The sequence below is a fragment of the Salmo trutta genome, chromosome 26 (genome assembly GCF_901001165.1).
Source record: "Salmo trutta chromosome 26, fSalTru1.1, whole genome shotgun sequence".
Lineage (NCBI taxonomy): Eukaryota > Metazoa > Chordata > Actinopteri > Salmoniformes > Salmonidae > Salmo > Salmo trutta.
Genome location: NC_042982.1, coordinates 25527471 through 25599559, shown reverse-complemented (window position 1 = coordinate 25599559; position 72089 = coordinate 25527471). Strand labels below are relative to the sequence as shown.

At 40.9% G+C, this 72089-nt stretch overlaps 2 protein-coding genes across 2 annotated transcripts; both read right to left on the bottom strand.

Moving 5' to 3' along the window:
* Positions 1 to 18920: 18920 nt before the first annotated feature.
* Positions 18921 to 33512, bottom strand: LOC115163532 (homeobox protein BarH-like 2). The gene is made up of 4 exons (XM_029715512.1): positions 32949 to 33512; positions 25049 to 25364; positions 20355 to 20439; positions 18921 to 20024 (listed from the first exon to the last, which is right to left on the bottom strand). The coding sequence occupies exons 1-4, from the start codon at positions 33133 to 33135 to the stop codon at positions 19725 to 19727; spliced, it is 888 nt and encodes a 295-aa protein (XP_029571372.1). The 5' UTR covers positions 33136 to 33512; the 3' UTR covers positions 18921 to 19724.
* Positions 33513 to 38324: 4812 nt separating this feature from the next.
* Positions 38325 to 40971, bottom strand: rbm7 (RNA binding motif protein 7). The gene is made up of 5 exons (XM_029715511.1): positions 40769 to 40971; positions 40275 to 40437; positions 40089 to 40170; positions 39869 to 39971; positions 38325 to 39610 (listed from the first exon to the last, which is right to left on the bottom strand). Exons 1-5 carry the CDS (start codon positions 40859 to 40861, stop codon positions 39239 to 39241), a joined length of 813 nt encoding a protein of 270 aa, XP_029571371.1. The 5' UTR covers positions 40862 to 40971; the 3' UTR covers positions 38325 to 39238.
* Positions 40972 to 72089: the final 31118 nt, after the last annotated feature.

Here is a 72089-nt window from a genome sequence, read left to right as displayed (position 1 = left end):
ACAGATATTATTAACATATAGGACAGATATTATTAACATACAGGACAGGTATTATTAACATACAGGACAGATATTACTAACGTACAAGACAGATATTATTAACATACAGGACTGGTATGATTAATAAAATTAAATAAAATCAAATGTATTTATATAGCCCTTCTTACATCAGCTGATATCTCAAAGTGCTGTACAGAAACCCAGTCTAAAACCCCAAACAGCAAGTAATGCAGGTGTAGAAGCATGGTGGCTAGGAAAAACTCCCTAGAAAGGCCAAATCCTAGGAGGAAAACTAGAGAGGAACCAGGCTATGAGGTGTGGCCACTCCTCTTCTGGCTGTGCCGGGTGGAGATTATAACAGGACAGATATTATTAACATAGAGGACAGATATTATTAACATATAGGACAGGTATTACTAACATACAGGACAGATATTAATAGCATATAGGACAGATATTACAAACATACAGGACTGGTATTATTAACATACATGCAGATATTACTAACATACAGGACAGATATTATTAACATACAGGACAGGTATTATTAACATACAGGACAGATATTATTAACATACAGGACAGGTATTACTAACATACAGGGCAGGTATTTCTAAAATACAGGACATATATTATTAAAATACAGGACATATATTATTAACATACAGGACAGATATTACTAACATACAGGACTGGTATTATTAACATACAGGACAGATATTACAAACATACAGGACTGGTATTATTAACATACATGCAGATATTACTAACATACAGGACAGATATTATTAACATACAGGACAGGTATTATTAACATACAGGACAGATATTATTAACATACAGGACAGGTATTACTAACATACAGGGCAGGTATTACTAACATACAGGACAGATATTATTAACATACAGGACAGGTATTATTAACATACAGGACAGGTATTATTAACATACAGGACAGGTATTACTAACATACAGGACAGATATTATTAACATACAGGACAGGTATTATTAACATACAGGACAGGTATTATTAACATACAGGACAGGTATTACTAACATACAGGACAGATATTATTAACAGACAGGGCAGATATTATTAACAGACAGGGCAGGTTTATTAACATACAGGACAGGTATTACTAACATACAGGACAGGTATTATTAACATACAGGACAGGTATTATTAACATACAGGACAGGTATTACGAACATACAGGACAGTTATTATTAACATACAGGACAGGTATTACTAACATACAGGACAGTTATTATTAACATACAGGACAGGTATTACTAACATACAGGACAGTTATTATTAACATACAGAACAGGTATTATTAACATACATGCAGATATTACTAACATACAGGACAGATATTATTAACATACAGGACAGGTATTATTAACATACAGGACAGATATTATTAACATACAGGACAGGTATTATTAACATACAGGACAGGTATTACTAGCATACAGGACAGATATTATTAACAGACAGGACAGGTATTATTAACATACAGGACAGGTATTATTAACAAACAGGGCAGGTATTACTAATATACAGGACAGGTATTATTAACATACAGGACAGGTATTATTAACATACAGGGCAGGTATTATTAACATACAGGACAGGTATTATTAACATACAGGGCAGGTATTACTAATATACAGGACAGGTATTATTAACATACAGGACAGGTATTATTAACATACAGGGCAGGTATTATTAACATACAGGACAGTTATTATTAACATACAGGACAGATATTATTAACATACAGGGCAGGTATTACTAACATACAGGACAGATATTATTAACATACAGGACAGATATTACTAACATATAGGACAGATATTATTAACATACAGGACAGATATTATTAACAGCCAGGGCAGGTATTACTAGCATACAGGACAGATATTATTAACAGCCAGGGCAGGTATTACTAGCATACAGGACAGATATTATTAACATATAGGACAGATATTATTAACATACAGGACAGATATTATTAACAGACAGGGCAGGTATTACTAGCATACAGGACAGATATTATTAACATACAGGACAGATATTACTAACATACAGGACAGGTGTTACTAATAAACAGGAGTGGTATTATTAACATACAGGACAGATATTACTAACATACAGGACAGATATTATTATTATACAGGGCAGATATTATTAACTTACAGGACAGATATTATTAACAGACAGGGCAGATATTACTAACATACAGGACAGGTGTTACTAATAAACAGGAGTGGTATTATTAACATGCATAGTTTTTTACAGTTTATCTTAGCAATTGCTCTGTTTGTATAACCCTGACAATGTAGTGGAGTACCTGTTGCAGAATGAACAGGCTTGCTAGTTGGATGCGGGTGTGGGCTAGTGTGTGTATGCTTTATCAGGTTGTCTCTTCAAACTAAATGTTTTACTTCTTTAAGGTATTGGCGTTAAGTAAATCATTTCTCTGTCAGACATTGTGTCAGTCATGACAAACATTTTGTCAATTGCTATTCTGGTTATTCGACTTGTTTGACTTGCTCTGGGCCTGTTGATATAGACAGTCATCAACCATTAGTTTACCTGCAAGGCTGTCCGTGAGCAATCATCTATTGTGCCCTTTGCCACTGACCCACCTATAAGATTAAAGACTATCAAAACGCAAGATGTTTCGCTGAGGTTGGGAATAGGAATGTCTAAAGTCATTCATATCACATTTTTATGATTTACCTTTACTGGTTGCCACTTTTCTTGCTAACATTTTAGAGGATACCCAACATATACTTTGTATTTTGCATGCTTTACTACCAATCTAGGGGTTGCCATACAATGCGAGGTCACGCCCACTCCATGTCATCCACAACCCTCCAAATTACATAGGACGTCTTAGAGGGCATGCTATACCGACACTACAGTGTCTCTGTCTCTTGTCTTCACTACTGCCATACCAGTCCCTGACAGCAGCAGGCCCTAAGTAAACCGGACTTAAGTCATGGAAGTGGAGTCCCTGATGGTTGTTATTAGAGCAGCACACAAACACTAACTCTCCCGTCCCCATGTCACAGCACTCATATTTATGGCAGCTCTTCCTCTCGTCACTTCAACCTCAGTCCCGACTGCTGATGGGAAGGAAGACTTCATGCTTCGACAGCACAAAATAACTTGTGTCGACAAGACCTGAGCGATATAGCACCATGAAATGCAGAGATATGTGGTTTAAATACCTATGGCCTATCTGAGAACGGCAGCCAGGGAAAGCAGAAGAGGTGGTTTTGAGGCCAAAGTGTATTCCTGACAGCACGGTGGTCAGGCTCAGTAGTGTAATGCCCTGAGAAAGTGATGACCACTTCACTTTTGTAGACTGTCCTATAATCTTCTGAATGGGCTTCTACATTATATCATGAAAATTAAAGAATACAAAATCATGTAAGATATATATAAAATTATATTTGTGTTTGTCGATGAATTTACTTGCACCAGGTGGGTTTTGTTAAGGTTTTTGATTGTGTTAAAATGTGTATATGCTGTTGCTCTTGAAGACCTTTAAAATATATATATATACAAATGCTGATAACATACAAGGCTGAGGGAGCAGTCACTTCTGGTTACTTTCAGTGTATTACTAAGCTGTACTCAACTCATTAATCAAGTTCTAAAATGTTTCTTTCAAAGCATTATATTTAACAATATGTATCTCTGCTTTCCAAATCTCTGATGCAACATTTTGTATTGGTTTTATTTACATTAAACACAGGGGCCAATTTTAAGTGTAGGATGAAAATTTGTGTAAGAACATATTGATAATCATAGTCAAAAGTAAAATAATTTCCAAAATTCTGAATGAAAATCAGTAGCAGTTGTGTTGCCTTTTAGAATCACTGAAACTGGACCCGGTGAAGGTGAAGAGGGGTCAAAGCCAGATTTAGAAAGACTACGCCTGGATGTTTGACCTCGCACTCAAGTGCTCCGCTGGTTCAACCAGTGGAAAAGAAGTGAAACTAAACAAACACACTTCCACACCTTTCTGTTGTCTTACCCATGTCTACTGTGAAATCAGGAGGTCCCGGAGCAGCAAGTCCACATATCCTGTGTGATATGACACACTGAAGGGCCTGGGGGTCACTCTCCCATCCTATTTCTTCACGCTCAGATGTCCCAGAATGCCATTGCACATGAGAGGATGGAGGATTAGAGAAAGTGTCCTCTCAGATGACTTGTCCATCTGTCACTAGGATCGAGTTATAAAGAGTTGTGATATTGGGACTATTTGTTTCAATCAACAGCAGATCCAGTTCAAATAACTCCCCAACTCAAAAAAAAAATCCCCAGAGGGCCTGTTCCTTTGGTGGAAGGAAAATAGCACAGTGAAGTGTTTTCTTTCTTTCTATTTGATGACCATGAGACTACATCAAGACAGTGTTTCTCTCTCTCTCTCTCTCTCTCTCTCTCTCTCTCTCTTTCTCTCTCTCTCTTTCTCTCTCTCTCTTACCTCCCTCCATCATTCTTAAAGCCATTCGGGTGGACATTTTGTTAATCTTTCTTCTGTTCCCTATGGTCTAATCAGGAAGCACCTCGTCCCTGCATATTAGGGAAATCAAATCATTACCACCCACACCACAGGAAAGAAAAACATCATCATTCTCTGATGCATTTTCAGACTGCGACTAGAGTATATGTCATTATGGTTTTTCACATTAGCGTGGGTTACTAGTGGTTTGATCTTTTGAGGTTCAGAGACAGCGCAACTTAACAGGTTGATTTATGTGTCTACATTTACGTCATTTAGCAGACGCTCTTATCCAGAGCGACTTACAGTAGTGAATGCATACATTTCATAATTTTTTTCTCCATACTGGTCCCCCGTGGGAATCAAACCCACAACCCTGGCGTTGCAAACACCATGCTCTACCAACTGAGCCACACGGGACCAGTGTTAAATGTTTTGCTTCCTGTTTTTTGTAAAATGCTAAAATTATTTCCTTTCCTTACCAATGAAAAAAAATGGTTAATGTCATTTTCATCAGTGTGTCCTTTCAATGATCACTGGTGAGAGCCTTTTTTGTCAGTTAAAGTAATGACACACACACAAATCATCCGCACTCAGACTCACACAACAATACAGCTTTTTATCTCGGTCCTATCTGCCATGCCCTTATGTTTCGTCACCTTTAAGGGCTTATGAAATGATCCACATTCACTGATGGCTTGAAGCCTTTTCCTTCTGCTTCACCAGCCAACAATGCTGCCTGTTTCCCAATCTCTGAGTCCTCCAGGCAACCGGCCCATCGCTCACCTTTTCAAGGGCATGGACACATGAGATCCAGCCACCTCCTCCTCCTCCACCTCCAGTGAGCCCTGAATACAGGGCGGCGTGCCAGACCCAAGCAGATAACATCTTGAAGGAAACATTACAGTATTGCATACTTAATGCAAATTACCCAAATGTTTATAGCAACCAGCATCACAACATAGCGAGGGCAGGGGTGCAGAGTGATGTGCTGGCAGCCTCTCTCTTCATGGGACTGTGGTTTCTGATGATTTTGACAGCTACTCAAGAGGCATCTGACTCACCTGAGTGAGCCCTGTGCTGTGAGATAATGGAGGTTTTGTTTGGGGAGTGCAGCAGGAGAGCATAGAGAGAGCACACATACTGTACATATGCATACTGTCTGACCAGATAACTATAGGCAGGCCTACAGTCATATGCTCATCAGCCACAATCACTGACACCTCCACACCATCATTTGCTATCCTATTCCTACTTGCTGCCATTGTCTCATGCCCGACACTGCTTTGGACGCTCTTCTCAAGCTGGCAAGACCGTAGCTTACATTTTCATTCATCTAACGCGAAGCAGCTGCAGTTTAATAAAGCTTGCAATAACTTTGCAATTGAAACTAATGCTTGTAAAACAAAACTGTATTTCAATGTTTTTTTTCTTCTTCTTTTTCTCCTGACCTCAGTTCTTGTGGTGTTGGAACATGGCAGTTTGAATTACTCCTACATGGAGAGCTTGTGTTTTACTGATGGTGCCACAGCATCCACCGCCTGTGCCAAGGGTCCCTTAAAAATATATGAGGCGGGTAATTGTAGTTATCAGGAGTACAATCAGATACAGTCTATAAGGTGAACTCGACTTGTGCTTTTTGTAACAGAAAAAAGCAACATCTTACTTCCGTGGTTAGTAATCCAAACGTGTCATTTATAGCAGCGGTCGTATATAAATCTGTTTGAGTTCTGCAGCGACATGCGCATAAAAGGAGGGATGAATCATTCCTGTATTCTGGTTCACCTACAGATGCTGTTTTTGCTTTGGGTGTTTATGGTTAACCCTCTGTTTGTTTCGGTGCTAAGTGATGCATGCGGCAGCCATGGGTGGCTCTGGGTTTGTTTGTGAGCTGATGCGTTGGCGGCATCTCCTCCACAGTACCAGTGTTCTATTTAAGTGATAATGCCAGAGAAGCCGGTGTTTGGAGGATATATTGGCAAGGGTGTTGTTCTGTATCTACGGATGCAACCCAGTCGTTCGTTATAAATGCTCCATTGCCATACTGGTTGGCACTGTTCTTATCCCTTGCTTGCTAGCTAGCCAACAACGGCGAACTTACGGTCACGTCAAACAGCAAAAATAATAACAACAGCTGCATTTGCATTTGTTTAAGCTGTTTTCTAGTGACATTTATTTGGATACTGTAACGGCCGTCGTCAGAATTAGACCAAGGTGCAGCAGAGGATGTGTTCATCATTAGAATTTGAATTCAAAAAACAAGAGAACACTACAAAAATGAACAAAAAACGACAGCAAACAGTCCTGTTAGGAAAATACTCAAAACAGAAACAATTACCCACAAAACCCAAAGGAAAAACATGTTCCTTATGTGTGACTCCCAATCAGCAACAACGAGCTTCAGCTGTGCCTGATTGGGAGCCACACACACGGCCCAAAACAAAGAAATACAAAAACATATTAAAAGGTACATAGAACGCCTACCCAATGTAACACCCTGGCCTAACCAAAATAAAGAACAAAAAACCCCTCCCTATGGCCAGGGCGTTACAGATACATCCATAACAACGAGCTAATGAGGCACGATTTTGCCTGGCATGGAAAATGTGCTCTCTCGTCAGGACACTGTTGTTCAAAGGGCTAGCCAACAAAACAGCTAACACAATCACTTCAAACACTGAAGCTGTAAAGACTGCAAACTAGCTGCACTTCGTTTCATTTTACCTTTTTTTAATTTACATTTCTTTGTAAATATCCATAAAAATGATGCCAGCTGATTTATGATTTCGACTAGCTGAGAAATGCTGCCTGTCTGTCTCGTTCTGAACCCCGACCCCTACACGTTCATTACTATGGGACAGCTGGAGATCAAATTTGAATATTGAAACAATGTTGCAAATGTCAGAGAGACAGACAGCAAGGTTTATGCAAATCTCCGATGTTGAAAAATACATTTTTGTCTAAAAGAAATGTGAGAATGTCTAGATGCTTTTTATAGTGGAGATCAAGTTCATAAATTGCCTGGCTGGGCTGATGAGACAGTGGATTGCGCAGTCAGATGGAAAAGAGTAAATAGGCATTTTAACGTCATAGATTTAGCCAGTGGTAACTTGTAGAATAGACACTGGCTGGAATGTGCTTTTAACCAATCAGCATTCAGGATTAGACCCACCCGTTGTATAAACTTTATTGTGATCACCACCACAATCCCTCCACCCAAGAGAAAGAGCCTTCCTGTTCAAGGACCTGTCACTCACATAGCCAGGCCCTGCCCTTTGGCTGATGGCTGACCCCTGGCTCCTCACTGACATCAGCCAGGCAGCATAGAGGAGCAGGAGCCCTTCACAACCACACTGACATGTGTCTCTGTCAGAGCAGAAGACAGAGTAGACGGTAAATGTGCTGTGAAAATAAATAGAAGCACCTCACAGTCTGCCAATCACAAATATCTTTTATTTTTTCCCCCTGTGTAAATATCAAGATACACATCACTCACCTGAGCTCATTAATGCCCGACACAACAGAATGGCTGACAATAAACCTGTCCATACACACCATTCCCTGTGGAAAGAGGCCATAAGCGTCCACCCCTAGCCAGGGAAAATCTACTCTGTCAACACAGGAAAGTGTCCTAGCTCAAGAGCGAGGATTCATGTCTGAAAGCAAGAATAACTTTAATCAAAGAAAACTTGACTGAGAGGAAACAGGCTTTTGGGGAAGTTTTATTTGCTAGCTCTCAGAGAAGAGAACAATCAAGAGCCAGATTAAAACGTGACTGACTGTGGAGGGAGTCGTCTGACTGGCACGGCTCCTGATTGACTGTGGAGGGAGGGAGTTGTCTGACTGGCACGGCTCTGGCACAAAAACATTGGCACATTTCATTTCTATTGGACACAGGAACTATGAATAGGGCTTTCAGCAAATACGTAATTGTGCAGCAATCCTGAAACTCAGTTGATCCAGCATTACACAGTCAGCGGTGTTGTACTTTTTCCCCTCTTTCAGAGACATTTCCTTGGCTTTGCGTAAGCTTCCCTTATAAACCTGCGACTCAGTGTAAAATATAGATTACAAGCCTATTGAGCTTGGGTTTCATGTTGCTTAAATTAAATGCATTAGGAGCTGCTCTTTATCATTAGGGAAAACCCTGAGTGAAAGCCTGGCAAAGGGAAGGAGGTGACTGGAAAAGGAGAAAAGGGAGCGAGGGGAGTAGAGTTGTGTGTTAACAAAGCCCCTGCAGCCAGTATATGTTGGCATGGCCTCCTATCCACAGCCCCTGTTGCTGGAGCCTAATGTTGCCATGAAAGCTGTCCCCCCTTGCTCCGTTGCTGAGAGGATTTGAGGGTCTGTGTATCTTATGGAAGGAAAAACACTATAAAACCAGGGGACTAAACCAGCCAATGGAGGTAGTTCCCAGAGGCCTGACCAGGCCGTGATGAAAGAGAAACACATAGGGTCTGCCTGCTCAGCTGTAACTCAGGATGAGTTACGATCAAACTGTGCAATTACTATGACAGTACCCACCACCATTTTAGCCTCCATGCCCTTTTAGTGTTGTTTAAATTTTACTGCCAGCCGAGATAGTTTGTTTGGTTGTTGCAGGTCGCCATCTGCCTGGGAGACGAGTCATTAAGATGAATATATAAGATGGCGCCTGTCATGTGTGCTCCCTCTCCGGCCTCTAGGTCACCAGACTGCTTATTATGGCGCACACCTGTCACCATCGTTACGCGCACCTGTGCGTCATCAGACTCACCTGGACTCCATAACGTCCCTGATTACCTTCCCTATATATGTCACTCCCTTTGGTTCCTTCCCCAGGCGTTATTGTTTATGTTCCTGTGTCATGTCTGTGCGTTGTTCGTGTTTCTTATTTTGTATTATGTTGTGTTTATTTATTAAAATACTCAATCCCTGAACTTGCTTCCCGACTCTCAGCGCATATCGTTACAGCGCCAAAGAGAATGGCTGATGTTTTACGTGCTCCTAACCAACTGTGCTATTTTGTACATTTTTTTGTATTGTTTGTAACCTAGTTTGTGCATAATGTTGCTGCTACCGTCTCTTATGACCGAACAGCGATTACTCACCTCGAACTGGATGAAGCTTTTTCCTTTAACGAGTCCGACGAGAAGGATATACTGCTTTAGCGGGAACAGGCCCAAAACCTGTCATTTGCGTGAAGAAAAGACAGAGAAAAAGGGGCGGAGGTCGGGCTGCCTTCTCAGATTTCGTAGGCGAGCGAGTAAACTCCCATTGCCATCTGTTCTATTGGCTAAGGTGCAATCATTGAAAAATAAATTAATGACCTACGATTAAGATTATCCTACTAACAGGACATTAAAAACTGTAATATTGTATGTTTCACCGAGTCGTGGCTGAACGACGTCATGGATAATATAGAGCTGGCGGGATTTTCCATGCACTGGCAGAACAGAGAAGCTACGTCTGGTAAAACGAGGGGTAAGGGTGTGTGTCTATTTGTCAATAACAGCTGGTGCGCGATGTCTTATATTAAAGAAGTCTTGAGGTATTGCTCGCCTGAGGTAGAGTACCTTATGATAAGCTGTAGACCCCACTATCTACCAAGAGAGTTCTCATCTATAGTAATCATAACCATCTATTTACCACCACAGACCGATGCTGGCACTAAGACCACACTCAACCAACTCTATAAGGCCATAAGCAAACAAGGAAATGCTCATACAGAAGCGGCGCTCCTAGTGTCCAGGGACTTTAATGCAGGCAAACTTAAATCAGTTTTACCAAATTTTTACCAGCATGTCACATGTGCAACAAGAGCAAAAAAAACTCTAGACCACCTTTGCTCCACACAGAGATGCATACAAAGCTCTCCTGCGCCCTCCATTTGGCAAATCTGACCATAATTCTATCCTCCTGATTCCTGCTTGCAAGCAAAAACTAAAGCAGGAAGTACCAGTGACTCGCTCAATACGGAAGTGGTCAGATGACGTGGATGCTACGCTACAGGACTGTATTGTTAGCACATACTGGCATTTCTTCCAGGATTCATCCAATGGCATTGAGGAGTATACCACCTCAGTCATCGGCTTCATCTATAAGTGCATCGACGACGTCGTCCCCACAGTGACCGTTACTACATATCCCAACCAGAAGCCATGGATTACAGGCAACATCTGCATCGAGCTAAAGGCTAGAGCTGCCACTTTCAAGGAGCGGGACACTAATCCAGACACTTATAAGAAATCCCGCTATGCCCTCAGATGAACCATCAAACAAGCAAAGTGTCAATACATGATTAAGATAGAATCCTACTACATTGGCTCTGATGCTCGGCAGGGCTTGAAAACTATTACTGACTACAAAGGGAAACCCTAATGTGAGCTGCCCAGTGATGCGAGCCTACCAGATGAGCTAAATGCCTTTTATGCTTGCTTTGAGGCAAGCAATACTGAAGCATGCATGAGAGCACCAGCTGTTCTAGATGTCTGTGTGATAACGCTCTTGGTAGCCGATGTGAGCAAGACCTTTAAACAGGTAAACATTCACAAAGCCGCGGGGCCAGACGGATTACCAGGAAGGGTACTCAAAGCACGCATGGACCAACTGGCAAGTGTCTTCACTGACATTTTCAACCTCTCCCTGACCAAGTCTGTAATACCTACATGTTTCAAGCAGACCACCATAGTCCCTGTGCCCAAGGAAGCGAAGGTAACCTGCCTAAATGATTACCACCCCGTACCACTCACAAAAGGAACACCTATGTGAGAATGCTGTTCATTGACTGCAGCTTAGCGTTCAACACCATAGTGCCCACAAAGCTCATCACCAAGCTAAGGACCCTGGGACTAAACACCTCCCTCTGCAAGTGGATCCTGGACTTCATGACGGGCCACCCTCAGATGGTAAGGGTAGGCAATAACACGTCTGCCACACTGATCGTCAACACTGGGGCACCTCAGGGATGTGTACTTAGTCCCCTCCTGTACTCCCTGTTCACCCACGACTGTGTGGCCAAACACGACTCCAACACCATCATTAAGTTTGCTGACGACACAACAGTGGTAGGCCTGATCACCAACAATGATGCGACCGCCTATAGGGAGGAGGTCAGAGAACTGGCAGTGTGGTGCCAGGACAACAACCTCTCCCTCAATGTGAGCAAGACGTGAACTACAGGAAAAGGCAGGCCGAACAAACCCCCATTAACATTGACGGGGCTGTAGTGGAGCGGATCGATAATTTCAAGTTCCTTGGTGTCCACATCACCAACGAACTATCATGGTTCAAACACACCAAGACAGTTGTGAAGAGGGCACGAGAAAACTTTTTCCCCCTCAGGAGACTGAAAAGATTTGGCATGGGTCCCCAGATCCTCAAAATGTTCTACAGCTGCACCATCGAGAGCATCCTGACCGGTTGCATCACCACCTGGTATGGTAACTGCTCGGCATCTGACCGTAAGGCGCTACAGAGGATAGTGCATACGGCCCAGTACATCACTGGGGCCAAGCTTCCTGCCATCCAGGACCTATATAATAGGCGTTGTCAGAGGAAAGCCCTTAAAATTGACTCCAGTCATCCAAGTCATAGACTGTTTTCTCTGCTACCGCACGGCAAGTGGTACCGGAGCACCAAGTCTAGGACCAAAAGGCTCTTCAACAGCTTCTACCCCCAAGCCATAAGACTTCTGTACAATTAATGAAATGGCCACCGGACTGTTTACATTGAACCCCCACTCCATTTGATTTGTGCACTATTGCTACTCGCTGTTTATTATCTATGCATAGTCACTTCACCCCTACCAACATGTACAAATTACCTCAACTAACCTGTACCCCCGCACACTGACTGTATTTAGCCTTGTTATTGTTATTTTATTGTGTTCGTTTTTATTATTTTTTTAGTTTAGTTTATTTGGTAAATATTTCCTTACCTCTTCTTGAACTGCACTGTTGGTTAAGGGCTTGTAAGTAAGCATTTCACAGTAAGGTCTACACTTGTATTCGGCCCATGTGACAAATAAAGTTTGATTTGATTTAACACCAGGGCTGGACAGAGGGAGAGCTGGGATGAGTGGGATGGTTTGACCAGGGCATTAGCTAGAGCAAGATGACAGGGAGGCTGACATCACTGTAATAAACACAGTAAATGCATTAGCTGCAGAAGAGACCTTAAAGCGGAGAAAGGAAGATCAGATTGGGCCATACCAAGGTGTTGGTGTAAAGAGGCTGACCTCTTTAAATGAAAGAAGCTGATTAGTTAACAACAGGAAGGGATACAGAAATGGTCAAATTCATTGGGTCTCCTCCACTTATGAATGTCTCCTGGAGTTTTTGAAGTTTGCTGTTAGTTGATGAGGAAGACAGGATGTGTGCTCATTTTAAAATTGATCCTAATGATAATAAGCCTGTTTAATTGGTTGTAAAATACTAAATCATTTTCCGTATCAGTATCTGTCAAACACAACTGATACTAATACCGAAAATGATACAGTATTTGAATGCCAAGCTGTATGAACATTTCACGACCAAGCTTGCATTGACGTGGGGTGGACCAGTGTACGTGTCATCCATATGAATGGTCATGTACAGTACCAGTCAAATGTTTGGACACACCTACTCATTCAAGGATTTTTCTTAATTGTTTACTATTTTCTACATTGTAGAATCTTAGTGAAGACATCAAAACTATGAAATAACACACATGGAATCATGGAGTAACCAAAAAAGTGTTAAACAAATCAAAATCTTTTTTATATTTAAGATTCTTCAAAGTAGACACCTTTGCCTTGATGACAGCTTTGCACAGTCTTGGCATTCTCTCAACCACCTTCATGAGGTCGTCACCTGGAATGCATTTTAATTGAATTTTAACAGGTGTAAATTGTTAAAACTTAATATGTGGAATTTATTTCCTTCTTAATGCGTTTGAGCCAATCAGTTGTGTTGTGACAAGGTAGGGCTGGTATACAGAAGAAAGTCCTTTTTGGTAAAAGACCAAGTCCATATTAAGGCAAGAACAGCTCAATTAAGCAAAGGGAAATGACAGGCTGTCATTACTTTAAGACATGAAGGTCAGTCAATCCGGAAAAAGTCAAGTACTTTGAAAGTTTTTTCAAGGGCAGTCGCAAAAACCATCAAGTGCGATAATGAAACTGACTCACATGAGGACCGCCACAGGAAAGGAAGACCCAGTTATCTCTGCTGCAGAGGACAAGTTCATTAGAATTACCAGCCTCAGAAATTGTAGGCCAAAAAAAATGCTTCACAGAGTTCTAGTAACAGACACATCTCAACATAAACTGTTCACAGAAGACTGTGTGAATCAGGCCTTTGTGGTCGAATTGCTGCAAAGAAACCACCAATATGAAGAAGAGACTTGCTTGGGCCAAGAAACACAAGTAATGGACATTAGACCGGTTGAAATCTGTCCTTTGGCCTGATGAATCCAAATTTTTGATTTTTGGTTCCAAACGCCATGTCTTTGTGAGACGCAGAGTAGGTGAACGGATGATCTCCGCATGTGTGGTTCCCACCGTGAAGCATGGATGAGGAGGTGTGATAGTGTGAGGGTGCTTTGCTGATGACACTGTCAGTGTTTTATTTAGAATCCAAAGCACACTTAACCAGCATGGCTACCACAGCATTCTGGTTTGCGCTTAGTTGGACTATAATTTGTTTTTCAACAGAACAATGAACCAAAACACACCTCCAGACTGTATAAGGTCTATTTGACCAAGGAGAGTGATGTAGTGCTGCATCAGATGAACCGACCTCAACCCAATTAAGATGGTTTGGGATGAGTTGGACCGCAGAATGCAGGAAAAGCAGCCAAGAAGTGCTCAGCATATGTGGGAACTCCTACAAGACTATTGGAAAAGCATTCCTCATGAAGCTGGTGTAGAGAATGCCAGGAGTGTGCAAAGCTGTCATCAAGGCAAAGGTTGGCTACTTTGAAGAATCTAAAATATAAAGTATATTTTGATTTGTTAAATCAAATTTAGGTTACTACATGATTCCATATGTGTTATTTGATGGTTTTGATGTCTTCACTATTATTCTACAATGTAGAAAATAGCAAAAATAAAGAAAAATCCTTGAATGAGTAGGTGTGTCCAAACTTTTGACTGGTACTGTACATGTTCACAGTAATGTTCTCCTCTGCTGCTGTTGAAAACAATAGGGTGATTGTTCCTGTTGTCGGAAGGATCTCCCTCTATTGACTTTAATACGCCTGCTGTGGCTCCTACCCTTGGTATTTAGAAATTGCTTCCCCTGTCATAACAGAGAAGAGACTAAAACACTGAGAGCACCCCTCAAATCGTCAGGGCTAATTGCCTGCAGAGCGTGAGTTAAGCTGACAGGTGAAGGTGCGCGATGGATGTCTTACCGGTGGGGGGGGGGGTTAGGGATTGACACCAGCTCCAATCTTTATGACCTGAGTCTGAACCTGTGACAAAATTACAGGCTCTCCAATAAGACCTCTTGTGTTTTACCCAGGGCTGTTTCTGTAACCCTTCTTTACCTCGCCACACAACAATTACCCAGCAGCGGTGCTCTGCTCCCTGCCTGTGGAAACCTGCCGCTCCGCATGGCTCAGCTCACAGCTCATACAACAGGCCTGCCTGCCTAGCTGGCTGCCAACCACAGCCTTTGTTTTCACAAGGCTTTAATATGGACATGTTGCCCTCGGTCTCTGCAATTAAAACAGATCCACTGTACCTGCTCCAATCTATCTGGTTTTCTAGTCCTAATTTAACCAGGTGACTTGGTTGAGTGAATCACTTCTCATTCAACATCAGCCTGGCTCTGGCTGGCAAGTGGTGTAATAAATGTAAAATAATCAAACATAGACATGGGCCTAAACAAATGATATGGAACAGTACAACGCAACAGTCATTAACAAATCAGTAATTCCTTGGTAGATCCTGATCGTGATCCATGGCATCTTCACATCTATGTTTTCGTGCAGTCGACTGGCATGGAAATTTGATTCACAGTCATCATTCTCAATGGTGATGTATTATTTTTATTCAATGGCTTAGAATGATGGGGTCTTGACAAAAGCAATGACAGTGAAAACATGACATAGTTTGGCTCCAGTTGCAGATATCCAGCCTCTTATTCATGTTACAGTCAATGTTCTGGCCAAAGCAAATATAAACTGAGCTGATGCTCTGACAGTGCTTTTTAAAGTTGGCAATTGGCATTATGCTGTTGCCCCTTCCACCGCGTGTCTCTGAAAATAAGATTAATATTTGTGTAGCTTTAATACAATGGATAGATCTTGCCTTGCCTGTTCAAATCGTACACTGGCTTGTACTATAGTGCTAGGCCTGAAGAAATAGCTACTTCGAAAGAGTTTCCCGTCCCCTCTGTCCTCCACCTTGACCTTCCTCAGACCAGTAACACACACACAGACCTGCCTCTTACCCCCCACCGCACCACCACTTCCTGCCCATAGGGCTGTACTGACAGTCCAAAGAAGGGCCCAGGGGTTGCTGTACGCCTCTAAATACACACTCATAGAAAGCATCCTCACTGTGTTTACACAAGGTGTTAGAGCACATTGCATCTAACTCAGTGTCAACATGCACTGTTTGCTTTACAAATCATCCATGTCCGGTATCATGCACTAAAAATATACTTTACAGCATAACTAGCTTGCCTGGCCTGGGTCAAAGAGGAGTGTCTCAGTGTGCTAAAGGCCAATGTGCTTGCCGAAAAGATCAAGATGATAAATGTCACAACACAGAGTGCATAAAAGCCTTTGTTCTCTAAGCCTGATTTATGGTCAACTCTTCCATAAAGTATTACGAGCACAGTGCAACTTTGTGAATTATTTAATTCTACTGCAGTATTGCAGGAGTTAAATTGTTTTTCATGAATACAAATGTACATTTCAAACCCATGATATGATGTTGTGTATGTTTAACAATTTACTTGACTTGCACAAATGAGTGATTTACACAACTGTCATTAACTACAGTGATGTCAATGGATAGATTAAATACTGTATGTATTTTTTTATGTGACATGCAGTACAGTTGTCCTATTATGCATTGCCTCACGGCCTCGCCTTCTGCCGTATGGAGGGCCTTTTGTGTCAACTCAGCTCAAACCTCTTGCTGCATGTCGGCAGAGGGTTTAACGTCAATGTAGTTACATTGCATATCAGATCAAATGGAAGATTCCTCCTAGCATAGTGAAAGCATCAATATATTTTTATGGATGAAGATTAAATAAACCCAGGAGTACACTTCATTCTGGTTCAAATAATGCTTAAAAATACAAATGAGTTTTCCTGAAAGTCAACTAAACTTGGATACCATTCTTGTGGTCTTCTATTCAAAGTTTTTCAGATGAAGATCAAAAATATTCCAGAAAGTAGTAATCAATATGATCATAATAATGTGGGACTTTCATCATTCATATGGAAATGATTGTCATTTTATTAAGTGTATTTAAATACACAAAACATACCTTGTATATGGTAAAAATAAAACAATCAGCATTGTGTTGTCCATGCCAAAACAAAAATATTCAGTAGCTTACCAACAAGCAATATTCACATCAGAAAAATACTGTACCAGTTTATATCAAACTAAATATAGATTATTTGTTTTAAAAAAGGAACTCTTTACAAAAAGACATCTTTAGAAGGAAACAACAGGAGGCCAAAGCGGAAAATAAAAGTGTTGACAAGCAGCTGAAGACAGTTTTATGTGGGGAGTCTGTAAGACAGAGTTAGAGGACTGTTCCGTTGATGCAATGGCCTGCGGCTGAAAACCTCTCTAAAAGATTTTAAATGTTTGTCAGTTTCCTCGTTTCTTTGGCAAAGGGTGTGATTTATTCATTTCTACAGTCTCTGACAGTTTAAGAGGCTTCCCTCGTGGCAGTAAAACCCCTCCACCCCCAGTTTCAAAATAGAAAGTTAAAGGGTCAGATACACTATTTTTTTTTAAATGAAAATAGAACTCTTTACCTATACTGCATATATACAGTACCAGTCAAAAGTTTGGACACACCTACTCATTCAAGGGTTTTTCTTTATTTTTACTATTTCCATCATTGTAGAGTAATAGTGAAGACATCAAAACCATGAAATAACACATATGAAATCATGTAGTAACCAAAGAAATGTTAAACAAATCAAAGTATATTTTAGATTTTAGATTCTTCAAAGTAGCTAACCTTTGCCTTGATGACAGCTTTACACACTATTTGTATTCTCTCAACCAGCTTCATGAGGAATGCTTTTCCAACATTCTTGAAGGAATTCCCACATATGCTGAGCACTTGTTGGCTGCTTTTCCTTCACTCTGCGGTCCAACTCATCAAAAACCATCTCAGTTGGGTTGAGGTCAGGTGATTGTGGAGGCCAGGTCATCTGATGCAGCACTCCATCACTCTCCATGGTCAAATAACCCTTACACAGCCTGGAGGTGTGTTTTGGGTCATTGTCCTGTTGAAAAACAAATGATAGTCCCACTAAGTGCAAACCAGATGGGATGGCGTATCGCTGCAGAATGCTGTGGTAGCCATGCTGGTTAAGTGTGCATTGAATTCTAAATAAATCTCTGACAGTGTCACCAGCAAAGCACCCCCACAAAATCACACCTCCTCCTCCATGCTTCACGGTGGGAACCACACATGTGGAGATCATCCAATTGCCTATTCTGCATCTCACAAAGACATGGCAGTTGGAACCAAAAATCTCACATTTGAACTCATCAGACCGAAGGGCAGATTTCCACTGGTCTAATGTCCATTACTCGTGTTTCTTGGCCCAAGCAACTCAATTTGACCTTGAAGGCCTGATTCACACAGTCTGCTCAAAACAGTTGATGTTGAGATGTGTCTGTTACCTGAACTCTTTTTGGGCTGCAATTTCTGAGGATGGTAACTCTAATGATCTTATTCTCTGCAGCAGAGGTACCTCTGGGTCTTCCTTTCGTGTGGCGGTCCTCATGAGTCCAGGTCCATTATAGCGCTTGATGGTTTTTGCGACTGCACTTGACTAAACTTTCTTATTGACTGACCTTCCTTACTTAAAGTAATGATGGACTGTCATTTCTCTTTGCTTCTTTGAGCTGTTCTTGCCATAATATAGACTTGGTCTTTTACCAAATAGGGCTATCTTCTGTATACCACCCCTACCATGTCACAACACAACTGATTGGCTCAATGCAATTCAGATATATTTTTGATTTGTTTAACACTTTTTTGGTTACTACAAGATTCCATATGTTTTATTTAATAGTTTTGATGTCTTCACTATTATTCTACAATGTTGAAAATAGTAAAAAATAAAGAAAACCCTTGAATGAGTAGGTGTGTCCAAACTTTTGACTGGTAATGTATATCGTTATCTGACATACATTTTTCATTCCAGAATATTACTACTGTATGTTGCAGTGCATGTCTTTATAGATACAAATTGAAATACAGTATATTGTTTTGGAAACCTATCCAATGTAAAGCAACACAACACAAGTTAATTGACCAAATAAACAAGACGATACTGTAGCTCATGGACAGAAATACAATTCCTTTCAAAGCTTGACAAAATAAGTGTTAACTGTAATTCAGAGCATATAGTAATTATTTACCAAAGTGTTGCTCTTTTTAATAAGCAAAAGTAAAACACTGTAAAAGAACACTTGATATGAATTTGGTATTAATAAACCTTGGTGTTTCTAGACTGGTAAAGCTTGTTATATCCTCTGAGAGAAAAAGGCACTATGACCAGTGTGGTCATTTTGTGTATATCTGTGGCACAGGGTTGATTTACATATAGCTACAACACTCAGGCAAACTGGATAGCATGTGACTAAAGGAGTCCTCTCTCGGTAAACAAGCAGGTCTGAGGCTGGGGAGGTGATAATGTTGTTCTAAAAGGAAAACAAAAACACAGGGACAAAATGCACTGTACGATTCTGGATGTTTCATTTGTGTATACGTCTAACTCTACATGTAAACTATTTTTTAAACACCATTTTATTCCAGTATATGGCAAAAGTGATATGGCAAAACTAAACTGATCTACTGTACCTATGAATGTCACCCACTCTAGTCAAACCTCAAACACGACTGACTAATCAACACCAGACAGGCTTTTTTCAGTGATCCTGAGGCACTACAGTAAGTGCTTCTGTTTTCCAGTCAGCACCAGTCTTTGGCTGTTTCATTCAGACATGAATAACTGTCTTCTTTAGCTGGCAGCATGTGTCTCTGACTGCATTGAGAGTGACTGCTCTTGCTGCTCTCGACCCTCGCTCACCGCCGTGGGATTGTAGGTCTCTGGAGCCCCGGCGACCGTGCTGAGGTCCTGGGGTTCCGACTGGGGAGCTTCTCTGTCGGCCAAGGCCTCTTCGGCTGCCCTCCTCATTCTCTCCTCCTCAGCCAGCCTGGCCAGCCTTTCCTCTGCCTCGATCTCCTCGGTGGTGGGGATGGAGTTCTTCTTAGGCCTGCCCTTGGGCTTGGTGGGGGCCTCCTGTCCTCCCTTCAGCACCTGGAGCAACACATCCCACACAAACACAGACACACGGCTCAGTGGGGTTGTGATGAATGCTGGCCGTGGTCAAAGGCAACCGTGGTTATTATAGCAATTAAGGGAAGATGTATGGCTCTGAGCTGCTCCATGTACAGTCATTAATCTGGAGAGTTAACAGTTTGAGCCTTTTGTTCTCTGAGCTGCTGACCTGACTAGACTAGACTAGACTTTGGTGTCCCAGGCCCTCATCCCTCATCATCCCTCAAACTCAGACATTTACACCCCTATCACTCCTTCTCTCTACACTGACCTGGGGTCATTGTTGTTATGGGTGTGTGGCGCTCTCACCATTTTCTTCCACTTCATCCTTCTGTTCTGGTACCAGGTCTTCACCTGAAGCTGTGTGAGGCCTAGGGATTGGGCCAGGTCTAGTCTGCAGGGAAACAAAGATGTACAGTACACACGACAACTCAATATACAGTACATGTTTCTGAAACATTAGTTATTTCTTTATAAGATTAAAAGCAGCAGTAGATAGACAATTGATTTCAGTGGAGGCTCCTCAGAAGAGGAAGGGGAGGACCATCCTCCTCAGTGAATTTCATAAAAATAAAAATGGTAAAACATTTAAAAAGTTATCCTTTTTAGAAAAGAATATACCAAATATTATCACGTCACCAAATAATTGATTAAAACACTATTTTGCAAAAAAAGGTCTACAGTAGCCTCAACAGCACTCTGTGGGGTAGCACCATAGTGTAGCTGGAGGACAACTCTAGCTTCCGTCCTCCTCTGGGAGGAGGACAGTAATTATGACAACTTCTGGAGGACGTCCTCCAACCTATCAGAGCTCTTGCAGCATGAACTCACGTTGTCCACACAATCAAACTATCAGAGAATGAATCTAGTACTGAAAGCATAAGCTACAGCTAGATAGCACTGCAGTGCATAAAATGTGGTGAGTAGTTAACTCAAAGAGAGAGAAAGACAATAGTTGAACAGTTTTAAACAAATGATTTTCTTCCAAAATGAAAGAGAAGCAAGAGAGAAATAGAGAGAGAGATTATCATTTTTTTCACTTTCAGTTTCACTTACTTAGCTATCAAATACAGCTAGCTAGTTTAGCCTACTGAAACACCCTGCTCAAACAGAGGGATGCTATGTAAGCTACCTGGCTATGACTTTCCAACACAGCACTGGAACTCTTCCAAGTCAAGGTAAGCTTTTGGTTTTACTAATTTGTTGCCACCAGGGCCTGCTGGTGTAATTGCTTACTGAATGTACACTGTAACGTTACTGCATAATTGTAGCGGGTTTACAAACGCGTTAGTTATATTAGCTTTGCCGATTATGAAGTTACTCTAGCTAATATGGTGACAACAATGTAGGCTGTGTGTAGCAGTTTGGCTTGGAAAGGTTTTTTCGCCTGGTCACATACAGCTGATGTGTTGTGCACTGAAGTCCACAAGCAAATGGAAGAGGTGAGAGGAGGAGAGCGCATAGATGCGAGAAGGAATACAACGTGGCTGCAATGAAAGAGAACTGTGTCTACGTGTGATCAGTGGTGTATTCATTCTGCTGATTCTGTTGAAAAACATTTCCTAAACGGAAGCAAACTGAACAAAAAGGGGATAAACATATCTGAATTTGTCTAACAAAAACTCTAGTTCGCAACTGTTGGACTAATGATTACACCCTATATCAGCTAGATGCAGGCAAGAGTGTGCAAGGTTGTATCGAATGTCAGTCCATGTGTCACTGTCTCAAATTTGTCTCTCGACCTGTGTGCACCTACGTTGTAAACTGTCATTCATAGGCTAGGTTGTAGCAATCTCATGATGGGTATAGGGAAAATTCAAGTATCATGTAGTAGCCTCAACCTATCCCTGTTACATTGAACTGGGCGAATGAAAAATGAATGACAGACATCCAATATGCTGTAATAGAAATAAGGCCATGCTCATGAAAGAAAATTGTCCTCCCTCATCTTAAACGACACTGACTGCCACTGATTGATTTACACAGAGAGGGTGTAGCTGGAGTAATAAAAACAAATGAATTAGTTACTTTTGCTTTCCAATCACCTATTGACTATCCTACTTTATAACCACATTCTGGTATGGTGCATGAGAGTACTGTAGTCTCTTTAATACAACCCTGTTATGGTCCAGAGAAAGACTTCACACCTGCAGCATACAGGAGAGACCATATTGAACATCTGTAAGGGATGTCAGCAATCGAATCAAAGCATCTGTTTCTGGATGTTCAGGAGGACACTTCCTAGACACTTCCACCACATGTGCTCTGATCCATGACTAATAAGGGTATTGGATGGCGTGTAACATGATATCCCAGGAAGGGGGGTCAGTGAAAGAGGGATCAGCCTACAGCGGGAGGGAGCTTTATCAGGTTTTTTAAATGACATTTCCGCCACATCTCAATTCTATGTCCTTCACACTCAAATGAGTGTGAAGGATTCTTTACATTTGATGTAAGAGATAGATAGAGAGAGAGAGAGCTGAGAGAGGTGAGAGAGAGAGGAGAGAGAGAGAGAGAGAGAGAGAGAAAGAGAGGATGTGAAAGAGAGCTAGAGAGAGAGAGAGAGAGAGAGAGAGAGAGAGACTAGATTACTACAGAGACATCAGCTTGCCCTCTGATCTTTCCACTCTTCCTATCTTCTCATCCTCCCTTCTTTCCCGTCCTCTCCTTCCCTTTCCCGTCCCCTCAACATCTCTATCTGACCTGATTTGAAAGTATTACATAGAGGGAACTCCAGTCCATACAACAGCATACAGTATTGACAGCTGCACTGCCTCAGTGATTGAGTGCAGAAGAAAAGTGTCTGTGCATACTTTGAAAAACCACTCTACACCAAAAATACAGGCAATCAAGCCGTCCATCATGCTTTACTGTCAAACCGCCCAGTGGAGGGACTGGAGGCAAGGAAAGTAATTGCAGGAGAGGAAAGCACCCCAGTTATTTATGGTCATTAGTTTTCTAGGGGGGGAAACCACACACTTACAGCGACAGGCTGCCATACAGTACTGTACGAATGACTCTGCTGGAGGCACTTAGAAGTCCTCTGTTTGCTGTTCGTCTCAAACCTGTATCAGCAGGGATTTTAGTTGCAGCTTAATGCATAATGATAATGATGATGATGCTTACTATACTAATCTCAATTAAATAAAATCATTATTGCTTAATGATTTAAATCATTACAGACTGTGGTGTGGTGTTAGAGGCTTTTTATATGGTGTTTTCCTCAGAACACTGTCTCAGTCAAAGACCACAGTGTCTCCAAGCCAAGAAATAGCAAAATAAAAAAGTAGAGACAAGGAGTTATCTTTGGATCATAACAAAGTGAACTGGGGAGCATGACACACTTGTGATGTTTTGAAAGGGGATTTTCTCTGTTTGTTTTCCATCCAGCTGTGGGTTTAATTAGTTCATCACAGCCAGTGGGAATTTGATTATTGGCATGATACAGATTTGGCAGTGAGGCCAGGATGGGTCATTTGGATCACCGCAGGGCTGTTGTAGTCTACCTCAGCCTGCCTGGGAGTTTACAGAGGAGCTGTGGTGTGGCTCATTGGCTAGAACAGAGAAGTGTGATTTGCATTGAAGTAGAGATGCATTGTGTGAGTTTTCCCCAGGGATGGGATGTGTATAGACGGGTTAGATGATAACATCATGAAAACAATGTGCGCACTTCAATGGGCCAGAAGTCTGTGTGTTGTTATGATTCTGGATGGCCAGATAGCTAGCAACAATAACAAGAAGCTGCCATGTGGGGAATCGTAGGTGGCTCATTTCAGCTAGTTTCATCTTGTTCTTGATACCATGTCTTGTTTTGAGGTGTTTTTACTTATGTCACATCTAAAAACATTTGCTAGCTAGCTAATCAACAACTGTAACGATGTATTTGAGAGACAACAAGTGCTCATTGTACAAATGTATTTATGTTTCCAATTAACATTGGAGGCGAAAATAGTTTAGATGTTGTCAACAATCTAAACCAACCCTGTCTGTTTTGCCTCATAGTTGCGCACACAGTGGTTTTGTTGGTAAATCACTATAGACAGGGCTGATAACAAGCATCCTCTCCCAAGTCTTTTTGAGATTCTTCAGGGCCAAGGAGAAGGAACACACAGGTTTAAAATTGTAAAGTTCCGGTAATTACAATGGTGCCTTTTTAGTACAAATCTACAACAATATATAAAATAACTGGCCATTTTTAAAGCATTTTGTGGATGTTGTGTTTTAGTAAAATAATGATTTATCTTCTCTCAGATCAAGCTGTTGTAACCATGTGTTGCTGAGGTTTACTAGCTGTCTGATGTTCTTGTTGCTCGACCGAAGGAAAATAGGAGGTTTATGGCTCAATATTAATTTGGGTTATAATGGAAATATGTCCGGCAGGCCAAATCTAAAAGTGGAGTTTAAAATAAAATGGAAAATGTGTTATTGCCGTATGTCAGGTATCGAAAATGACCCAGGGACTGGAGCTTACAACATGGATATTACCTCATCTAAATGCAGTGTACAAAGCTAAATATATTTTATATACACCACATATATTACATGATTGGCAGTAAATCAATGCAATACATTCCTGTTTGCTTGTGTTGGCAGACGTCCCTAGTTTCTTGAATAGAGCAGTGATTCTTTGTTGAGGCTTTTTGCTATTCAAGAGCTTAGGGTTAAAACGTTACTCTTGTCTCAACTAGAATGCTGAGGTAATGCCTGGATTAGAGAACTTAACATTACATGACACATTACCCAGGACATAAATCAAAATGTTATGATGTTGATGCTGAACCTCTAGTCAGCTATTGCATTTCTTTTATGTTTTATGAAGTTTGGTTGCTTTCACAGAATTTCACATTTTCACAAACTTGAGTGTCACCGGACTAAATGCTGTATGAAATTTAAGGTATTACAATACTGATCTATCAGGAAGGAAGCTTCTTTCAAGTAACCAATCAGCCTCTGGGGTGCTTTCATTTTGGCCTATCAGAGGCGAGATGCAATATGATACTGACCTATCAGGGGTGGAGAGGTACTTCTGTTTCTGGAACTTCTTCTCCAGGCCCATGAGCTGCAACTCAGTGAAGATGGTGCGGCTGCGTCTGGGTTTCTTTAGCCGGGTGGTGCTGTGCTCCGTGTCTGACTCGCTGCTGATGCTGACAGGTGTCTCGCTGTGGGAGGCCTCAGAGACCCGGGAGTGGTGCTGGGGGGAGAGCAGGGGCAGGTGGGGAACCTGGCCGGGAGATGAGGGCTGGGAGAGGTGAGGGGGCATATTGGGGGGCTGCCGCGTGATGACTGAGAGAAGGGGGTAGGCCCGCAGTGAGGAGGATCCTAAAAGAGCAAAAAGAGAGAGAGGTCAGAGACAGGTGAAATGCAGAGCAATAAATACAATTGTACTTTTAAATGTGTATTGGATGGTAGTTTTTATAGACCTGTAATAATCACTAAGACAGGGTTCTTTTTAATTGCTATTTTTTTTACAATGAAAAGTGTTTTGACCTCTTTGATGTAGAAGGTTCTGATCCTAATGACGCACTGTGTGTTTTACTCTGCCACTCTGAACCCACCAATTGAATAATTATTTTGGGGCTAGATAAAGGATGTCTCTCTGCCGCCTCGAACACACACACACACACACACACACACACACACACACACACACACACACACACACACACACACACACACACACATACACACACGCTGTAAATCCGAAGTGACTATGGCCCTCGCCATTTAACTCTCCCCCCTCTCTCTATCTCTTTATCTATGCAGACAGAAGCATCGAGACGCCAGAATCAATAAAAAGTAACAAATGTCTGCAGGGGCCACCCACTGGAGCCAAGACCAAAGACTGCGCTCCGCAATGAACATAATATCTGGTGGTGAAAACCTTACGGCTTCTAATAAACATCAGATCCCAATGGCATAATTTACGACTGAACTAAGACAGACATAGAAACTAATGCTCTGTTTGCTATGTGGCAGGAGAGAGGGATGTGTTGAGGAAGAAGATATATAAAATCCAATGACAGAGGAGATAGGATATTATGCTGTCACATTACATACACAGCATACTCTTTCCCTTGTGTGTTCCTCACTGCCTGTGGTGCATCTGCCTCTCTTATCTCTCCATCAACCCATAGACAAGATATATTATTCAAACACTACACGTACAACTGAGAGGATACATCCAGGCAGACCTGGGTTGTAAATTTGTATCCCCTTTCTCTGACATTTTCAGTAATGTTCAGCAGTTATGGGAGCTGGTGTGACAGGGGGTTGGTTGGTCTGGGAGGTAATTGAGCATGTGTTCGGACACATGGGGGGGAAAGAGGAGGGAGGTTACGCGCTGCAGCCTTCCCCTACCATATCTACACCCCCACCCCGAACCCTCCTCTCTCTCAGACAGAGCCTCGGGCTCGTCCCTATATACGTGACATCATCGCAGGGCGCTGAGCACATCACTAATCTTTTACCTCAGAGAATCGCTGCTGCTGCTGTCTGGACATGATGCCTCATTCCCTCCACAACACTCTCTCTCTTTTTCTCTTTCTCTCTCGTTCTTTCTCTTCTCTGTCTGTCTCTTTCTTTCTCTCTCTTTGTCTCTTTTTCTGTCTATCCCATATTAGCTCTGTCTTTGATGTTGAGTTGTGACAAACTAAGGGGACCTGTGCAGATAAATGTCATAAATAACTTGTTTATTATCTCTTTGTTGCATTTGAACATAAAGTGCCTTCGGAAAGTATTTAGACCCCTTCACTTTTTAAACATTCTGTAACGTTACAGCCTTATTCTAAAATTATATTAAATTGTTTTTTCCCCCCTCATCAATCTACACACAATACCCCTTAATGACAAAGCAAAAACAAGATTTTTGAAATTTTTACTGACTTATTTTTTTTTAAATACATGAAATATTACTTTTACATAAGTATTCAGACTCTTTACTTAGTACTTTCTTGAAGCACTTTTGGCAGCAATTACCACCTTGAGTCTTCTTGGGTATGACGCTACAAGCTCGGCACACCTGTATTTGGAGAGTTTCTCCCATTCTTCTCTGCAGATCCTCTCAAGCTCTGTCAGGTTGGATGGGGAGCGTTGCTGCACAGCTATTTTCAGGGCTCTCCAGAGACGTTTGATCGGTTTCAAGTCCGGGCTCTGGCTGGGCCACTCAAGGACATTCAGAGACTTGTCCCTAAGCCACTTCTGCGTTGTCTTGGCTGTGTGCTTAGGTTCGTTGTCATGATGGAAAGTGAACCTTCGCCCCAGTATGAGGGCCTGAGCGCTCTGGAGCAGGTTTTCATCAGTGATCTCTCTGTACTTTGCTCCGTTCATCTTTGCCTCGATCCTGACTAGTCTCCCAGTCACTGCCGCTGAAAAACATCCCCACAGCATGATGCTGCCAACACCATGCTTCCCCGTAGGGACAGTGCCAGGTTTCCTCCAGAAGTTACGCTTGGCATTCAGGCCTAAGAGTTCAATCTTGGTTTCATCAGAATAGAGAACCTTTTTTCTCATGGTCTGAGAGTCTTTAGGTGCCTTTTGGCAAACTCCAAGTGGTCTGTCATGTGCCTTTTACTGAGGAGTGGCTTTCGTCTGGCCACTCTACCATAAAGACCTAATTGGTGGAGTGCTGCAGAGATGGTTGTCCTTCTGGAAGGTTCTCTCATCTCCACAGAGGAACTCTAGAGCCCTGTCAGAGTGACCACTGGGTTCTTGGTCACCTCTCTGACCAAGGCCCTTCTCCCACGATTGCTCAGTTTGGAAGAGTCTTGTTGGTTCCAAACTTATTCCATTTAAGATGGAGGCAACTGTGTTCTTGGGGACCTTAAATGCTGCAGAATTGTTTTGGCACCCTTCCCAGATCTGTGGCTTGACTCAATCCTGTCTCGGAGTTCTACGGACAATTCTTTCGACTTCATGGCTTAGTTTTTGCTCTGACATGCACTGTCAGCTGTGGGACCTTCTATAGACAGGTGTGTGCCTTTCCAAATCATGTCCAATCAATTGAATTTACCACAAGTGGACTCCAATTAAGTTGTAGAAACATCTCAAAGATGATCAATGGAAACAGGCTGAGCTCAATTTCAAGTCTTATAGCAAAGGGTCTGAATACTTATGTAAATATGTATTTTTAATTATTATTATTATTATAAATTAGCAAAAAAATCTAAAAACCTGTTTTCGCTTTGTCATTATGGGGTATAGTGTGTAAATTGCTGAGTTTTTTTTATTTAATCAATTTTAGAATAAGACTGTAACATAACAAAATGTGAAAAAAGTCAAGGGGTCTGAATACTTTCCGAAGGCACTGTATGTATTTATCTTTCGGAAATATATTGGTATTATTATGGAATAATACAAAATACACAGAAATAGCAATACATAAAGAGTCCAAGTGAATAATTACTTGCTGTCACTTTAAATGGGAAGATTGATTGAAAAGCAAGGAAGGAAACATCTTGGTTTCTTTCACAGTCTTCAGGAAATCTCCTGTCAATGTAGAGCTATAGGTTGTCTTGAGAGTTGTGACAGCCGTGTCTTTTGGATGCTTGTCAGAAGGGAAAAATCAGACCTCATGGTGACTTTCTACTGACAACTGAGCCAGGTTCCTTAGCCCAGATCTGACACATTGTTGACAAGTTCCAGTGTCCTGTCAATAGTCTACAAATAAACAATTTGTGTAGCAAGGAGAGTGCACTCTGTCCATGCTAAAGCACACTGATACTCTTGACAAGCACAATCGGAATGCTCGGACTGGCACATGTGCTTGTGGTAGTCATTACAGAATAAATACCTCCTAATAATAGGTAAAGAATAGGCTGGTAGCATTAGACACACACATGCCTGTTTTATCATATGGTATCGATAACATAATAATTATTGCCGAAAAAAATAGAAGATTTTTGGTGTTTAAATTAGATTTTATGTATAATTAGAAGGTTTTGATAATGGCAGGACTTAGTAGAATAAGTCACCATTTTGCAGTGAAATCTCCAGCAACAAGCTCATTGGTTGTTTGATATTTACTCCTTATTTTCTGCACCTTTTCTCTTTGTTTAATTGGATTCCAAGATGATGATTCAAGACTTGGTACTCAGAGGCCACATGAACTTACAGTAATATGTATTGTTTTGGGTGTATCATGTGGTGACAGGTTGAGAAGTGTTACATTAGACATGTATATTTCTTCAATCATCAGCCATCTTGTCAAGCCAGCCCAAGTCAAACACTGCAGGAATGGGATGGGCAACAGGGTATGCTGCTTTAACTATCATTCATTTAATTGGAGTCATTCACCTGCTTTTGACAGATCAGACCAGTTAAGTGTCAATTTCAACTCAAGTTTGGGTTTTATGAGATGTTTTGAGGTTTCTAGAGTGTTATGTGTAGTGTTGTGGTGCTATTTTCTCATGCTCACAGGCAGTTTTTTCAGATGTGTGCCAATCCGAGGGCATTGTGTTTCCTGTAAGTGTTAACTACATATTTTACGTGAAACACAATCCTGTGAATTTTACCTTGGCATTCGAAAACAGCCTGCAGTGCAATATACTGTAAAACCGATCTCTGATCTGCCTTGATGCAGAGCTCTGATGATGATCTGATGGCTCAGGAATTGTGTGTGTGTGTGTGTGTGTGTGCGTGTGTGCGTGCGTGCGTGCGTGCGTGTGAGTGCTTGTGTATGTCAATGCTTTATGTGTTAACAGAGACAAGATCGTACCCCTCAAGCTAGCCTCATGGTTAATGGCAGGCCTTATTGTCTGTGGTGGATTAGCTGTTAAAATGGGATGAAAAGCCTTTGCTCTCCCTGGTTTCTTCCCTAAACCCTCAGCGGTGGCGTAGGACTATGCTGCACTACCTGGGCCCCTCGAGGTCCACACCCTCCTATTTGGTCGTTTTTCATCGCGCTGTCATGTGAGATTACGACAGACTTGATCTTTATCTCTCTCACCTCCTTCCAGAAATCCCACTAAAAGCCTTGCCCTGGGTTCTGCTGAGAGATGAGACTCTAAATTAAATATTGTAACCCACCATTACACTGTTCACTGCTCCCCTGCAAGGTAATGATCTGCTGGAGGTCAGGTCTATCTAGCAGGTCTATCACTCCTGTAGTTTTACAAGGCACAAAACGAGATCAGAGAATAGGCTCAGAGGTCATCAACCGGTTTTACTGTGTACACTGTCGTAAGGGCATTTGGCTTGGCACAGATAAATGGACCATCGTGAAATGTAAAGCAAGGAGCAGAGAGGTGTGATCCTTGACAGACAAAACCATCACAGAGCAGAGGGGGTTGTTGGAACAAACAAACATCTTGTAATTTGGGTAAAATTACCTGCTTGGGACCACTGTCCTATAGCAGCCTCTACTGGTAACTGCTGGAGCAGAAGCTCCACACTGTGAGAATGTAGACACGACTTTCACTGATGGGGAACACAGCGGGCCAATGGACTTTCACTGGCTCTGGGCCTATAAGCCTGCCAGCTTCTATATTGAGCGTTACAAGCCATTGAAGTGTTTGACTATACTGTGTCTCACACCCCCTCAGCTAAGTGGTGGGCACTGGGTAGTAATATGTGGGCTGGTTACTCTATCCATCCGTCACGGGGTTGCCAAAACCCTTTACAGTGCCCTCTAGCAAATACCCAAACCCCACATCGCCTGCTATTTATATCTATGTTGCTGTCATCATCAAATTGCAGCAGTTATTATTTCATAGTTTAGGTAATTATCATAATGATTATTTGAGAGAGCAGTAGTCAATGTTGTTTTGACTCACAACAGTAGGATTACCCATTAAGAATGGATTTAGAAATTCTGCTGCATTTGAGGGAAAGAAATGTTAGTCTTTCAGGCCAGATGCTTTTTAGGGAAATTACTTTGTCACTTTCCTGTATAATTTTAATACTGTGTTGGAAGCATTTATGACTGACTGCAGATCAACAGTAATTGTGTGGAAATCACAGTTAGTAAGATCATGATAAATGGGAAGAAAAATAAGTTGATGTTGATGATTTAGAGAAATCAAGTGCTAAGCTACATGTTTTGTGAACAAAGCATTATCTGACCGGCTAAGCATTTGAGACAGCATTCAAATAGTTCATCTTCACACTTTGTGGCAATGTTTTGTTTTGTTGCTTTTTCAAATTTGCTTGTATTGATTAAGGAAGAACATGCAATCATTATTTTATGCACTAATTACTTGTTTTGATTGGCCTTTTGGGATACTGAATCAAGAATAAAGTTAGTCTTCCTCAATGAAACAGTTGGATCAAGCGCAGGTAGCCCATGAATTTATAAGTTGCTGAGATGACAATCGCAATGAATGTCTCTTCATAAAGCAACATACTTCTATGAATGAAGGTCATTGGGGCTGACTTGCACGCTTCATCACCATACTGTAACCTTTCATGGTGTTTGCACAAGCAACTGTAGTGTCAGGTAGGATAAATGTCCATCAATGATGACATACTAACCTTGCCCTTAACCACCATGTACCTGCCCTCACCAATATCAAACTGTGGAACTTTGGGCACATCCTGCACCCCCATATACCCTCCAGAAAGTAAGTTGGGTAAAGGGCATTGCCAATGCTTCAGTAAATGCAAAGTGGCAGCAGTAAAAGTCATTAGGCAAGGCTCTGGGTTTAGCACTGCGCCCAGATGAATCCTTCTGAATCAGGACAAGTGTCGTAGTAGTTACTGCTGTAGAAACCAAACGCCTGCTGTTTCATCTAAGTGCAGGGTTAGTTATTGTGTGTTCTGAGTTCATGTGTCTTTTGTCAGAAGTGAATATGTTAAGTTGACAGTGTCAACATAATTCATGGGGAATCAGGTTTCACCTTACTAACCGCCTTGATCACCACACTGGGGCTTGGTTCATCCTGTATTTTTAACATGAACATAAAAGACTGAGGTTGATAATGATCTGAATGTCAGAGTAATATATTAGACTAATAATATAGACTTATTGGAGGAATTTGCTGATTGATTGTGAGACAGCATATTGAGTAAATGTTGCATAACTTTCATAGGCCCTAGTACATAACGTTTTATTTGTGAATGAAAGTATATGGAAATGACAGTTAAACTGTGAAATCATGTTTTGGATTGGAAAAGGGTCACATCCGTTCTACTGTTGTAAAAGGAATTTAAAACGGTCAAGTCTATCAAATAGGTTACAACACTTTAGGAGTCTACATTACATCAACTGTACCTGTTGCATTTATTTGGTGTGCTTTATTTCACGGGTTAAAGTTGTATGATAAATCCCTGTAAATAACAGGCTATCACAAGATCAACCATAATATAGACCTTTGATAAATATAGATAGCAGGCCTAACACGAATATAAAGGTGCACCATGAGTAAAAGTGCAAGTGAGGACAGTCGCCTGAATGAAGTTTACACATCATCCATCGCTATAGTACTCGTCTTGCACAGGTAAACTTCAACATGAATTGACAATCATGACGTCTAATGTGATTCTGAACCTGTCCCTGTTCCTTATTTGCTTATATTAGAGATGTATCGAACAGAAGGTTATGCAAATGAAGCTCCATTTCTTTAAAGCTGTTAATTGACATGTAACGGATTCTGCACAGGTGTGTTGAGCCATGCTATGGCCTCTATTGACAATTTAATACAAGTTATTTTGTCAATACTCCTAATAAAACCATTAGCCTTTTGTATTTCGTGATATGAGTAGACCCATGATGGACGACCGCCTGAACATATACGAAGCATATGCCTAATAACTCACTTTGTCCATGATAAACAAAATCAGATGTAGTTTTAATACAATAATGATTAGCATTCACTGAATGCATAGCAATATTAGATATAAACCATTAACACCATTATGCATTCATCAGCATCCCTTGATTTGACTGAGAGTTCAAGCATATCCACTTACCCGAACATGAGTGCAGAGGTTTAGGCCTAACGATGAGTGAAGGGCATACTGAGTAAAGAGAAAGTTTCTCAAAGTAATCACAAGTTTCCTTGGAAAGAATTTCGTCAATCATAAAAGTCTTGTAGCGACGCCTGGCTGCTTTCAGCTGCCCGGAGGAGGAGAGTCTCAACTCGGCTTGACAGTGCATGATGTCCCGATGTGCTTGGCTTTCGCACTGTGCCCAAATATTAGTTCAAAATGTCAAAATGAAACCAGTTCAAACTTGAGATTTGGGTGTCTTCAAGCAAATTCGTGTTATTGATGCATTTTAGTCGTCCGTTTTCCGAAAAGGCTTGTTTTGTTCTATCCCTGGCGGTACTAACTGCAATAGCCTTCAACTTGAGCCGCGCAGTGTGCTTCAGAGTGGTTATTATGAACAATGTGCCCGGACGCGCCGCTATATATAAACGATCTCCCTACACACATCTTTACTGCAGGATACTCCAGATGTCAATCAACGTATCTCTCTCTCTCTCTCCCTCTCTCTCTCTCTCTCGCACTATCTCTCTCAGACTGACAGACACACTCGCTCTCTTCCTCAACCCCTCTCGCTCTCTCAGAGCAGCCCAAACCGGTCTCGCTTCTTTGTTCTTCCCTATATCCACTCTAATTGCACAAGGCGTTCAAAAACTTTACAGTAGTAACATTGGCCATATGATACATTATTTTAGATGATTATTGGAGGGATTATTATTATTATTATTGCCATTATTAGTATCTGCTTTAGTGTTATGCCTAACCTTTAAGCAGCTAATTATTGTCTTCATATTATTTCTCGAACATCAATAGGACTATGGATGTGCATAGTTGATTGTAATAGAGAAGTGCGTAGCCTATAAATAGACTGAATTTAAATGTATGTTAATGGAAAAGCATGATATTTGGTCAAACGCTTCAGGCCTATTATGTTATGCCTAACTGGTGGGATTAAAATGAATGTAAAACTAGGCTACGCATGAATGAATATGGGCTATTTAATGCATTGAGCTCACACGTAAATCAAAAATATATTAGTATTATTGCAAAACTATTATTTAAAAGCAATTAAGGGATAACAAAACGACTATAAACGACTATACTAAGTAATCGGATTAAAATGAATGTATAGGAAGGCTATGAATGAGTGTATTTAATGCATTTGGGATTACACATACATTTTAAATATATTATTATTGTAATAGCTATTCTTTAAAAGCAATTAAGGGATAGGAAAAACAACTATAAACGACTACAAACTAACAGTAACACTAAACGTATTTTGCAGTGCAACCCTGCTTTCGGACTACGGAGAAAAACGTATTGCAGCAGGTTGGTATTATTCCGTCTTGTGAGTTGAAAGAGGAACTTTTATAGCGTTTGTAATTTTCTTATGCACATGTTTTTCGATCGTGTTTTTCTATTACACATTTACTTTCATAGCCTAACACAATAACACACTAATGGTCATTTTTTAAATCATATTTGTATAGAATTATAATTATTTTATTGTTGCTATTATGCCGATATTTGTTTGGTTATTTGTTTATTATGCCGTTATAACGTTTTGTAAGTCTTTTCGTCAACGAATTTGAATTTAAAACCAAAAAGTTATGGCATGGATATATTTACAAGGTGAGTAAACAACCGACATTTCAAACATAAAGATTCAAACATAACGATGAGGTTTAAGTAACCTTATGTTCCTTTTTACTTGCCAATAAAAATGACGACATTCAAATATGTATTATTAACCCTCAATTACCTTCTGGCTTTATTTCTACCAAGGGTTGTCAAATACCTACTGGCTATAAGATAATAACTGCCTAAAAGCGAATACCTTCTCTATTCTGCAATGACGTGCGGAAAGGACCAGGCAAATACTGTTTCGTTTGTGTCTGTGGGTAACTGTCAAGACAATAGGCCTACTGTCTTTCACATTTAAACTTTTGGGTCTGGAAAATTAAAGTTAAATAATTGATTTCACCAGAAAATAAACTGTTGTACTCGATATGTTCATCAGCTGCAGGGCCATCGAAAGTAATTATACAAAATAGGCCTAAGCACTCATAAATCAGTAGTCCTAGAGAGAAACATTGCATTTTAATGGTGCGTCTTATATGACCTTGCAACCGTTTAGGCTTTTGTCAGAAATAGTTATACCTGTGACGGGAAACAATATTCCAACCGATGCCAAAATGTACAATAATACAACCTATTATCTTACTCGTGAAGTGAGTTAATTAATATCCACGCCCAAAAGTCAATTTTAACCTATTTTTAATGGCTAGCTATAGATACAAGGGAAATGAGTAATCTCTCACACACCAGTTGACAAATGTGATTCCTTAGTTGGCAGGCAGCATATTTTCCGTATGTTTTCCAATATGCTTTCAGGGGCTTCGTTTTGGTTGGACAAGGAAACTTCAATGGCGCTCCACGTTTGCTCTCAGTGGAACCTTTAAAAAGTCCCGTAGAAGTATCAAAAAACGGAGATTTTAATACAACATATTTAATTCGAAGTTACAGATAGGCTATAATGAAAATATAGGCTAGTAGATCACCCGATTGCTTTCCTGAAACGGCTCAGATAACAATTTATTGTACTCAATGTGCAGTTCAAAGGGCATGATGTTCATTTCAGATGGATCATTTTATTCTGTCTGTTTAATGAGAGGAGAGACCACAGCAGCATTAACCTCAAAGAGGATAGTGTCAAGTTTACACTTTGAAATCGTGGCCTGAACAGAAATAATTATATTTCTCCAAAGCCATGGAGGTAAATATAACTCACTGCAGACCCTATGTAGATTACAGCCGCCATGTTCAAAGTGTGAAGGATTATGGTGAGGAAACATGGAGCTCTGCATGTGAAAGCTTGGGCTCTTTTGGGTTTGATAGCTTGATCAAAGGGAGAAGATGAGAACAACTGTGAGAGGCTGGAGGGGGGGGGGGCAAAGGGGGTTTGGATACTTTGTCACCAATGAACCCTGAAACCTGAGTGCATGGATCCAGGGTGATGGAAGCAGGCTCCCGGGCTGCAGGGAGGAAAGGAAGGGAATGGGGAAGGGGGGATTGGTCGATAATTTCATGAAAGTGCTTCTATATACATGGGTGTCATGCACCCCAAAAATCTAATGGGGCACAAAAATATAAATGCAAGATGTAAAGTGTTCACATGCTATTTCTCTCTAATGTTGTGCAGAAATTTGTTTACCTCCCTGTTAGTGAGCATTTCTCCTTTGCCAAGATAATCAATCCACTTGACAGGTGTGGCATATCAACAAGATGATTAAACAGCATGATCATTACACAGGTGCACCTTGTCCTGGGGACAATAAAAGTCCACTCTAAAATGTGCAGTTTTGTCACACAACACAATGCCACAGATGTTTCAAGTTTTGAGGGAGTGTACAATTGGCGTACTGACTACAGGAATGTCCACCAGAGCTATTGCCAGAGAATTGAATGTACATTTCTCTACCTCCAGCGTCGTTTTAGAGAATTTGGCAGTATGTCCAACCGGCCTCACAACCGCAGACCACGTGTAACCATGCCAGCCCAGGACCTCCACATCCAGATCACCTGCAGGATCGTCTGAGACCAGCCACCCGGACAGCTGATGAAACTGAAGAGTATTTCTGTCTGCAATAAAGCAGACACTTATTCTAATTGGCTGTGCCTGGATCCCAAGTGGGTGGGGCTATGCCCTCCCATGTCTGCGCCCCTGCCCAGTCATGTGAACTCTATAGATTAGGGTCGAATTAATTCATTTAAATTCACTGATTTCCTTATATGAACTGTAACTCAGTAAAATCGGTGACATTTTTGCATGTTGCATCTATATTTTTGTTTAGTATACGTGAGGATATCAAGCACCATCTGTAAATTTGAGAATTTTCAAACAAATGAAACAGCTTTTTCCTGAAATCTAGAGCCATAATCATTATGTATTATTTTATGTAAAAATGTGTTTATTTTTCTGCATATCTAAGCATACCCCTTGAGCTGTCTGTATACTCTTGACTGATGGATCTTTTTTTAAAGAAACTAAACATGCTTCTGTGCATCTCTGCAAAAATCCGGGTAAACGATTGAAAGGAATGTGAGTCTTATTCAGTACATTTAGTAATATCTTGCTTTTCTAAAGTCTACTAACCTTGCCAGTAGGCATGCCAGCTAAGATAGTTTGACAATCCAGCTACTCTAACTTGATAGCCTGACATTGATTATGGTAGCTAGTTATGAGGTTGGGAGATTGGGAACCTATCTGGACTAGCTAAAGCCAACTTAACATTGCTAGGTGGTTAGTAGTATTACAGAGAAACAACGATATATATATATTTTTAAACAGGACAACTCTGAGGCGGTACGTACCCGTGCCCCCTATGGACATGATGCCTATGTCTATATAAATCCACACAGGAGCGGCCACCTAATCCGGCCACTCTAGGGCTAGAGACGCCAAGCAGATCAATCAATTAAAACATTTAGGCCCCAGCCAGCAGGGGTAATTACAGCCTTCCTGGTACTGCCTGTGACAGGGTACTGAGGATCCTCTTCATTAGAGCCACTTCCAATCATCAGGGCGGAATCTGACGTTTGCCAGATTACAAGCAAGACAAAGGGCTTAGTGTAGTAGGTGCAAATACACCTCCACTTTTGGATCCAGAGCATTATTGGGGATGTACATGTTGATACACAACGGGAGCCGTTGTTAGCGGCCTAAGCACTTTCAGAAGGGTACATTATGACCTCAACATGGACTTTAAGGGATTTCGGCAGGCACTTTGTTGTAAGCAACCCTTGTTACAGGCGACACAGGGGCATCACATACAGTAGGGCCACTAATTGTAACATGAGATCCCAATCCTGGGCTGAAACAATGACCAAAGTGGAACTAATTCCATGGCTGAACAATAGTTTTAAATCATATCCAAAGGTTACCAGGCTTTAGAGCTATAGCCTATGATTCCAAGTTTGTATAAGTCAGAAATAATACCTAATGTGGATGCTCAAGTGATGAAAAAGTGACACTTCTAGGCTATATGTCAACAAGATGATCGTTCCACCACCTTGACAATAGCGAAGTTGCACGGAATATAAAGAGAATATACATATTGATCCTATTATTTACCTTGGGTAACTTGACTATGTAGAATTTAAGCAGTCACTTGAATGAGCATTCTAAAGACAGAGTAGGCTACAGATCATCAGTTGGCTTGGTTATCTTTGTCATCCTAATTGATTCAATAAAGAGGTGTGTGTGGCGCCACCTGCGGATTACTTTCTAACCCACTGCACAAGCATATTGGTTACACATGGTCCATTTTTAGAGAGAGCAGACAAGCCAGGCATGAGTTTGGGCATAACTGCATGTAATAGCATTAACATGCAATAGTTAACTTCCGTAGGAATGTGTTTGGATGGAAAAAGTACCATTTGTATCAACATTTCATTGACATTTTCATAGTAATGCTGTTCCTGTACAAAGAATACCACAAAAAGTGTGTGGACAAATGATGTTTATGCTAATATTTCATGAAAAGATCTAGTTTCACATGTACATGGAATCTGTTGGGTATCTTACAATACTATTCTTAAATTAATAAAAAGACACTAATGTAAAATCCATTTTCCCTAACAATCAGGAAAACAGTCAATTTCAGCCTACAGAGTAAGTGCTGCTGGTGGAATTAGATTACACAGTTGAAACATGCCAAAATAATTCCAAAACCTTTTTTTTTACTGAATAACTGAGCAATTTCCCACTAAAAATAGTTGAGCACCATACCTTGTATAAAAGGAAATGTGCACAGTAATACCAATACTTGACAAACACAGCAAATCTTTTCAAACAATTCTCGCCTTCAAAAAGCTACAACTAATAGGGTAGAATGGTTTAACAATTCCCCAGGGGACGGTATAAAAAATCTATATCATCTCTAATTATTATTATTATTTTTTAAATCACAGTAAAACAATTGTGGAAAACCTCACGAGTAAATTTAAAATAACCAATCGATATTTTGTTTACTTGGACACAGCATTTAAAAATTGTCAATATCATCCTAAACATATGATTAACCAATTGTAAAAAATAAATTAAATAAAAATGCATTTCAAGCATGAAAATGTTTCTCTCAATATAAATTCATAATTCTGTTTTGATTAGGATTTACATAGTGAGTATGTGACAAATCTGTAAAATACTCAAATGTCCTTTAAAAAAGTGAAAAATATTCACAATTCTGTTCTTAAATTCCCATAGTGCTTCAGTATCGTCTCCACCGGCCATCTCTGGAGCCGTCCCTCCACCTGTCATCTCTGCTACGGTTGCCTCCGCTGCTCCCGCTCCTGTCGTCATGGTTATAGTGTTCACCTCGCTGGCTGCGGTGTTGACGGTTGGAGCCGGTGTCGTCAGAGCCTCCTGGGTACCGCTGGTCCCTGCCGTAGTGGCTGCTGTTGTCCTGCTGGTACCCCTGCCTGTTGCCTCGCTGTGAGGAGCTGTCCAGTTGCCAGGACCCACCACCTCCACCACTCTGTGGCTGTAGCGATTGTGGTGCTGGCTGCCCCAGAAGACCAGCTGGGAAGCCTCCATTCACTCCCTGGAGCTGCTGCATCTGGAGCTGCCACATGTTGTTAATCTGTTGAAAGGGACCAAAGAGCATCACTTTTACTGATCCATGTAGACTGGTTAAATGTTCGTGACACAGTCCACATAGTTATGTAGTCAAGTTTGCCTTATGCACAGGATACACATGGTACACAGTACAATGAAATGCTTACTTGCAGGTTCACATGTCAACAATGTGACATAAGTGTCACTCTACTGGAGATGAGGACAGTGTGTAATTGAATGGCTTGACAAGAGTAATGGTCAGTGTGGATGGTGGTAAGCTCACCATGGCCTGTCTCTGCAGACTATCAGGAGAGGAGAAGGACCTCTGGATGTGCTGAGAGGGTGAAAATGATGGGGAGCCCATCTGGTCTGGGCTCTTGTCAAACCTGCACAAGAAACATGGCATTCCATATCAACTACAGAGGAATAGAGAAGCTATTGATGCACAAAAACATCCCCTACGAACATTGTTTTGTAGGAATTTGCATTATGTTACAACATACCTGCCCGCAGCCCCATGTGGATTGGGAGTATTCACAGTGCTTTGATTCTGAGAGTGCCCTGGACTGTTAATGTGACTGCTTCCTGTAAATATGTATCGAAAGAATGACAGTTCAGATGCAGGCAGACCCAAATTATCCATTAGCTAGTCAATTCATGTGACTTGTAAGGGGTTTACATTAGTTTACCTGCTCTGAACTGTACTTTGAGAGTCCTTCCGAATAGAGTTTCCCCATTGAGCAGGTTCATGCCATAGGGTACGGACACCTCATGTTTGAAACAGACAAATCCAAACGCTTTCTGTTTTCCATCATTGTCTTTTGGGATTTTCACTTTGAACAGAGGTCCTGCCTGCATCAAAGAGAAAACACAGAACAGACGATGGAGAACATAACTGTAAAATTGAAAAGCGACACCGATCAGAGGCAACCCTTAGTCGTCGTTTGATATTCCAGAGCTAGATATGTGTTCGCTAATATATACTTAGCTAACGTCGTTGCTGCAAACGAGTACCTAGTTAGCTAAGGATGAAGGAACTATATTGATCTGGATGGCTAGATAATTACGGGCCAGAGACTTCCTGACCATAATTATTTGTCGAATACTGAAAAAATATCGCAAATAATTTAGCTAGCTAACGCTAGATATCGTAGTGTAGGTAGCTAATTCAAATCTACTGCACCTGTAAAAATAGCTCGAATAAAAGTTCCTCCGTCACTTTTGGATCCAAATTTCCAACAAAGAGAGTCCTGTCTGTTTCATCCGCTACTCCCATCTCGTTTTAATTATACCTAATGCACTTTATCGGGTAGCAAATTTGTAAACAAATTACAATGCTGCGATTTTTAAACAGGATATCCGTGGTACGGCCGTAAAGCAAAACTGCCGTAATTCCTTAGCTCGAGTTGCAATAACCATCTTGTTTTACGACATATGCCCTTTGCGCTCCAGTAAAAAAAAAAGGGCATGCCATCAAAAAACATGTCATTAGTTTAGTACACGAGCTTGGCCCATTAGCTTCCTGTTACGTTTGTATTTACTGAATGTTACAATATGCTGATCAGTAACACACAATTAACAGTTAATAGTGAAAAAAGTAGCCTTGGTGAGAGCTTTGTTTTTTAAATGATCAGCTCAAAATGTTTACCATGCAAGGATTCCTGAGCCTCCCTAGACCTGCTACCTTATCCCAGAACTGCTGTTTCGACTCTCTCTCGCACCTGCTGTCTCGGCCTCTGAATGCTCGACTATGAAAAGCCAACTGACATTTACTCCTGAGGTGTTGACCTCGCAGTGTTGCCAACTCCTCAGTAAGGAAAGTAGCTATTGGCTGTCCTAAAAGTCGTTAGAAGTCGATAAATGACGTCATCACTAAATTTGCATAATTGGCCATGTTCATGTAATTGTGATGGACGCTGTAGGAGAGAGGAATAATGTCGTGGGAGAGACAAAAAGTGAGTAAAAAACACCCTAAATATGTTTAGAACTACAAATGAGCAAGCTGCAGAGTGGCACACACAGCGAATAAGAACCAGATATTTGAGGCCATACTCCTCCTTTAGCACTTTATGGACCCCATTGTTTATCCCCGTCATAAGAGGCATTGTCAGTCCCTATCCCCAGGAGTTTCTCTTTTTTAAGACAACACTTCTCAAGGAAAGCCACAACAGCACGGGCTATAGATTTGGCATCTCCTCCCTCCAACTAAACAAGCCCCAGAAATGTTGATACAATTGCCTGCTTGGTGCCACTAAAGTACCTTATCACAACCCCCAGGTACTTAGAAACACTTACATCCGTGGACTCATCGAGGAGGAGGCTGAAACGCTGGTCAGCCACATCTGCGACCAACTTTTTCAGAAACAATGGTGCTAAAACACCATTAATCATTTCTGTGCACTTTGTCCTGTGCATTTTGAAGTGGGTAGCAGCAGTGGTCTGAGAAAGCAGCTCTACATGCTTCTCCAATGTGATCACATGCCAGCATGGAACAGTGTTCAGCGATAGCTAATGCCATGGTGGCCTCAGCCTTTTTTGCAGAATCAATTTTTTTAACCATAAATGGCAGCTTGTTTTGGGTGGAACTGTTATAAATAAGGCTTTGCCTTTTGAGTATGTTTTTGAGTTGTCATGTGTTTTTTTATATCACTAAGTTTGGCATAGAAATCCGCCTTACAATACAGGCAGTATGCCCGTGTATCATCTCCAATAAACGGTTTCAACCAGCGTTTGAATTCAAGGTTTGATTCCCACTCCATTCTGTATTTTTGAGTGTACAGTTTAGACTGAGACATGATGAGCTAGCCAGCTAGATGTTTAGCTTATGTCACAGAGAGGCACACACACAGTGGACAAGGTGACTGAGGCTGTGTGAGTTAAATGCAGTGATTTATTTTAGACAAAGAACATTTTACATTTACATCCCGCCCTGAATGTAAGCCAGGGCAGGATCAGTCAGCGGCGGCTTCCCGCATGCACGATTCATTTGCAGTCTGGACGCAGAGGGGTGAACATCTCCTGCTCTAACTGCAGCTAGGAGGGACTGCTGCGCAAGGACTGGGCCGCCTGTGAGTGCTTTGGGACGGGGACGAGGGTGGGGCCCACAGCAGCACTCGCTGCTCGTTGAGAAGAGTAAGAACGATACGTGCTTTCACGCCAGAGTCTCCAAAAGTCTCCAATAACACCAGAAAAAGTAGCTAGATTTGTCACTAGTTGATTTTTTTCAAAATGTGTTGCTAGAGGGGTCTGAATACTTGCTAAATATAGTGACAAAGTTGCTAAGTTGGCAACACTGTTGACCTGTTGCACCCTTTATAACCACTGTGTTTTTATTATTATTATTTGATCCTGCTGGTTATCTATGAATGTTTGAACAGCTTGAAGAACAATCTAGCCGTAATGGCCCTGTGCTCTTATCTCCACCAGCCCAGCCAGAAGAGGACTGGCCACCCCTCAGAGCCTGGTTCCTCTCTAGGCTGGATTTCTGTATAAGCACTTTGTGACATCTGCTGATGTTAAAAGGGCTTTATAAATACATTTGATTGATTTATTGATTGATGCTGTGGCAAAGTAGGACTACTGTCCCCAGCTGTCCGATGTGCCGGTTGGCAAGGTGTGAACCCAATCCCCTGGTGATAACTCAGCCTGGACTGAGAGTCATACAACATATACTTTATGACAGCTTGACAGCTCCAATATATAAGACACCTACTAATGGTCTAGTTGAGAGAGAAACAAAAGTAGGGAGGTTGGTCGGGGAGGATGGTTGGATGTAATCCACGACCGTCTAGCAATCTAAAGGTTTCGTGTTCGTGTCGTATCGGGGGAATCAAATCAAATTTTATTTGTCACATGCATCGTAAACAAAAGGTATAGACTAGCAGTGAAATGCTTACTTCCAGGTCATTTTCCAACAATGCAGAGTTAAAATAAAGATACAAAATTAAGTAAAAAATAGAAATAGCGACATGATGAATAAATACACTGTGAATACAACTGTAGCATTATAGCTAACCCTTCCCCTAACCCTTATTCTAAACTTAACCCAATTCACCTAACCTGCTTACGTGAATTCACCTAATCTAACTCATTTTAGTTTCCCTAACCTTTCACATAAATTGTCCTATCCTTTTTTGTTAGTTCACCTAACCACCTACCTAAATTCTCCCCCTAATTGTCCTTTGTGGTAAAGCAACAAGGAACCTGGTCTCAGTGAAAGATGTAAAATACTATACAAACCCCAAGATTCATTGAAATAATCAAACTTGTATGCTATTGTACGACCGGTTAAGACATATGATAATATACGTCCTCTAATTTGTATGACATTGTGAGACCGCTATTCTATTTATCATGTAACTTAACGTAACATATCATACTTATCATCATCATTTTTGGCTCCCGAGTGGCGTAGCGGTCTTAGGTACTGCATCTCAGTGTATGAGGTGACACTGGTTCGATTCCAGGCTATATCACAATTGGCTGTGATTGGGAGTCCCATAAGGCGGTGCACAATTGGCCCAGCGTCGTTAGGGTTTGGTCGGGGTACACCGTGATTTAAAATAAGAATTTGTTCTTAACTGACTTGCCAGGTTAAATAAAGGTTAAATAAATAAAATACTAAATGAAGAATTAAAGGTTTACATATAGAATATTACGAATTGCCATGAGACTACATTGCATAACTTCTTCTGGGGTTCTCTGACATTTCCTGCAGCAAGTAGCCTATCCTTACTAACAGCTTTATAGTGTAGAGAAGGTGATGATTCTGACAAGCTGTAATAGTGTGCCCTACTCTAACTGTGTGTATAGGTCTCCTCATCCCCCTGGAAGTTGATGTGCATGCTGATAAGAATTGCCTGTACAAGTACATGCCACAGTCCGGTGCATGCGATCGGATCACTGACTCAAGCACCCTGCGAGGTATGCCCCTGGCCTTGTGGTGATGGCAGCATCATTATAGCGTTGAGGTCAAATGAGCCGTGTGAAAAGCTTGACTTCCTCTCTAATCAGATGGCACTTGAACTGTGCGTGGCTGCTATATTAATTACATTGATTAAAAGTCTAATGATTTTCCCCATGCCTGGAGAAATCCCATAGAGATTGTGATTGCGGCTGTGCATGAGGACCACACTGTAAAGATAAGAGGGACTCTTTTGAAGGCTGTTCTTTTTCCTGCTTTCATGGTCCATGAGGCAGAATTCTTTACAGGATACCCACTATTAGGTCTATTTAACTAGGCAGAGAGTGTTCGTGAAATGGGCTGTACAGTAAATGTTCTATGTTCTAGGAATTAGTGAATCAAATGAACATGTCATGTAATCTGTATGACTTATTTATGTCATTTTCACAGGATTTATGGCTATCATTCATAATGTGGCAATAAAATCTATAGTTTAATACTAAAATCATCAATTCTTTTTACAGCCCAGTTTGTTATGGGCATCACGTGTCGTGTACAGTATAGGGTAGTTAACACTTGATGTATCGGCACTTTCACATTAAATATTTATGATTTCAAATGCAGCACATTTTTGACAGCTGACAGCAATAAATCTATACCATAAAACCACACCTGTGCAGCAATGCACTCTGATGACTAAGGCACAATCTATTTTTTGACCCAGAATAGTTATTAGCCCATATATCTCCCTGATGCCTTTTCCCTTTTTATAGAGTTGGATGGAATTCAGAAGCGCACTAAGGAACAGCAGTTCCACAGAACTATTGGACTTAAAGCAGAAACAGATGAAAATAGGCATGAAATGGAGTAAAGTCGGGAACAACAAGCGAACAGGGTGAGCTAGTGAGGGAGACCGAGCAGAAAGAGTCGCTTTGAGTAAGATAAAAACTAAGAGATGCTGAAAGAAAACAAAGTTTGCGCTGAGCCTTTTTTATTTCACGAATACATCTGCTTAGTAGACTTTCTCCATGGAATTTTGGATGAAACCTAAATCTTGTCATATTTCAGATTCATAATATGAAACACCAATTGGGATTGCTCTCTATTCCAGTGGAATAGTATTATTTTGTAACAGCAGGGAGTTAACCCATTGATTTCTCTCCAGAGTGGCAGCAGATGGCAGTGTTGTTCCGATGATAGACTGGATCCCTATGGAGAACACACTGGTTTGATTTGCTTGCTGTAACAAGGGCATAGCCTACTATTGAGCTTTTGTAAAAGCAAAAAAAGAGAAAGAAAAAACAATCTTAGTGGAAAGAGAAATATGCACTTTTGAGTCTGGCCTTACTGAGTGTACCTGGATTCTATTTCATAGACAATCTCATTTGCGCATAACACAGCGTTAGATAGTGGAACTGACCAATGATGCAGTGCAGATAGGGATTGAATATACTGGAACTGCAACATTGTGTAAATGTTGAAAAATGATGCTACATTGTGTCATGCAAGTAGCTTCGGAAATGTAAAACTGTTCAGCTAATTATTCTCAGAATGACATCATGGCATATTTAACTACAGTGGGGGAAAAAAGTATTTGATCCCCTGCTGATTTTGTAAGTTTGCCCACTGACAAAGAAATTATCAGTCTATAATTTTAATGGTAGGTTTATTTGAACAGTGAGAGACAGAATAACAACAAAAAAATCCAGAAAAATGCATGTCAAAAATTTTATAAATTGATTAGCATTTTAATGAGGGTAATAAGTATTTGTTCCCCTCTCAATCAGAAAGATTTCTGGGTCCTAGGTGTCTTTTATACAGGTAACGAGCTGAGATTAGGAGCACACTCTTAAAGGGAGTGCTCCTAACCGCAGCTTGTTACTTGTATAAAAGACACCTGCCCACAGAAGCAATCAATCAATCAGATTCCAAACTCTCCACCATGGCCAAGACCAAAAAGCTCTCCAAGGATGTCAGGAACAAGATTGTAGACCTACACAAGGCTGGAATGGGCTACAAGACCATCGCCAAGCAGCGTGGTGAGAAGGTGACCACATTTGGTGTGATTATTCGCAAATGGAAGAAACACAAAAGAACTGTCAATCTCCCTCGGCCTGGGGCTCCATGCAAGATCTCACCTTGTGGAGTTGCAATGATCATGAGAACGGTGAGGAATCAGCCCAGAACTACACGGGGGGATCTTGTCAATGATCTCAAGGCAGCTGGGACCATAGTCACCAAGAAAACAATTGGTAACACACTACGCCGTGAAGGACTGAAATCCTGCAGCGCCCGCAAGGTCCCCTGCTCAAGAATACATATACATGCCCGTCTGAAGTTTGCCAATGAACATCTGAATGATTCAGAGGACAACTGGTGAAAGTGTTGTGGTCAGATGAGACCAAAATGGAGCTCTTTGGCATCAACTCAACTTGCCGTGTTTGGAGGAGGAGGAATGCTGCCTGGTCGCAAATGGGTCTTCCAAATGGACAATGACCCCAAGCATACTTCCAAAGTTGTGCCAAAATGGCTTAAGGACAACAAAGTCAAGGTATTGGAGTGGCCATCACAAAGCCCTGACCTCAATTCAATAGAATATTTGTGGGCAGAACTGAAAAAGCGTGTGCGAGCAAGGAGGCCTACAAACCTGACTCAGTTATACCAGTTCTGTCAGGAGGAATGGGACAAAATTCACCCAACTTATTGTGGGAAGCTTGTGGAAGGCTACCCGAAATGTTTGACCCAAGTTAAACAACTTGAAGGCAATGCTACCAAATACTAATTGAGTGTATGTAAAAACTTCTGACCCACTGGGAATGTGATGAAAGAAATAAAAGCTGAAATAAATAATTCGCTCTACTATTATTTTGACATTTCACATTCTTAAAATAAAGTGGTGATCCTAACTGACCTAAGACAGGGAATCTTTACTTGGATGAAAAGTGAAGAATTGTGAAAAACTGAGTTTAAATGTATTTGGCTAAGGTATATGTAAACTTCCGACTTCAACTGTACCTTTGACACTTAAGCATATTTAAAACCAAATACTTTAAGACTTTTACTCAAGTAGTATTTTACTGGGTGACTTTCACTTTTACATCAATCATTTTCTTTTAAGGTATCTCTACTTTTAATGATAATTGGGTACTTCATCCACCAGTAGAGTACTGCATTTCTTACCTATTTGATTGAGTGAACAGGACACACACACAAACACACCACACACACACAGTTAGTTCCTGTGACATTGTATCAGCCCATTTCAAGGCCTCCAAGGATGGATGGCGGAAGATGCTGTGGCAGGCCTCCGAGCACATTATTTATTTAATATTGCACCATGTTTGTTATCTGAATATCACTGCTACATGCTGCCCCCCTGATATGCTGTGACTGTTTCCAGACTGTGACTCTGACTGCACAGAACTAGTGTATGCAGAAGGGTGTCAGCCTGCCTGTTGCCATAGTACTATGCTACTGCAGTGCTGAGTAGAAGCACTTGACATCAGCGCCTTGCCACCAACTGCGGCTATAGGCGACAAGCGCTCCAACCCCACATCACTTACGTCTGAGGACCCCCCTTTGGTCCCAGGAGAAGTTTGATTACTTAAATGAACATAAATAATTAAGAGCATGGGAAGGAGCGCAGGTCGTAATAAAATGAATCAAGGGGGCAGCAGTTCATTTTTTACGTCGCTTCCCTCTTCCTCTTCACGGTTTTAAGAAATTGAAGCGTAAGCACATTTATCAAGCTCTGCAAATCCTCACCCTCTCTCACCAAGACCACCTGTTGAGACACAAAATAATACCCTCTGCCAAAGGGGCCATATGGAGAGTACATTATAGAGGGAAGATGGAGGGGATTACGATGTTCTTGCAGGAATAATTAATAAGAGATGGATATCCAGAGTATCAAGCGCATCTCATCTCACATCTCACAGCGGCTCTGAAGATCCCTCTCCTCCACTCCCGCTGCTTTTGAAGCCTCAACGCCTTTGGAGAAGATAATGAGCTCTGTCAAAATATATTTTAATTTTTAAAATGCTTTTTTCCCCACATAGTCAACAGTGTGGTGTCTCACATTTCAGCAGTTAAGCAAAAAGATTGCCTCATAACCAGTCAATATCATAGCTAAGACAACATTGCATTCAGGAAGTGAGGGCTTCAGATCTGAATGTCCTCTGAAAAGAAAAAAATAATTTTTCCTTTGAAGGCATCACCAATATGATAATCAGTTGATCAGTTGATCAGGGGTACGGTTTGCTAACACTGACTCGTAATGCAGATATTTGTTCTGCCAGTGGATCTGATGGACTGAAATCGGTTGATTGTTTGTTTATTGGTAACCAAACCAACAATGTAATTTCTCTGATGACCATCTAGAGATTAAATTAGTTGGTACAAATTAGGAATCAATGGTTAGTCCCAGGAGGAGATCTTGATCCCTTACAATCAAATGTCAGATGTTTAAACAACGCCATTGAGGAATTCCCATCAAACCACTAGAGTAGCCTTTGCAGTGTACAGCCAACTGGCACGTGCCGTGATTAAAATATTTTATTTCCATGTTACAAACCTGATAGATTAAACTGGTTGACAATATCAAATATCTATCCAAAGGCTGAACATACATGGTAAAGACAACGATGGACCATGTCTACCGTATATGATGCACATACATTACAGCATGCTTAAAAAGCCTGGTTCAGCCTTGGTTGCCAAATTGCCACCTCCAAAAAGTCAGTGATGGAATTGCAGGAGTGAAATAAGACTGCATTTAGACATGTAATTTAATTGAGAAGCTATTTGTATAGCCGGGTCATTTATGGAGTGCAAAATAAGGTCAAAGAACTCTCAATCTTGTTGGTAAATGTATTGCTGGTAGAGGCTTTATGGAATAATTGAATTGACTACCGGCCTTATATCGGCCTAAAATTGCAGAGCTAACCTTCAGAAACTCAGTGAGCTCTCAGGAGACCTCTCTAGTTTTTTTCTCCTCACCCCAAGCTCTACCTCTTTATCTTCACTGTCGGGATAAACCACATTACTTCAAACCCATGCAGGAGTAGGAGCTCCTTTGGGCTGTGTGTTTTAAACTCTAGAGTGAAAGTTCAAGAGCCATTTTGACAGATTTGGCAAGATGGGACCATGTCAAATCTGTAAGATACTGCTGGATCTATCATTGTCAAAACCAATATGATGATTGTTTTCCGCTATTTTTGGTTTGTCTGTTTTCTTTCCACCTTCATTGTTCACTGCAGTGCCTAATGTAGTCACAATAATTGGTGTTTTATGCATTCATGCTAAGAATTGGAAGCAATTTAAACAAGGGAATACATGCCAAATGAAGGGTGGAATGAAACACGATGGGAGATATTAATTCGCTTTTAATCATTTAGTACTCGTCCAGAATTTGTTTTGAGGTACAACAGAGGAACTGTTGCTTTAAGGCAGATGCAATAATATCTCTTTAATCCTTCAATCTGTCATAGATAAACAAAAAACAGTCAGGCATAATTGAGGCACAGTGGCACACACAATTTCCTTGATAATCAAAGCTCATTTTTCTTACACCACATTTATAATATTGTATTTTCAAGAGTGAAATATATTGACTTGCTGTGTGAAATCTATCATTATGGTAATTGAATGTACAGAACATTAACTTCATTGTGTTAACCTAAGTGGAAGTTAAACACATTTTCTGAGGAAATGTTTCCTAGTCAATGCATGTATTGGTGCTTTCCTTCACAAATAATAGTTCTAAATTGAATTGCGAGATACTATGGTTTATTCACTGAGTACTCCATGTCAGTTACATAGCAATGAGGACCCAGTGATTGTATTTGGACCGGTACAAAGATGGGAAGTTATTGTGACATTGCTTTTCATTTACCAGACCACTGTGATGCCAGCACCGATGCATCAGTCAGTTGGCCAGGCCGCTAGAAGCTCTGAGGAGAGAACTAGGAATCCTCCAAAAATAGCCTCTGTATCAACACCCCCACAAGCTGGTTCATGCTCGGCCTGGGGACATCAAATTTCATCAATCTTTCAGCCATTTATTGACGGGATGTCCACACAAATTTGTCTGACAGGCGATGCAGCACTATGAAATATTAATTTTATGTTATCTGGCTTGTATTCCTAGATGTGGGGGACAAAACTCTTCCCTCTGGCAACCATTTCATACATTAACCCATAATGGCTATGGGAAGTAGAACATGTAAGCCTATTAATGTTAGGCGGTCTGCCGGTCACTACTACCCATGCTGTAAACACCACATGTAGTGGACTGGGAACAGTTATGTGGAAGTCCCATAGTAAACTGAGTAAAAGTGCTGCTCTCTCCTGACTACCTTTCCTGGGTTTTGAAATCAGACGTCAGCAGTGATGATGACATTAGGGCTCTTCCTTAATTCCAGTTTGATTGCTCTCTCCTCTGTTTATGTGTCCTTTCCATGTCCACTTCTATATATACGGCCCATAAACTTGCATATCAAAAGCATCATAATGGAAAGGCTCATAATGGTCATATTCATAGGAGTAGACTACTTGCTGACGACAAACAAAAGAGGAAGTCACCATCGTACGCTGTAGCCTTTGCCATGGTTTATAGAAAGGCATCAGATTTGCACATCCCCACTCTTTTTTTCAAAGTGACAGCGACTCAACTGGACTTGCAAGATGTGCCAAGGATATGCCGTGGTTTGGTGCTTCTTATTTAAAAACGTTCTGAAAGTAAATAAATTCTGAACATCAATCTGCGCAGCAAGTGCAATAAAAATGCCTTAAGTACAATTACAGCACTGGATATGGATTTGGAATGGAGGGATGATGGGAGTGTTCCATAAATCACATATGTTTATTACACGGCCCGGCATGTGTATCTAATAGTATCACATGGGCTATCTGTGCTTTTATGGTAGCACACTCAAGGCCTGCAACCTGTACAATGGAGATGATGCAAGCACATTATTGTACAGGAGGAAGTGTACATTGGAGATTTACTGCTTTTCACTATTGTGTTTTACAAGATGACTGGACAAAGCCATAAGCTGCATGGCAAAAACTCTAAATCAATATCATGCCTGCAGGCAGGACCAGGAACAAATCAAAGAATGGAGTCACTGTATTTATCCTGGAAATGACGGGAAATGGATCTCAGATATTATTATGATGAAGGGTAGCTCTTGCCAAATCAATTTACTTTCCTTAGAGAGGTAAAGGTACTGCCAGGGCAAAGGGTGTAGTAGGAGATTGGGGATGGCTATAGAGTTCCCAGGAACAGCCACATGGTCAGACACCCAAAGCTGTTAAAATGAAAAATGACTTTATTAAAAGATCATAAACGAGAGGAGAAATTAGGACTAGGCGTTCCCAGAGAGGAACATTTCCCCCATCCATTCCAAGCCTCTTATCCCTGACATATTTTTAATACTATAATGATTCCGGGATTAGATAAGCTGTTGTCTAGGTCAAATGGATTGAATCAATGAAGCTATCTAGCCTACCTAAAGGCTAGGGTTTTGAGTTGAGAGGGTCAGGATACAGTAGTAATTTGGTGGAATGTAATAAGTCTTGTTATGTTATTTAAAGATCGCATGAGCATTAGATTTTAGGGACAGGATTTGGTTTTGATTTTAAGCAGATCAAGGCAGTCCCTTCAGAACTTGATAAGACTTCTATAGCTTTTGGCATGTCTTCTCCCATGTGTGAAGTTAAACAAAGCAAAGCATTCTACCTTTTATGCTCTTAGAGGTTTTCATAATTTTTATTTTTTATACCTCAACTGTGCATGTAGAGTTTTATTTTCTCTCTCTATTTTAATCTTGTTTTTTATGTTTTTTTGGCTATGACCAAATAAACTAAACTCTGCTTTTTTTTACCCATGACGCCTTGCACTGGGGGACGACTTCATATTAACTCATTTTAATAATTTCCATCTGCCTAATGAGGCCTTATTTTCATGTGCCCAGAGGTGCAGCTGTTTGTGTTGTTCGGTTTAACCACTTGGTTAAATGTTAATTGAGTTTCTTCATATCATTTGCATTGAGTTAATGTCTCACTTAAAGGATTTGTCCCAAATTATCTTTAAGTTTCTCTGCAGGTGTTTAAATTCCAGTCATATTGTTGGAATTGCTGTTGTTAAATCATGTTTCTTCACTTGGGCCATTTGCAGGGCTTGTAACAGCCAAGACATTGAGCCATTGACTGACAGTCATATTTCTCTTGTTTCTCTTCTCAAAGTGTTTATTTTCATGGAAGTGATTCACTCAACAGCAACACTTTATTCAATAGCCTCATTTACTTCACAACTATACTCCGGCTGCAAATGGATTTTGTTCCCCTCTTCGCTGTAATCGATGAGCTGTTGTATCCAACCCTCAGAACCCTTCTGTGAGTCGACACTGTAATTACTCTGAAGAGTTCCACACACAGTCCTATTAGCGTACCGGTATGCTAATTGCTGCTGGAACGATAGGCCTGTGCGGCTGCCTGGCTCCTCGCCGGATGGGCTGATTATGAACAATCTGCAGGATGTATAGCTCTGCAGTGTGGTGCCACGCCCTCCCCTGATTAAAACAGTTCCAAGTGGAATGTACGCTGTGCCTCTTGTGGAGGGCTGATGCACTTGAGAAGGCAAGGCAACCCACTGTTTGGATGTTGTTAGTGGGTTTTAGACACGAGGTTGGATGGTGGATATGGAGAGGCCCATCCGTAGGCTGCTCCTAGTTATGCCTAAGTCTTGCCTGGGGGCGGTGAGGAGCAGCAGCAGTAGCTCTGTAATTACCCCTGTATCAGCAGCATGTCCCCTGTGTGGCCCATTTCATTAGCCACGCAACCTCCCCAAACAGTAGGGGAAATGTTATCACCACTCAGCTTCTTTGCTGCTTTTTTATTATATATTTCCTTCAGTTCTGATGGTTTAACAAGCTGCGTATGAAATAATTTAGCATCGTTATCACTTTATCAGGCCTCAACATATGAAACGTAAGGAGGGGGAAATTGACTCGAGGTATGGGACATTTGACATTTTCCCCTCATTGGTTCAGAAAAGTAGATCTGTATTCACAATTCTCATACATTGGCTTTAATATACAGTTGAAGTCGGAAGTTTACATACACCTTAACTAAAAAATGTAAAGTCAGTTTTTCACAATTCCTCACATTTAATCCTGGTAAAAATTCCCTGTCTTAGGTCAGTTAGGATCACCACTTTATTTTAAGAATGTGAAATGTCAGGATAATAGTAGAGAGAATGATTTTTTTCAGCTTTTATTTCTTTCATCACATTCCCAGCGGGTCAGAAGTTTACATACACTCAATTAGTATTTGGTAGCATTGCCTTTAAATTGTTTAACTTGGGTCAAACGTTTCGGGTAGCCTTCCACAAGCTTCCCACAATTGGGTGAATTTTGTCCCATTCCTCCTGACAGAGCTGGTGTAACTGAGTCAGGTTTGTAGGCCTCCTTGCTCGCACACGCTTTTTCAGTTCTGCCCACACATTTTCTATTGGATTGAGGTCAGGGCTTTGTGATGGCCACTCCAATACCTTGACTTTGTTGTCCTTAAGCCATTTTGCCACAAGTATGCTTGTGGTTATTGTCCATTTGGAAGACCCATTTGCGACCAAGCTTTAACTTCCTGACTGATGTCTTGAGATGATGCTTCAATATATCCACATAATTTTCCTCCCTCATGATGCCATCTATTTTGTGAAGTGCACCAGTCCCTCCTGCAGCAAAGCACCCTCACAACATGATGCTGCCACCGCCGTGCTTCACGGTTGGGATGGTGTTCTTCAGCTTGCAAGCCTCCCCCTTTCTCCTCCAAACATAACGATGGTCATTATGGCCAAACAGTTCTATTTTTGTTTCATCAGACCAGAGGACATTTCTCCAAAAAGTACGATCTTTGTCCCCATGTGCAGTTGGAAACTGTAGTCTGGCTATTTTATGGCGGTTTTGGAGCAGTGGCTTCTTCCTTGGTGAGCGGCCTTTCAAGTTATGTCGACATAGGAGTCATTTTTACTGTGGATATAGATACTTTTGTACCTGTTTCCTCCAGCATCTTCACAAGGTCCTTTGCTGTTGTTCTGGGATTGATTTGCACTTTTCACACCAAAGTACGTTCATATCTAGGAGACAGAACGCGTCTCCTTTCTGAGCAGTGTGACGGCTACGTGGTCCCATGGTGTTTATACTTGTTTGTACAGATGAACGTGGTACCTTCAGGCATTGCTCCCAAAAATGAACCAGACTTGTGGAGATCTACAATTTTTTGTCTGAGGTCTTGGCTGATTTCTTTTGATTTTCCCATGATGTCAAGCAAAGAGGCGCTGAGTTTGAAGGTAGGCCTTGAAATACATCCACAGGTACACCTCCAATTGACTCAAATTATGTCAATTAACCTATCAGAAGCTTCTAAAGCCATGACATAATTTTCTGGAATTTTCCAAGCTGTTTAAATGCTCAGTCAATTTAGTGTATGTTAACTTCTGACCCAATGGAATTGTGATACAGTGAGTTAAGTGAAATAATCTGTCTGTAAACAATTGTTGGAAAAATGACTTGTGTCATGCACAAAGTAGATGTAGATGTCCCTGGGGGGGAGGATGAAGGGCAGGTAGCTGGGGAACGGTTGGGAGTAGATTGGCAGGAGCAGAATCCCAGCATGCAACAGCCATAGTACTACAGGTCGCACACACATACTGGTGCTGTTCTTCTTAACACTTCTGAATGGAAATTCTTGCCACTGGACATATAGGATAGGCTTGAGGCTAGCACACCTCACACTTTAGAGCAGGATATTGTGTATTCTGTTGGCTGTGGTATCAGCCTTCGAGCACATGATTATCCTATTCCCCTTCACAACGGGTTCCAAGTTCAACTCCACTAGATAAATGGTGTGCATATTAAACTCTCCTCAATTACGCAAACATGCCAGAATAAGTCATCGATAATTCATCCTGTGAGATGAAAATGTCAATCAAATATAAATCCTAACTCTGGGCGAGGGATGGGGATGGAGATGGGTGTGAGTGAATAACTGGCCAGACCTGTTACACTTACTGCACCTCACTGCCTGACTGAGTGAGCCCAGAGGGTTTCCCTATCATTGCTCTCCCTCTGCCTAGCATAAATCATCCTCATCCAATTATGATAGTCTGTAGCCCAGATTACGTGGTTTACTGTGAGGGAGAAAAATATAATTCTCCCTGACACTGTCTTACAGTGAATAGGAGTGAGATTTCAGTTCTGCTGCAACGGGCCGTGTCCTTTAATTAATGGGGCTCGGCTGACTCGGAGTGGTGCAGCTATTTAAAATGCTAAATGTTTTTTCAGATTTTCTGTCTCATTTCTCCCTCCTCCACCTCTCTCTTTCTTTGTGGCGTTTGTGATTAACTTTGCCGATGCTGAGTGCATGGGTTGGCTGTTCCTCTCGGAATGGGGGTGGGGGAGCAGAGCAGTGATGGGTTGATAGATTGATAACTAATGTCATTTGCAATCTGCTGTCAGGGTGGTGATTAAAAGAGGTCCAGAGATAGTGCAGAGGGAGAAGAGAGAAGGAAGGAGGCTGCATGGGGTAGAAATAGAGCTGGAGCACGGCATGCATCAACTGAATCCACACTCAGCAAGTATCTGGTGACTTTTTCCCCACAGTGGATCAAATATTTTTAACTCTGTGGGTTGCTCCGTCTTCTCGACAAGGACAACAAGGAACGTTATTAATAAGAAAAACACAATTTTTACATTTTGATTTTGTGCCAGTTATGAAAGTCTTCCACTAGTATAATTCAGTGCTACAACATAATAGCCCTCAACACCACACGTGATAGAGAAGGAATCCCTCTGTTTGGACCATAGCATTGTGCCAAGCCTTTATAAATCAATCCCAGTCAAGAGTGTTTAATATCAAAGGGCCATGATTCCTGAAACATAAAAAAATAAGAAGAAAATACCACATGGATGATAGGGAACATTATTAATAAGAAAAATATTGAATTTGTTCGCCTTCCACTATGGAAATCACTGAATATTTTAAGGGCTTTATGGCTGTAGCTCCCTCAGACAGTCTGTTGTATGTCACCCAGGCACGTGCACAGATAGGGCTCTACCTTTGCGGAGCTCATGTCCCTTTGCCATTCCAGTCTGGTGGTATAATTTCCACCAAAACATTTTTTGTGTATGTTTTTTGTCATTATTGTTCGGAACCCACAGCCAACAAGTCTTAGTCAAGTTTGCAACCCCCCACCCCGTAGTGTTGTTTGCGCCGGTTCATCTTCCTTGTATGGATCCTTTGGAGCCTTTTCCCCAGTCTGCCTTGTACGGCGTTTGCACGCTAGGTATCCACATGCATGCCTTAAGAGATGTGGTCACTGGTCAAGTGTGTGTAGTTAGCTTCCTAGTTGAAATTTCAACAGTACTGCCACAGCAGCATAACATTTGATTAACACTTGATTAACGCTTGATTTAGCCTACATTATCATCAATATTCAGTCTGGTTGGCTGATACACACAGCTGAGCGTGGCAGAAAGGCAGAGAGATAAATCACAATCAGTCAAATAAATCGAGCTAGCTAACTAGCAGATTTACATCAATCATCAATGATCAGCTAAATGGCAAATTAATGTTAATTTACCTTTGAATGTACGTAAGTAGGGGCTCTATTAAAATGCTGCCTTGTCAGAAGGAAGCGAAGGTAACCTGCCTAAATGATTACCGCCACGTAGCACTCACGTCTGTAGCCGTGAAGTGCTTTGAAAGGCTGGTCATGGCTCACATCAACAGCATCCTCCGGATACCCTAGACCCACTCCAATTCGCAATACCGCCCCAACAGATCCACAGATGATGCAATCTCAGTCGCACTCCACACTGCCCTTTCCCACCTGGACAAATCAAATCAAATGTATTTATATAGCCCTTCTTACATCAGCTGATATCACAAAGAGCTGTACAGAAACCCAGCCTAAAACCCCAAACAGTAAGCAATGCAGGTGTAGAAGCACGGTGGCTAGGAAAAACTCCCTAGAAAGGCCAAAACCTAGGAAGAAACCTAGAGAGGAACCAGGCTATGAGGGGGCGGATCGTTGCTCCAGCCTTTCCGTTCACCTTCACACCCCTGGGCCAGACTACACTTAATCATTGGACCTACTGAAGAGATGAGTCTTCAGTAAAGACTTAAAGGTTGAGACTGAGTCTGCGTCTCTCACATGGGTAGGCAGACTATTCCATAAAAATGGAGCTCTATAGGAGAAAGCCCTGCCTCCAGCTGTTTGCTTAGAAATTCTAGGAACAATTAGGAGGCCCGCGTCTTGTGACCGTAGCGTTAATCTGGATATCATCCAGAAGATCTCTTTGGCGGACGCCACTCGACTGGAAATGGAATTCTTAGAAAACCACCACTTTAGACAATTTTTGTAGCACCACTTCATACCAGGGGGTCAATGTTGATCCCAAAAGGCCATTGAGTCAGCTGCTTTCACTGCCCTTAACATATCAGTCAGCTATAAAAGTCACTGATTGTCTGGGCAGTTTAATTGTTACTGTGTGTCAGTCAAACTGACTATCCTACCGATCCTCGACTTTGGGAATATCATTTACAAAATAGCTTCCAATACTCTACTCAGCAAACTGGATGCAGTCTATCACAGTGCCATCCGTTTTGTCACCAAAGCCTCTTATACCACCCACAACTGCGACCTGTATGCTTTAGTTGGCTGGCCCTCGCTACATATTCGTCACCAGACCCACTGGCTCCAGGTCATTTATATTGCTAGATAAAGCTCCGCCTTATCTCAGCTCACTGGTCACGATAACAACACCCACCCGTAGCACGCGCACCAGCAGCTATATCTCACTGGTCATCCCCAAAGCCAACACCTCTTTTGGCCGCCTTTCCTTCTAGTTACCTGCTGCCAATGACTGGAACGAATTGCAAAAATCGCTGAAGCTGGAGACTTATATTTCCCTCACTAACTTTAAACATCAGCTATCTGAGCAGCTAACCGATCACTGCAGCTGTACACAGCACATCTGTAAATAGGCCACCCAATCTACCTACCTCATCCCCATATTGTTTTTATTTACTTTTCTGCTCTTTTGCACACCAGTATCTCTACTTGCACATCATCATCTGCTCATCTATCACTCCAGTGTTCATTTGCTAAATTGTAATTACTCTGCTACTATGGCCATAGTAACTATGGCCTCACGCCATTTGCACACACTGTATATAGACTTTCTTTTGTTTCTATTGTGTTATTGACTATACACTTGTTTATTCCATGTGTAACTCTGTGTTGTTGTTTGTGTCGCACTGCTTTGCTTTATCTTGGCCAGGTTGCAGTTGTAAATGAGAACTTGTTCTTAACTAGCCTACCTGGTTAAATAAAGGTGAAATAAAAAATCTATTAAAAAATACCAGCTGGTCTTAAAGGTCTTCTAGAATTGCAGAACTACCAGACATTTGAGATCTGCTAACTTGAACATTTACAAATAGTTATCTTTAAATTCCATGGTCAAACAAAAGTGATAAGCCCGGTTCTTCTTACCAAACCCAAAATATGCTAGAACATGTTTTCTGGGGGTCCTGATTTTGAATATTGAATAGCTAGCTCCCTGAGTGTTTAGGCTAGAGACTTACCATTGCTTGTAGTGGCTGCAGTTCTGTCACGTCCTGACCAGTATAGGGGTTATTTGTGATTGTAGTTTGGTCAGGACGTGGCAGAGGGTATTTGTTTTATGTGGTTTGGGGTGGTGGTTTGTTTAGAAGGGTGTTTGATTTATTATTTCCGGGTTTTGGGTTATGTTCTATGTTTTTGTATTTCTAAGTTCTTTCTAGTTTAGTATTTTCTATGTTAGGTAATTGGGTGTTGGACTCTCAATTGAAGGCAGGTGTTTGTAGTTGCCTTTGATTGAGAGTCCTATATATAGGGATGTGTTTTGTTTGTTAATTGCGGGTAGTTGTTTTTGCATTACTTTGGTGTAGCCTGCAAAACTGTTTACTGTCGTGTTTCTCTGCTTTCTTGTTTTTTAATTTAATAAATTATAATGTTGAGCACTCAACCCGCTGCACCTTGGTCCTCTCTGCACGAAGACAGCCGTTACAAGTTCAACCCCCTCTTTCTGCTGATATAAAGTTTGCAGCTATTGCATAACATTGGGCTTGTGAAAGCGGTCTTTTTCTACAGATAAGGATCCGGACAAGAAAAACACTACGAAATCGTCTGTAAATCCCAAACCATTTGAGCTACAAACTAATAAGTCACCACCATTGAAAGATGAGACTCACGAATATGACAGTGTGAGCTGTTTTGCTGTAAGATATCCACAAGCTTTATGGCAGTCGTCTGAACTCTAATGTCACAGACATCCTCATTTCAAAGAGGTCTTCTGAAAAAAACAACTGTCCAGAACGAACTGTTGGAGCTACAAACGAATATGTCACCAATATCGAAAGGGGAGACTCTCACGAACACAAAGGTGTCAGTTGTTCTGCTCCATGACGCATACAAGCTTCAGGGGTGTGTTCTTAAATCTCTCAGATATAAGACACACACTTCAAAACCTTATTCCATATGATTTATTTTGGGACTCTGTGTTGCCATGTACAAATGTGTTATTCAATGCGTTTCTAATGGGCTAAAACTGTCACACTTTGGGCTTCGTGGGTGTGGAGTCAGGCGCAGGAAGCAGGAAAATGTTTGGTACAATATGTCATTTAATAAGTACTGAAAACCGAGAAAACATGTCCAAACACAACAGGGCGAAACAATAACCCCGAAGTCCAAAATACATGTACCACAAAACATACAAAGTGACGACACGTAACAAGCCCGCACACAGAACAGGTGGAGAGGCGGGCTTAAATAATACAACTAATTACTAATGGAAAACAGGTGTAACTCATAAAGACATAACTAACAGAAAAACGAAAACGGGATCGATGGCAGCTAGTAGGCCGGTGACGACGACCGCCGAGCGCCACCCGAACAGGGAGAGGAACCGCCCTCGGCAGTAGTCGTGACAAAAACAGTAAAGACCAGTTCAATGTTTGATCAAATATTTTGTATATATTTCAAATTTTTAAAAAATTCACGTGCCGAATACACCTTACCGTGAAATGCATACTCACAACCTTACTTAAAAGCCCTAAAAGATCTTAATCAAATGGCTAAATTATCAATTTTATGACTATCTTAAAACAATGCTATATGTTAGCTGAGTAGATATTGTGATCTAAGGGCTTAGACCTACAGGGGGTTTAAAATGGGTCCCCAAGTGTTTTTGGAAATAACTTTCACAATGGTAGAGTTATTAGGACTCAGCCATGGTGGTACTAGTGCTAAGGGCATGTGGAAACTTATTCTGAAATTGGTTTATGGCTCGTTTATACACACGTCAACCAAAACCTTTCTATGCATCTCAATTACAGTCCACTTCTTCAGCAAAACAAGGTTACAATACAATGCCTTTCCACCAAGCTCACACAAGATCTGGTAGATCATATCAAGTTAAGTTGACTGTAAACTTGTCATTGACTATTACATTCAATGCTAAGAACACTACTTAACTTCAATGAATTGTTTCCCAACAGATATCACTGCCATACTTGACAGACGAAATCAGAGAGCATCTTGAGACTGTTAAAACAGTACTGAAGAAGTATAGCACAGGTCCTCCGCTGGAACGTAAAAAGATGGGGCCCTAACTGAAGGAGATGAGTACATAGAAACCTGAAGAAATAATGTGAACAATAATCTTTTCATGTAGTTGTTCAAATCTATATTCCACTGTTGAAATTAGGTTCATGTTGTCATTAATCTCAGCACCCAGAACCATGTCAGCTACTTGATTTTGGTTCTGGTACCGGATGTATAGACAGAGAAACTAGCGAGTGTTTCTCGATCCAGGAAATGAGAAACGAGAAAATATAGAATGAAATAGTACAACAGTATCAGAAAGATCTGTACCCTTTAAATTCTTATTAAATACTTGACAACGTGGTTGTGTCTACATTTCTAGAGACTTAAGGATTTCATTGACAAGATTCCTGAACTATGCAGAACTGGGAAGGATGTGCATACGTTCCTACATCCTGTATTCCAACAATGGGATAGTTTTCTCAGTAAAACCAAAGGATCATGTAAGAGCTAAGTCCTGTATTCATTAGATTTCATGTTGCTGCTGTACTGATCATAGTTAATGCTTTGCAGTTGACAGGATGTAAGGCTGCTTGCAACTTTATAACCTAACAAAATTGTATTCCACTCACAGAGTTGTTTGTTCTGTCTTGGTTCTAGGTATCATTTCAGTCCTCAACAAGGTGGTGACCATGATAAAGAACTACGATAAAGAACATTGTGGGAGAGAACTTTCATTGCCTGTTGAATATATGAACATGCAGTTCAAAAGCACATCTTTGGACTTCAAGAGCCTGCCTTGGAGGTCCTGAAACTCATTCCTGGAATTACGTAAACTGACATTCTGTGATATGACATGATCACAAAAGGCACAGTCTTTGTATGTCGGAATTCGTCCCACTCCTCATGGTGTCACTCCCTGATCTGTTTCACCTGTCTCTGTGATTGTCTCCACCCCCTCAAGGTGTCACTTATTTTCCCCAGTGTATTTATCTCTGTGTTTCCTGTCTCTCTGTGCCAGTTCATCTTGTATGTTTAGTCAAGTCAACCAGCGTGTTTTCCCTCGTACTCCTTTTCTATTCTCTTTTGCTAGTCTTCCCGGTTTTGACCACTGCCTGACTCTGGACTACTTTCCCACCTGCTTGATCATCCTGCCTGCCCTGGCCCATAGGTCATGTGAGAGGGAAAGAAAGAAAGAAAGAAAGAAAGAAAGAAAGAAAGAAAGAAAGAAAGAAAGAAAGAAAGAAAGAAAGAAAGAAAGAAAAAGAGGCCTTCTATGCCATCAAAAGGAACATAAAATTCTACGTACCAATTAGGATCTGGCTAAAAATACTTGAATCAGTTATAGAAGACATTGCCCTTTATGGTTGTGAGTTCTGGGGTCCGCACACAAACCAAGAATTCACAAAATAGGACAAACACCAAATTGAGACTCTGCATGCAGAATTCTTCAAAAAATATCCCCTGTGTACAATGTAAAACACCAAATAATGTATGCAGAACAGAATTAGGCCGATACCCACTAATTATCAAACTCCAGAAAAGAGCCGTTAAATTCTACAACCACCTAAAAGGAAGCGATTCCCAAACCTATAACAAAGACATCACCTACAGCGAAATTAACCTGGAGAAGCGCCCCCAAAGCAAGCTGGTCCTGAGGCTCTGTTCACAAACACAAACATACCCCACAGAGCCCCAGGACAGCAACACAATTAGACCCAACCAAATCATGAGAAAACAAAAAGATTATTACTTGAGACATTGGAAAGAATTAAAAAAACAAATGAGAAAACTAGAATGATATTTGTCCCTAAACAGAGAGTACACAGTGGCAGAATACCTGACCACTGTGACTGACCCAAACTTAAGGAAAGCTTTGACTATGTACAGACTCAGTGAGCATAGCCTTGCTATTGAGAAAGGCAGCCATAGGCAGACCTGGCTCTCAAGAGAAGACAGGCTATGTGCATACTGCCCACAAAATGACGTGGAAACTAAGCTGCACTTCCTAACCTCCTGCCAAATGTATGACCATATTAGAGACATATATTTCCCTCAGATTACACAGATCCACAAAGAATTAGAAAACAAACCCAATTTTGATAAACTCCAATATATACTGGGTGAAATACCACCATCTTAGCAGCAAGATTTGTGACCTGTTGCCACAAGAAAAGGGAAACCAGTGAAGAACAAACACCACTATAAATACAACCCATATTTATGTTTATTTATTTTCCCCTTTGTACTATTTGCACATTGTTACAACACTGTATATAGACATAATTTGACATTTGAAATGTCTTTATTCTTTTGGAACTTCTGTGTAATGTGTTCTGTTCATTTTTATTGTTTATTGCACTTTTGTTTGTTATCTACTTCACTTGCTTTGGCAATGTTATAATATGTTTCCCATGCCAATAAAGCCCATAAATTGAAATTGAATTGAGAGAGTATCTCACCACAGCTGGTCAGGAACATAAAATAAAGAACAATGAATGAACAATTTATATGCATCTGAGCTGTCTAGATATCAAAACTGTTGATGATCAATAGTATTACAGTATAGCAGACCTACCGGATGTAAACTCTGCTTCTCAGAGGTGAAACAATGGAGGTTGGTAAGATCAATGCAGAGGAAATTATTGCGTACAGTTGATTAGAAGAGTCACTTCGGGGGCTGCCCTTTAAGGGCTCATTTCAGCCAAATACCAGGTTTTCTACTAACCTTTGACTCACAACCTTAATCTAGAATGTACACTCAGAAAAAAGAGAACCCTTTTTCGTTCCAGGTAGATCCTTTTTGGGTTCAATGTAGAAAGGGTTTTAAATGGAACCCATAAGGGATCTTGAAAGAGTTCTCCTATGGGAACAGCCAAATAACCCTTTAAGGTTTTAAATAGCAGAGTATAGTATTTGTGAGACATATTTGTGAGATAATCTTATCTAATGCAAATAGTATCTTATTCCGATTTAAATTGTGGTTTAATCATTGGAAATTATTATTAGACAATAGATTGTGAAATTCCAATTCTGAAGGATGAAATTTGCATTGATATTGCATGGTGTCACGAAGTTAAAGAGAAACTACACACAGGAGACACTGTGGCCCCGTTCAACGATACCCCCAGACAGGGCCAAACAGACAGGATATAACCCCACCCACTTTGCCAAGGCACAGCCCCCACACCACTAGAGGGATAACTTCAACCACCAACTTACTATCCTGAGACAAGGCAGAGTATAGCACACGAAGATCTCCCCCACGGCACGAATCCGACGGGGGCACCAACCCGGACAGAAAGATCACATCAGTGATTCAACCCACGCAAATGACACACCCCTCCCAGGGACGGCATGGAAGAGCACCAGCAAGCCAGTGACTCAGCCCCGTAATAGGGTTAGAGGCAGAGAATCCCAGTGGAGAGAGGGGAACTGGCCAGGCAGAGACAGCATGGGCGGTTCGTTGCTCCAGTGCCTTTCCGTTCACCTTCACACCCCTGGGCCAGACTACACTCAATCGTAGGACCTACTGAAGAGGTGAGTCTTCAATAAAGACTTATTGCGTCTCTCACATGGATAGGCAGACCATTCCATAAAAATTGAGCTCTATAGGAGAAAGCCCTGCTTCCAGCTGTTTGCTTAGAAATTCTAGGGACAGTAAGGAGGCCTGCGTCTCGTGACCGTAGTGTACATGTAGGTATGGATGGCAGGACCAAATCGGAAAGATAGGTAGGAACAAGCCCATGTAATGCTTTGTAGGTTAACAGTAAAACCTTGAAATCAGCTCTAGCCTTAACAGGAAGCCAGTGTAGAGAGGTTAGCACTGGAGTAATATGATCAAATTTGTTGGTTCTAGTAAAGATTCTAGCTGCCGTGTTTAGCACTAACTGAAGTTTATTTAGTGCTTTATACAGGTAGCCATTGCAGTAGTGTAATCTAGAAGTGACAAAAGCATGGATACATTTTTCTGCCTCATTTTGTAACAGAACGTTTCTGATTTTTGCAATGTTACGAAGATGGAAAAAAGCTGCCCTTGAAATATTCTTGATTTGTTCGTCAAAAGAGAGATCAGGGTCCAGAGTAATGCAGAGGTCCTTATTTGAGATGACGGTACAACCATCAAGATCAATTGAAAGATCAAACAGAAGATCTCTTTGTTTCTTGGGACCTAGAACTAGCATCTCTGTTTTGACCGAGTTTAAAAGTAAAACATTTGCCGCCATCCACTTCCTTACATCTGAAACACAGGCTTCCAGGGAGGGCAGTTTTGGGGCTTCACCATGTTTCATCGAAATGTACAGCTGTGTATCGTCTGCATAGCAGTAAAAGTTAACATTATGTTTCTGAATGACATCACCAAGAGGTAAAATATTTAGTGAAAACAATAATGGTCCTAAAACGGAACCATGAGGAACACCAAAATTTACAGTTGATTTGTCAGAACACAAACCATCCACCGAGACAAACTGACATCTTTCCGACAGATAAGATCTAAACCAGGCCAGAACTTGTCCATGTAGATCAATTTGGGTTTCCAATCCCTCCAAAAGAATGTGGTGATTGATGGTATCAAAAGCAGCACTAAGGTTTAGGAGCACGAGGACAGATGCAGAGCCTCGGTCTGACGGCATTAAAAGGTCACCTTCACGAGTGCAGTCTCAGTGCTATCATGGGGTCTAAAACCAGACTGAAGTGTTTTGTATACATTGTTTGTCTTCAGGAAGGCAGTGAGTTTCTGCACAACAGCTTTTTCATTTTTGAGAGGAATGTGAGATTCGATATAGACCGACAGTTTTTTATATTTTCTGGGTGAAGGTTTGGCTTTTTCAAGAGAGGCTTTATTACTGCCACTTTTAGTGAGTTTGGTACACATCCGGTGGATAGGGAGCCGTTTATTATGTTCAACATAGGAGGGCCAAGCACAGAAAGCTGCTCTTTCAGTAGTTTAGTTGGAATAGGGTCCAGTATGCAGCTTGAAGGTTTAGAGGCCAAGACTATTTTCGTCAGTGTGTCAAGGGATATAGTATTAGAAAACTTGAGCGTCTCCCTTGATCCTAGGCACTGGCAGTGTTGTGCAGAGTCCGTAATTTGCTTTCTAATGATCATAATCTTTTTGTCAAAGAAGTTCATGAATTTATCACTGCTGAAGTGAAAGCCATCCTCTCTTGGGGAATGCTGCTTTTTAGTTAGCTTTGTGACAGTATCAAAAATAAATGTTGTATTCTTCTTATTCTCCTCAAATAAGTTGGAAAAATAGGATGATCGAGCAGCAATGAGGGCTCTTCGGTACTGTACGGTACTGTCTTTCCTAGCCAGTCGGAAGACTTCCAATTTGGTGTAGCGCCATTTCCGTTCCAATTTTCTGGAAGCTTGATTCAGGGCTCAGGTATTTTCTTTATACCAGGGAGCTAGTTTCTTATGACAAATGTTTTTAGTTTTTAGGGGTTCGACTGCATCTGGGGTGTACGCAAGGTTAAATTTAGTTCCTCAGTTAGGTGGTGAACCGATTTTTGTACTGTGACGTCCTTGAGTAGGTGGAGGGAGTCTGGAAGGGCATCTAGGAATCTTTGGGTTGTCCGAGAATTTATAGCATGGCTTTTGATGATCCTTGGTTGGGGTCTAAGCAGATTATTTGATGCGATTAAAAACTTAATCAATGGCCATAGTAATATAAAATATGCAATGATATAACACAACACATGAGCTAAACTGGAATGACACACCCACACAGTTGCATAAAAACAGCTGTGACCAAACCATGCCCCAAAATATTCTAATGAGCTGCCTCCCCTTCATTTGAATTATAATTAAAAGAGCAAAGAACCCTTTTGTGAACTGTAAAGAACTATTGAAAAGCTCAAAGGGTTATTTGCGTCATTATGGTTCCACACTAAACCATCATCACCTGTACCAAATAACCCTTGAGGAACCCACAATGTTTTTGTGTGTACAGCATAGACCTAATATTAAATATCGACCAGTATCAACCAGGCCTTCAAATCTGTATATTGAAATTTTATTTGAATTTTTTAATTAAAGGTATAGTGCAAGCTGTGTGTGAAGCTTGTTTCAAAAGCTATCCTCAGCTCAGATGCCTTGCTTTGTTGAGTAAATATGAAGTTAAATATTTTACATCATAGATTATGGTTGTGAAGTTAAAATGGAAAATCAATGATATGTTGTTTGAGTTATTCATGTAGTTAGCTATCAGTCACACAACACAATTCCTCAGACTAAGACTGACAAAATCCATCTGAATCAGGAAGCCAAAGTTGAGATGAAAATCAAAGAGTACACCAATATGGAGCCATTGGTGTACGGTCAGGATAGTATTTTCATCAAGGGCTTGAAGGATCATGAAGATCACTTCAAAGAAGCCTTTGAGGAAGAGCAGTTTAATGATCCAGATGAAATTGAGGACAAGAACATCACTGCTATATTCACCTGTGCCGCATTTGATACCAGGATGCTGACCCCACATACACTTTGGGTCTACTATGAGGTATGTTTGACAGCAGTATGATTTTCATAATAGGTGGTGGTGGACGTGGAGATTTGACCTTTAGGAGGACATACACTGGGAAAGTTCAGGAAGCACTGCACTGCTCTAACCCGTACACAAGAGGCATTGCATGTTCAAACAGCTCTTACACTAAAAGAGCATTATCACCATTTTCACAACTTCACAGTATTATTCCAATCTCATAGTGTGGAAATATACATAAAGCATAGGAAAATTGAAAATTGGACTGCACTGGGCCTAATAATTAAATAGAGCATTCTGAATATTTTGTGGTCACAGAATAAACTGCATGTACAACTATAGACATTTCATTTGTCTCACTAACTTTTTATTTACCTATTGATTTGATAATATTATCAACTGATTATTCAAGTTCCACCAAGAACACTAAGTATTATTAATCCACATATTTGTATGTTAATTATTTTACATTTTGGTACATTTTTACTCGGACCAACCGTTGTCATAATGGTGCCAGTTAATTTCTTCAGATGAATAACATTGCTTTCTATTGTTTTATTGCCCTCTTGGTCATCTATACACATCTAACAATTGCTCTTAGTTATTTTTTATGTAACCATTTGTATTGTTTTCCACTTATAAGGAGGGAGGGGAGGTGGGGATGGCATGTCCAAAAATGATTTGTATTCTGTTTTGATATGATGCTGTACTTGGACTGAATAATTTCTGTGGAAATCAATAAAGAAGAATTTAAATGAAAGTGAAGGGTAAGGCACTTCTGAATGCTTTCTACAGACTGTTGCACAATATGTCCAAAGATCACAGCTTCCTCAGTTTTCCCAAAGAAGTTGTGGCCATCGATGGTTGAAAAACAATGATGTTGCAACTAGAGCCTTCAAAGTTTTGCCCAACCTGTACAGAAGGTTAAAATCACATTTACAGTGGTGAATATTGCAACTTTTCCCAGTAACTCAATGTCTTAATCTTTGTGGAAAAACATGTACAAGGCTAATTACAAACGTATCAAACTGGTCCATTCATGACAGCAAATTGAGTTGACACATAGACCAATGTCATGAGCAGACCCACATGACAAAATACTAATTAATTACTACACAAAACCTATTTGTGCAGTAGTGACTATGTAGAGACGTGTAGGGATTGTGTAGGGAATGTGTAGTTTAGGCACAAGAGTTTTGTAGTGTTCAGTAGGAAAACAGTAGTGTTTCCAGTAGTAATTATGTAGAGATTTTTACTACTTGATTTTGGTAGTAAATAAGTGGTCAAAACACTATAGGTTTACTACACAGGCTTTTCGCAACCACAGAAGAAGACAAAACAGAAAATAGTTGGTTGTTAGCTAGCAACTGTTTCTGACAATCACAAATATAATCATCTTCCATCCTTCGTCATCTTGTTTTTCATAGCCCTTATGCTGGCACCATATGTAAGTTTAACTTTCCTTTATGTTTTATGAATACCTTCATGTCGTTGTTTGGCCATTTATATAACTTATTACCAAATCAAAAAGATTGCTAGCCAAAACGGCATTGTGATTAGACTAGCTGTTCGCTAGCCTCATTGAAATGTACCCTCTGTTTTCATCATGCTAGCTAATAACTATGTGTGTTTGTATGCAAATGTATACAATGTATGCAAATGACCCATTCTACATACCTGTTTTGACCTGTTGCCAAGGAGGCCCTCAACATAAGAAGACTGTTGTGTTGTCACACTTGGTCCCTTTCAGACAATTTTTGTGAACTCAGTGCGGTTAGCTGAATTTTTTGTGTAGTGTGACCACTCCAAAAGGAATTCAGACACATCAAAAGAACCTAGAGGGATGGTCCGAGTTTGGTTCGCTTTAATTCCGCGGTCCGGTTCCCTTTTTTAGGGCAATGTGAACACAAAGCTCCCCAGGTTCGCTTGTCAGACCACACTCTAGACTACTGCAACACCGTTTCCCCTGTCATAAACCCTTTCACATTGGTGTTACAAAAGAAAGAAGTTGATGATTTGCAGGTTCGCGGAGAAAAGGTGTGCTGTTTTTGGATAGGCCTATTGATTAGCGATTGTCAAGGATGCACAGAAATTCCAAAATATGTGTGGAGTTTTTAGTTCAGATTATTTGTTTGCAATATGTGATCTATAGGCTAAGAGAGCTGCAGACGCTTCCATTTGATTGTAGGGTTTGAATAGTGTGAGAAGACAAAATATTTGGTGAGAATCACATCATAGGGTACAAAATCGATTATAGCTCTTAAAGGGGCAGTAGCCTACATTGGGTGTAGAATTTTCAATTACATCATTATTTAATCTGCAGTTATTCTTCTGCTATTTATTCTGTTAATAGTATCTTCTTATTACAATTATGTCTCATCTTTTAACTAAATGCAATCTACTAGCTTCCAAAATGTAAGTAGTTATACAGTTGAAGTTGGAAGTTTACATACACTTAGGTTTGAGTCATTAAAAGTCATTTTTCAACCACTCCACAAATTTCCTGTTAACAAACTATAGTTTTGGCAAGACGGTTAGGACATCTACTTTGTGCATGACACAAGTCATTTTTCCAACAATTGATTACAGACAGATTATTTCACTTATAATTCACTGTATCACAATTCCAGTGGGTCAGAAGCTTACATACACTAAGTTGACTGTGCCTTTAAACAGCTTGGAAAATTCCAGAAGATTATGTCATGGCTTTAGAAGCTTCTCATAGGCTAATTGACATAATTTGAGTCAATTGGAGGTGTACCTGTGGATGTATTTCAAGGCCTACCTTCAAAGTCAGTGCCTCTTTGCTTGACATCATGGGAAAATCAAAAGAAATCAGCCAAGACCTCAGACAAAATATTGTAGACCTCCACAAGTCTGGTTCATCCTTGGGAGCAATATCCAAACGCCTGAAGGTACCACGTTCATCTGTACCAACAATAGTACGCAGGTATAAACACCATGGGACCACGTAGCCATCATACCTCTCAGGAAGGAGACACGTTCTGTCTCCTAGAGATGAACGTACTTTGGTGCGAAAAGTGCAAATCAATCCCAGAACAACAGCAAAGGACCTTGTGGAGATGCTGGAGGAAACAGGTACAAAAGTATCTATATTCACAGTAAAACGAGTCCTATATCGACATAACCTGAAAGGCCTCTCAGCAAGGTAGAACCCACTGCTCCAAAACCGCCATAAAAAAGCCAGACTACGGTTTGCAGCTGCACATGGAGACAAAGACTGTACTTTTGGTGAAATGTCCTCTGGTCTGATGAAACAAAAATATAACTTTTCCTAACATTGTTATGATTGGAGGAATAAGGGGGAGGCTTGCAAGCCGAAGAACACCATCCCAACCGTGAAGCACGGGGATGGCAGCGTCATATTGTGGGGGTGCTTTGCTGCAGGAGGGACTGGTGCACGTCACAAAATAGATGGCATCATGAGGTAGGACAATTATGGGGATATATTCAAGCAACATCTCAAGACATCAATCAGGAAGTTAAAGCTTGGTTGCAAATGGGTCTTCCAAATGGACAATGATCCCAAGCATTCTTCCAAAGCTGTGTCAAAATGGCTTAAGGACAACAAAGTCAAGGTATTGGAGTGGCCATCACAAAGCCCTGACCTCAATCCTATAGAAAATTTGTGGGCAGAACTGAAAAAGTGTGTGTGAGCAAGGAGGCCTACAAACCTGACTCAGTTACACCAGCTCTGTCAGTAGGAATGGGCCAAAATTCACCCAACTTATTGTGGGAAGCTTGTGGAAGGCTACCCGAAATGTTTGACCCAAGTTAAACAATTTAAAGGCAATGCTACCAAATACTAATTGTCACGTCCTGACCAGTAAAGGGGTTATTTGTTCTTATAGTTTGGTCAGGACGTGGCAGGGGTTATTTGTTTTATGTGGTTCAGGGTGTGTTTGTTTATGTGTTCATGTAGAGTGGGTATTTGGTTTATATGGTTCGGGGTGGTTGTGTATGTAGAGGGGTATTTGATTTATGTATTCCGGGGTTTTTGGGTTATCATTCTATGTTAGTTTATTTCTATGTTCTGTCTAGGCGTTTGTATTTCTATGTTTTGGTAATGGGGATTGGGGCCTTCAATTGGAGGCAGCTGTCTATCGTTGCCTCTGATTGAAGGTCCTATATTTAGGAGCCTGTTTGTTTTGGGAATTGTGGGAGATTGTTTCTTTTTTTGCTGTGTGCCTGAGGAGACTGTCTAGTTCGTTTGTTTTTGTATACGTTGTTTGTGTTTTTCCTTCTTAACTAGTAAAAAGAAGATGAGTATACATTTTCCCGCTGCATTTTGGTCTACACCCTACGACACCCGTGACACTAATTGAGTGTATGTAAACTTCTGACCCACTGGGAATGTGATTAAAGAAACAAAAGCTGAAATAAATAATTTCACATTCTTAAAATAAAGTGGTGATCCTAACTGACCTAAGACAGGGAATTTTTAC

What these genes read in the sequence shown, in the direction of transcription:
- rbm7 (XM_029715511.1), bottom strand. Translation starts at nt 40,861, where the DNA reads ATGGGAGTAGCGGATGAAACAGACAGGACTCTCTTTGTTGGAAATTTG. An exon ending in TATTCGAGCTATTTTTACAG is followed by an intron (nt 40,438 to 40,768) that starts GTGCAGTAGATT and finishes TCTTTGATGCAG; the next exon opens with GCAGGACCTCTGTTCAAAGT. An exon ending in CAAAGTACAGTTCAGAGCAG is followed by an intron (nt 40,171 to 40,274) that starts GTAAACTAATGT and finishes ACATATTTACAG; the next exon opens with GAAGCAGTCACATTAACAGT.
- LOC115163532 (XM_029715512.1), bottom strand. Translation starts at nt 33,135, where the DNA reads ATGCACTGTCAAGCCGAGTTGAGACTCTCCTCCTCCGGGCAGCTGAAA. An exon ending in ACCTCTGCACTCATGTTCGG is followed by an intron (nt 25,365 to 32,948) that starts GTAAGTGGATAT and finishes TTGCTCTTTTAG; the next exon opens with GATCCTCCTCACTGCGGGCC. An exon ending in TACCTCTCCACCCCTGATAG is followed by an intron (nt 20,440 to 25,048) that starts GTCAGTATCATA and finishes GTTTCCCTGCAG; the next exon opens with ACTAGACCTGGCCCAATCCC.